At 40.3% G+C, this 69,657-nt stretch overlaps 2 pseudogenes; both read right to left on the bottom strand.

The window, feature by feature from the left end:
- Positions 1 to 30,046: 30,046 nt before the first annotated feature.
- LOC113623584 (39S ribosomal protein L45, mitochondrial-like) lies at positions 30,047 to 38,577 on the bottom strand (annotated as a pseudogene).
- A 429-nt stretch (positions 38,578 to 39,006) lies between these two features.
- On the bottom strand, positions 39,007 to 54,775 carry LOC113623583 (dual specificity protein phosphatase 18-like; annotated as a pseudogene).
- Between the last annotated feature and the right edge of the window lie 14,882 nt (positions 54,776 to 69,657).

The raw sequence follows: 69,657 nt of genomic DNA, 5'->3' as shown, positions 1-69,657 counted from the left end.
CTTTCTCTCTCTCTTTCTCTCTCTCTCTCTCTCTCTCTCTCTCTCTCTCTCTCTCTCTCTCTCTCTCTCTCACACACACACACACACACACACACACACGCACACACGCAATTTAACTCCCAAAACCTCAAGAGGAAAAGCTGGCTTCCTCCACCCTTAATATATTTTCACCCACATACCTGCAACCTTCTGACCATCTACCTCTAGTATCTGAATCCTTAGTTAAAGATCTGTTGTCCTCAGCCTCAACAGAGAGAATAAGATATTTTGTAAATATGATGAACTTAGATAAAACTTTTCAGACTCTTCTCCCAAATGCCAAAGTCTCTTCCCAGACACCCCTCAGCTGTGCACACAGCCCCTACATGGAGTCTGAGCCCCCAGATGCTTCTCCCACCCCACCCACCCCTGACTCCCCAAATCCCCCAACTTCCTGGGTAATTCTACATTCTTAAACAGCAGAAATTTCAGTGTTTCTCTTAGAGAATCCAGAACATTTCCAGTTTATTTTTTCTAAGCTATACTTTGTCCCCCTAAAAAATATATGTCTAAAATTTTTACTGAAATTCAGTCTCCTCAGTCAGTTTTAGTTCAGGCCCCATAAAAGTTTCAGTGTAAAGGACTGCAAAATCTGTGCCCCATTAAAAAAAAAAAAAAAGACGGGCCAGACAAAACCTTGCATGGTCCCAGAGTGCCATCTAGGGTCTAAAAGTTGAAACAACAGCCTCCAGATCTCTTCCACTGACGTTTTTTCTGCAAAAAGCTAGGCAGGACACCGGGACACACTTGTTCATTCTCTTCCCAAAGTGGTGGAATCAGCTGTTCACAACATCCACATGTTGAACTAAGGGGGATAGGAAGCCCTTAGAAGTTTTAGGATAAAATAATAAAATGATTTAACTGCATATTAAAAGGATCTCTCTGGAGACTGTGGAAAACAACCCTAACAAAAAAAAACAAAAGGGAAGATGGGAGAGCAGTTGAGAAGATATTGGAACAATTCAAGCAAGAGCCAACCATAGGTTGCAGTAAATTAGAGGTAGTGAGATTCTGGATATATTTTGAAGAAAACCTAACAGAATTTGCTAAGGGCTTGACATAAGGTGAGAGAAAGAGGCGGGGGGCAAGGACAACTCCAAAGTTTTTAACCTGAAAAATTTAAAGAATTGTATTGTCAGTTACTAAGTTGGGACAACCTGGGTGAATCTCAATCTAATGAAAGCCTGTAACTGTATAAATAAATTCTATTCCCATGGGCTTGGATTGCACCATTAACCTGAGGCACCTCTCACTACAATAAGGGCTGATGGTTGTGGGGAAGACAGGTGAGACTGCAGATGGATCCATGGCAACCCATCAGTACCATCAAATATGCTCAAGAGCTTAGAAGATTTTTCTACAGAAACAATAGTCCACTACTGAGAAAAACACACATGAGCCCTTTTACAGAGGAGTGCCCAGAAAAATCAGCCTAGACCACAGCCCGATAGGTTAGCCCCAGTTCTCTAGACTGTAAAGGATTAAAAGAAAACTCAATTCAACAAACATGCAAATCCCAGTAATCTAACTTTCCACAGCCTCTAGATGAACTACAGACAGCATGCATGAAGCTGTCGGTGGCCTCGTGGACAATGGGTCAGTTTTTGTGAGATTCTCATCCAGGACACTCTCAGGAACACCTGGGTGCTCCAGATAATTTCAGGGCAATTGAGTCCCCCTCTTCGCCATCTGACCTGTGATTATGATCTCCATGCCGCAGAGGCAGCTCTAGCAATGACAGGCCAGATCAAAAGATGCTCTCCGGGCTTCCCTGGTGGCGCAGTGGTTGAGAGTCCGCCTGCCGATGCAGGGGACACAGGTTCGTGCCCCGGTCCGGGAAGATCCCACATGCCATGGAGTGGCTAGGCCCGTGAGCCATGGCCGCTGAGCCTGCGCGTCCGGAGCCTATGCTCCGCAATGGGAGAGGCCACAGCAGTGAGAGGCCCGCGTATGGCAAAAAAAAAAAAAAAAAAAAGATGCTCTCCGTCTAAGGATTATCATTCTGTCTGAAGCAGCTCCTACTAACACAGGTGCCCCCAGAAGTGCGTCAACCATGTTTCTCCTGGGGAGGGGGGCGTTGCTACCTGAATAACTCACTCACCCCTGTGTGTTCCAGGGGCGACTAGAGCACACAGTGTACTTGCAAAGGGTATAACTTCAGATGTTCATTTGTTGTGATATTTCTTAAGGACATACCATGTGCCTGACACTGTGCTAGATTCTCAGGCTGAGCGGTTAAGACAGTCCCTCTTTCAGGGAATCTGATGGCCTTCTAGCAAAAAGGAGAGAAAAACAGATCTTTAACCTGTGTGATAAGATTTTTTGTGAGATTAAATTAAATAATATGTGCTTCATACCCTGCTTAGTATATAAACACTCATTAAATATTAGCTTCCTCCAAGATCTCAATTCAACATAATTTACCAAAATTAAAAAGAGGAGGAAAGGGAGGGCCTCTCCTCCTCCCGTCTCCGTTTCCCTCAGGATAAATCATTCTCCCAGTAACCCAGGGTTTTGAATCCTCCGCTCCTGTCTCCCATACATCCCATCTGCTGCCTGGTCCTTTCAGCTATCTCTACAGTGTCTCTTGCATCTCTTCCCACCTGCCTTTTCTTACTCCCCATCACCCTCTAAATCAGATAAAATCATCACTGTGACATTCCAGGCCATAGTCCAGCTGCAAATTTTTCAGTCTCATTGCCCACAACTCCCCTAACCATCCTCTGCATCCTCAGTCAAACTGGGTTCTCACTGGTCCCAAAGCTACCTCCTGTTTTACTCTCACTTTGCCATGGCCAGGAATCCTTTTCCTGACATCTTGACCAGTAGAGGTTCTATTCCCTTTTAAAGACCTATCTCCTCCATGAAAACTTCTTATTTCCCAAATCGAATGTGTTGTTTTTCTCCTTTGAACTTGCCTAGAATTTTCTTCATATGTTATTTTGTTATATCATGTTCTACAGGTATCTATTTCTTCTTCGTCTCCTCCCCATCAGCTTGTACATTTCCCAAGACGCTGTTCTGTGCCTCATTTATGAGAAGAGGTAGAGCAGTGATCAACAGCATTGGCTTCAGATTCAAATTGCCTAGGTTTAAATTTTGGCTCTGCTACTTGCTAGCTCGGTGACATTTGGCAGATTACTTAACTTCCCTGTACCTCATTTCTTCATCTGTAGATTTTCTGGATTTGAAAGAATTAATGCATGTAAATCTGAGGTCAGCACCTGGCACATAGAATAACAGCCTATTAAAATGGGATTTCCCTTTCTCAGTTTTGGTTGATACATAAAGACAACAGACGCCATGTTCCAAAGTAAAAACACCACACAGGACTTACAAAAAGGAAATGGAAGAAAGTCAGTACTGAAACAGTTAGCTGAACATCCACCTCCAGCTATTAAGATGTCTGAAGAAATTAAAAGGATGAAAATGAGTACAGAGAGTTTGAGGAATGGATAGTTGGTACGTCAAGGGAAAGAAATGGGCTGCCTGCCTTTTTTCTTCAGGTCTACTGTGGAAGGCTTCAGGAAGCCCATGCAGAGAGCCCCTGTGTCCCCCACGTTTGGAGAACACAGTAGACAGTGTAAGTCACTCATCTGAGAACTCTGAGGCCCAGCATTTGGACTTGCCAGGAGCTGAATCAAAGGAGAGGAGGCTGCATCTGTCAGTTGTAGTCTCAGAGTTTGTGAGGGCATAGAAGGGAGCTTCCTTGAATGAGAAGTGGGGGGAAAGAGACAGAGAGAGAGAGCACACCAGAGAGCTAACCAACATTGGATTGTCTTAGATGCCACCTGAGAGGGTCACCTGGAGGGGTAAACAGACCTCAGCAGAGAGAAGCTGAAAGTACCACTGGATGGTTAGGGGCTAGGAAGGGTTAGCAACAAGCTGAAAAGAACACATCACCCACAACAAGAGAACTATAGGCATGAGGTCCCAGTTATTGTAGGTGGTCAGGGAGCAAGAGGTTTGCGGGGAATAAGTCTACAAAGAACCTACAAAAGAAAGAATCAGTTTAAACACCTGCCTTACCCAGAGAGCACAACTCCTGCTAATGACCGCTCTGGCCAGGTAACAACATTCTTGTTCCCTTTTCTCTTCTGGACATGCCAACATTGGAGGTTCAGAAACTATGACTAGTAAGACGGAGAAAGAGAAGCATTAGGTGAGGAATGAGAGGCAGCCACCCACACTCCCTTCTCTAACCTCTCTGTCAGGCCTGAGCTGGGGGAAGAAGAGAAGCCTCAATGTTAAATCAAGTTCAACATTTTTATGATAATATAGGAATGGACATTTTAATTACTTGTCTTACCTGAACATAACAAATGACTTAGAGGAACAGAGAGAAGCAAAAGTCAAGGTGCTTTATAATTGCCTCCCATGAATCATGCTTGTTCAAGGTTACAGCTCAATAAGTACTCAGGGACTGTTAGCTATTTGTATCAATTTTGTTCCCCCTTATGCTTTATAGTGTCTTGCACTAGGAGGTACTCATTTATTTACTTAGCCATTCAAACAGTTATGGAGCAACTGCCATGTGCCCGCATAATGACTAGAAACCAGGGATGAAGCAACAATGAAACGGCCCCTATCACATAAAGATAATGAATCACTAATGGATAACTTTAAAAAATGAGAATAGGGCTTCCCTGGTGGCGCAGTGTTTGAGAGTCCGCCTGCCAATGCAGGGCACACGGGTTCGTGCCCTGGTCTGGGAAGATCCCACATGTCGCGGAGCAGCTGGGCCCATGAGCCATGGCCACTGGGCCTGCGCGTCCAGAGCCTGTGCTCCGCAACGGGAGAGGCCACAACAGTGAGAGGCCCACATACCGCAAAAAAAAAAAAAAAAAAAAAAAGAGAGAATAGAGAGCATGAAGCGCTCTGTAGAGATGTACGAAGTGCCACTGAAAGAGGAAAAGAAGTGAATAATGGCTGGGAAGTAGGGGAGCTGACACAGTAAAAGAAATGTTTGAGCTCCTCAAGACATATTTGCTAACGTTGAACTATTTGCCTTTTGCTACCTTGAAAATACTCAAATTTAGAGGAGGTAGGAAATTCAGATGGTGCCCAGGTGAAGATCAAGGGAATGCTGGTGGGAAAAACACTCAGTTTCTCCCTTCTAATGTGCCAAGGGTAGGGCTATTGCTCTGAGATGCAGGGCCACAGAGAACTGTTGGCTCCTACAAAGGAAGCAGCCTCACCACCAGGAGATCACCTGTGTGGTGGCATTTCAGAGGCACATGGGTGGTGCCTCCTTTCGGGCACCCAGAAATATTCCCCCATTCAATTGCCTGAAATTCCATACAGAGACATTTATTGCTTTGTCCTAAGGGTCTCGCACCCATTAAAATGAAGGAGTGGATTATTACATTTATATTTTAGCATGAAGGAATTATTGGACTGTTTTCTAAGGACAAAGTTTGATACAGAAAAAAACAGCAATGCATCACATCTCAGGGTACCAAAGGAAAGGAAAAGACTTATGCCAGCTTCTCCAGAAAACAGCCTCTTCGACTCTGAGATTGACATGCAAGAGGTTTATAAGGGATTACCTTGGGGAACAGGCTGAGAGAGGCAAGACTGGACAGGGGTAGCGCTGAACTGCAATGCAGTTGCAACAGAAGCATTAGTCTTGCAACTGACGATAGGGGGCCAGGCTTTTGTATTCAGCTTTGACCAGTCACTGGATGAGGCTGCCTCTAGGGGTGGAGGGTTATGAGCTTGGCAAGGCAGCTTTCTTCAGCCAAGGGCAACTCCTAGAGAAGGGCTCAGCTATGAGCCATCAGCAAGTGGTGAGCATGAATTCCTCTGTCATAAGGGGGATTCTGGAGGTACACCTCAGTGTTCACTACAGGCACCACTACAGGCACCACTGAGGCTAGCAGAACACAGAAAACAGAGATCAAAGCTCAACACAAACTTCCCCTCCTCTCCCATGTAGCCCCACTCTAATAACGTATTTCTCTACTCATGAAGTCCTCTCAGTATTAACTGTCAATCGCTTCTCCTAGCTCCTGAATATTCAAGCCTCTCCTCAAAAAAACAAGCAAGAAATGTTACTAATATTTTTTAGCAGTGGCGTACTGCCTCAGTTTCCCCAACAAGGTCAGGAGAACAAAGAGAAAAATGAGTCAGAGATTAAAGCAAGCATGAGGTTTACTGGTCCCTCTGTTCGGAAGTTCCCTCCGAGGTCAGATCTGTGATATGCCAGGGAATAGCTGGCACTCAAACATACCTTCATGTCAACACCAGCATGTCCTGAGTTATTCTTTTTAATCCTATAGGTCTCTGGATGTCATTAAGGAGCTTTCTGGACCAGAAATTCCCATTGTACATTTTATAGCTCTCTACTGTCAGGAAATTTTCAGCTGTTCATGGGCCAACTCCATTGGACTTGAAGGAAGCTGATATCCAAAGCCCCCTTTCATGGGAAAATAATGCCTGCATCCATATATTTGCCAAACAAACATTTTCTCAGTGCCTACTCTGTGCCAGGCAATGTGGTTGGCACTGGGGATAAAGAGATAAGCAAGACATACAGCAGCTTTCTAGGGCCTCAACTCACTCTTATAGAAAAGGCATGGATGGGACTTAATGCTATCAGGCAGGGCACTACCAACTGTTGGCCAGGAAACCATTCACCAGGCCAAGGCAATCTGTTCTTCCAACAATTCACAGAACTCTGCCAACATCCCTCACCAAAATCTCAACAGGAAACATATAGCCAAGCGGTGATGTGGTTCCTCTGGAGTAGGACAATATTTAAACTCCTCTGTATTAGCAGGGAGTTCTCTGTGAATCCTACAACTGGCTTTATGATGGTGGGTTTCCATTCTCCAGACTGTCAAGTAATTGTACCTTCATGCCAGGCCCTTTCTTCTAAGGCAAGGTCAAGCCATTGGAGTCTGCTCCAGTTTAAACAAAAGTGCAGAGATTTGGCATTGTCAGACCAGGAATACTGCTGTGTCTCAAACTCTGGCTCCCCAGAAGAAGGAATTAAAATTTATAACTACCTGTTCACCTTCCCAAATTTTCAGTCAATAATTAATCTGTAGTTCCAAATAATGTAGGCCACAGAAAATGTAATTTTTCACTATTCAAATCACCAAAATTGGAAATTGAAGTTGTTAAAATCCCTCATTCTCTATGAAGGAGAATTTTTTAAAGTTGTTTTTATTTCCAGATGTGTCATTAAAGAAATTACTGAGTAGCTTTTATAAGTTAGGCTTATCAATTACTCAATCCTACAAGTGTTTATTGAGGGCCACCCTGTGTGATGCAATGTGCTAGGCTCACACTGGGCAATAAAACCAGATGGCTCAGATGAAGCCAGACAAGGGAAGGCTTCGTAAGCCAGGATACATGATTTGTACTTGATTCTCTAGGAGGCAAAGAGCTAATGAGGCTTTCTGAGCAAGCAAGAGACTTGATGAAAATGAATTTTAGAAAGAGCAAAACATAGAAGGGGGTACAGGGTGAACTAAAGTGGAGTCTGGGCAGGGAGTCCAGATTGTGACCTGTTTCCAGCAGACAAAGATGGTGGCATGAAAGAGCAACAGGAAGGAAAGGTAAAATAAAAGAAAGAATTCAAAGGAAAAAATTCAATGTACTTAGATTCTGATTTTTTTCCTAAAACTTTCTTACCTACACTATCACTTATTAGCTGAGCCGCTTTGAGGAAGTTAATTAGCTTCTCTAGCCTTCAGTTTCTTTATCTGTAAAATGGGGATGCTAATGGTACCTACTACATAGGTACTATTTTTATTTTTATGGTTTTAAATGAGGTAATATATGGATAGAGAGTGAGGAAAAAGCAGAATGACTGCCACCTAGCAAGTGCTTGGTAAAGTACAGTTAATATAATTTGTAGTCAAAATACAAATGAGATAGACCTAATTTTTTCACTTTGGATAATATGTAGCCTTTAGTATTCACCACATTTTTCAAAGTTCCAGATTCATTTAAACAAATATATTTCTATACATAGAACATCTCTGGAAGGTGCACAAGAAATGGTAACAGTTATTATCTGGTGGGACGGGGGTGGAGGGAGCGGGGGAGAGAAAATGGAAACAGGGATGAGAAGGAAAGAGTGCTTTTACCCTACATTCTTTAGTACTGATGGAATATTTTTTACTATGTGCATGTATTATTCAAGAAAATATTTACAAAGAGCAATCTGTGACCACACAAGAAAAGAATATATTAACTTTGTTTACATAGATGTTTACATAGGATGAGAATAATAACCATAAAAATAACAACGTGTACCAAGCACTTATCATGGGCTTGGCACTGTTTCAAGCTCTTTTGCATGAACTCACTTGATCAATTCCCACAATATCATATGAGGTTAATAGGATTGCTGTCCTCAAATACAGATGGAGTATTATTAATATCCCCAAGTTACAGATAAGGCACAAGTTTTAATAACTTGCTAAAAATTACCCTGCCAATTAGTAGCAGAACCTTGCTGGAACCCAAGCAGTCTGGCTTCACAAATGTACAGATTTACACAAACATCATCTGAAAAACCTATTTTTAAGTATCTGTATGGACTAAGGAGACGGGATGACCAAATGTAGTGTGGGATCTTGGATTAGATCTTGGAGCAGAAAAGGAACAGTCAAGGAAAACTGAGGAGATCCAAATAAAGTCTATAATTAGTTATAAGTATTGTACCCATGTTAATTTCTTAGTTTTGACAAATGTAGCATGGTTATGTAAGATGCTCACATTAGGAGAAGCTGGTGAAGGGGAACTGTCTGCACTATCTTTACAACTTCTCTCAAAATAAATCTCAAAATAAATTTAAAAAAACAGTCTCTGAATGATACCAGCTGCCAAGCATGAGTGCAACTTCAGTAAGATGCTTCTTCAAGGGGAAGTGCTCACGTGTTTTCAGATTCTGGTCTGTCAGCCCAACTCCATGGCCCAGTGGCTGGCCACATCTGAACAACTTATTGATAGCCCTGGCATTTTAGAGAAATCTACAGATTGAACCATTTTTCAGGAGAAGGAATAAACATCTAATTCATCTTTTTAAAAATAGTAATAAATATCTCTGGTGCCAGAATATGCTGGAACTATTGATCCTCCTTGGATCCTGTGTAAATGTCAGGATCCAAGAGAAAACAAACAGTGTGTATTTTCCTCATTCTTCCAAGATGTTGCAGTTCCTTTTTAGATGTGTCTACTCTGCCCCCGCCAACTGAATTATTGAATACCTAAGGATGAAGCTAAGCCAGAGCCACTGATCAGTGAAATTGGGTGCAACTGAGTGGAAGAGCTGCACTGCTGAGACCTCCAGCAAATGGCAACATCACTCAAAGTGTGGAGGATTCTCCACAGTGTGAAAACACTACATTACTTGGATGCCTGGATGCATAAGGCTCAGGGGAAAGGTTATTTTAGGAGCCCCGTGAAACTTCATTATGCTGGGTCCATTGCTCTTCAAAGAAATGTAAGGAGAGTTTGGAAGAGTGCCCTAACTCTGAACTGAACTTTTTTTTTTAACATCTTTATTGGAGTATAATTGCTTTACAATGGTGTGTTAGTTTCTGCTGTATAACAAAGTGAATCAGCTATACATATACATATATCCCCATATCTCCTCCCTCTTGCGTCTCCCTTCCACCCTCCCTATCCCACCCCTCTAGGTGGTCACAAAGCACCGAGCTTTGTGCTATGTGGCTGCTTCCCACTAGTTATCTATTTTACATTTGGTAGTGTATATATGTCCATGCCACTCTCTCACTTCATCCCAGCTTACCCTTCCCCCTCCCCGTCCATTCTCTACGTCTGCGGCTTTATTCCTGTCCTGCCCCTAAGTTCTTCAGAACCATTTGGAATTGAACTTTGTTTGGCAAGATGTTGTTCTATCAAAACTCACTTGCTAGAAAATAAAACTTTGAAATATTTTTTAATTTGCCTTTAGAGAACCATCTAATTTCACAGTCTTATATTTAACCAACATCATAAGCAGACACTCAAGGCTAAGCAAATGTCGCAAATGTGTGCATAACCCTAAAGGGGCAAATTACTCTATAACATTCAACTGGGGCTGATGAAGCATTGAATGCCTAGGATTTATGCTCAGCTTCGTATAGCCTGAGGTGCACGTTAGAGATCATAAGCCCCAAGGAAAAAAATACTGATCCACTTACTATTCATTTTGCTTTTTAAATCGAGACAGCTAAAGGCATATGTTACGGGTAGATATCTGTGAGAACTTCTACAGCAAAGAACAAGTTTTTATTTTTATGAGAAATCACAGGCCACTTGCTTGTAACCTGCTAGGTCAGTTATGAAAATGTCTTCAATCAGGTTCCCTCAAAGCAGACCCTGCATTGAGAAGAAGTTAAGAGCAAAAGATTCATTTAGGAAGTGCTTCCAACAGTGACCAATAAGGGAATGAGAGAAGCAGGACAGGAAAGCAGAAGCCAAGCAAGGAAGGGATCTCAGACAAAGTCACCCAGAAGGTAACTTCAGCCTGATGCTGTGGGGAACTCAGAACTATAAGCTATGCCCCAGAATTTGTCCTAATTCGAGGCAAGGTTGCTGGGATTTGGTACTGACTGGGCACCAGTCAGTTGTTGGCTAAAGGTCACCACATGTGCGTGTAAATTCCCAGGCATTTCTGCAAGCACAGGCACAGAAACTCCAGTACCCAAATGCAGGTCTCCAAAGAGAATCACAGGTGTGGGCAAGAGAAGCGAAAGCACACAGAAGCCAGGGAAGGGATGCACAAAGGATAAGAGGATACGAGCGGTTCCGGGCAGAGCTGGCAGAGCACCACCAGGTCTGTTGCCATTACAGAGTATGGTATTCCAATGCCACCTGTTACAAAAATTTACTGAAAATCATAACTCCGTAAAGCAAGTCTCTCACTAGGCACCTGAGTGTAGCTTGAACTCCGAAGTTTCTTACCAGAACATAATAACCATTGTGTTGTTTTTCATTGTTTTCAGTTGTTGCCACTTTCATTTTTAATTATAAATTACTGTTAACAATACTGTATTATATACTTGAAATTTGTTAAGAGAGTAGATATTAAATGTTCTCACCACCAAAAAAAAAGGTAAATAACTCTGTGAGGTGTTAATTAATCTTATTGTGCTAATTATTTCACAATATATATGTATATCAAATCATTGCATTGTATACCTTAAGTTTATACAATGTTATTTTTCAAATACATGCAATAAAGCTGGAAAAAAACTTTATTAAATAAATTATAAATTACTATTAGTTTTGTATCATCATTATCAATTTAGTTGTAGTGAGTTGTTTGGTTAACCCTATGGTATATAGTAAAGTGTATTTGCATCAAGAGTACTTTTGCCCTATAATTTTCCAATATCTAGACTTCTATGAATTATGTATGTATCAGAAAGAAGTGCATGAATTATCACATGCCTGTTGCTAAAGCACACGTATGTATGTATAATCTCCCAAAATATATTTGTTCAGTGGCGTACCATATCATCTTTTTCAAAAAGAGGGACTGGGTGGGGTTGGGGGAGCCCAGGGTCTGCTGCTCCTTGAATATTTGACATCCATTCTTGAAAGAGACAATCTGGAACCCCTGGGCATAAACCTACCAGTTTACACCATCACTCTCTGTATGAGGGGAAAGGCCATCCACTCTGTCAAGAAAGCCATGCTTGGGACTTCCCTGGTGGCACAGTGGTTAAGACTCCGTGCTCCCAATGCAGGGGGCCCAGGTTCAATTCCTAGTCAGGGAACTAGATCCCACATGCGTGCTGCAACAAAGAGTTCGTATGCCACAACTAAGGAGCCCGTGTGCTGCAACTAAGGAGCTGGTGAGCCACAACTAAGGAGCCCATGAGCCGCAACTAAAGAGCCTACCTGCTGCAACTAAGACCCAGCACAACCAAATAAATAAATAATTTTTTTTTTTAAAAGCCATGCTTTTGAAAGGAAAGGACTGAATTCTGATAGACTACTAAAGGACACCCATTCCCCAAAGAAGAATCATAGATAGTTCTGGTTTCCTCTATAAACTTTTACCTGCTCAAACTAAATAAAAAATATGCCTCTGAAAAATTTCTGAACTAACAGAAAACATCATCCCCCACTCCAACAAAAACATTTGAAGCTACTATTTCCTATACCAACAATTTATAAAATCTTAAAGTGGAAGGAATTTTAGGCATTATCTGTTATGATATCTCTTCATTTAGCAGTAGGAAAACTGAGGCTCTGGACAGTTGTGACCTGTCTTGAATATGGTTCTATGTATTTCCAAGCCAGTGATTCCTACAATAACTACAACCAAAATTAAGCAAGTAATTGCACCTTGCCCAAGTCACAATTAATAATCAAAAAGAAACAGATAACATTTAGCAAGTCAACTGAAATACCTTGGCTGTATCTCCACAAAATAAATTTATTACATGAGAGCTGGGGTTAAAGAACTCTACTCACAAGTCCTTAGCATTGTAACTCAACTAAGTGCTTACCAAATAGGCAGTTTTCCAGTGTAATTTTCCACTTGCTTCTCACCATTAGGCTAAATGTACCAACTGCACCTGCTGTGCCATTCCCTGCTGGCACTTCTTTTAAATTGGAATTACTCCTCATCACTTAGTACTCAGGATTTTTTTAATGGAACAGGAAGGGAAAAGTACAACACAATAAACCCAGAAATTCAATTTTTTTTTTTTTTTTTTTTTGCAGTACGCGGGCCTCTCACTGTTGTGGCCTCTCCCATTGCGGAGCACAGGCTCCAGACGCGCAGGCTCAGCGGCCATGGCTCACGGGCCCAGCCGCTCTGCGAAATGCGGGATCTTCCCGGACCGGGGCACGAACCCGTGTCCCCTGCATCGGCAGGCGGACTCTCAACCACTGTGCCACCAGGGAAGCCCCAGAAATTCAATTTTTAAAATCACATGTTTTGGGTTTTTTTTTCAATATCTCTCCCTAAGGAAATATAAGTTAGAATTTATAAGTTTCTGGTGTGTTCCAGGCCATGGCAATTTATCCAAACAACTTTTGTCCATCTGCTACCAACACAGGGCCTCTTGATCACCGGGTCAACCCTGGAGCCCCAACTTGACTAATGACAGTGCCACAGTCTTTAAGTTTACCCCATTCTGATATACACGCTACTATATATAAAATAGATAACTAATAAGAACGTACTGTATAGCACAGGGAACTCTACTCAATACTCTGTAATGACCTATATGGGAAAAGAATCTAAAAAAGAGTAGGTGTATGTATATGTGTAACTGATTCATTTTGCTGTACAGCAGAAACTAACACAACATTGTAAATCAAACTACAGTCAAATAAAAATTTTTTAAAAATAAAAAGTCAGTTTTCAATCTCAAGCCTGTACTCCTGAAGACCCTAGGTTTGCCCACCTCACTGCATTATGGAGTCTTAGAAATGCCCATTTAAATGACTAGAACCAACATGAGATGCTGATGTCTTGTGGTCAGGCATTTCTTTGTTCAAATCCCAAATCTGCCAATGACTTTCCATGTAACTCCTCTCATCATCAGTTTCTTCATCTGTAAAATGGTAGTAAAATGAACTATTTCACAAGATTATGGTGAAGATTTGAAATAATGATGGAAGTTGCCTTATAAATGTCCAGTATGTAGTAGACACTCGGTAGATGGAGGCTAACAGCAGTGATTTAAATGGTGGTGAGCTAGAGAAAGGGAGAATGGTCAAGGGCTATTGGGATGCCTCCCTCCACATATTTTGGCTCTCTTTGACTGGAAGCCACCATGGTGGAGATGCTAGTAGTTCCTAGCACATCCATCCACCACTTTGCTTTGACTTATTTGTTGTATCTTGATAGACTTTGCCCACCAATGACCCTGCTCTGTGCTCAGAAATATCACCCACTTCAATCCCACAAATGGGTTCTGTTTGGCCCAAGTAAAACAAAGCCAAAGACTGTAAGATCCTGCTATAAATAAATCAATGACCACAACCTGGACCATCTCAATACCCACAATTTTATCTTCAGCACTTAGCAAATTACCCCTGTAATAAGTGCTCAGAAATATTTCTTAGTAATGACAGAGGAGCCCTGCACCACACTGGGGGGGCAGGGTGGGAGGGGCGTGGAGAAAAGCCCTACAGAGGGATCCTGGGCTTTGGAATCAAACAGAGTTTTATCCAGTCCTGATTCTACAACTTAGCAACTCTCAACTTAGTTCAGCATTGCTGGCTTGTTTTATGTATACCATACTAGCCTATTATTTAACTAAGTTATTTAGGTAGCAGTACTTCTTTACTACCTAGTTACTTATCCTCTCTTACCCTCTATGTCCTCATCTATAAAATGGAGATACCTGCACCCCCCAGGCTTATTGTAAGGGTTAAATGGGATAATGTATATGCATAACCAATATGGTATTGCCCTTATATTGATAAATAACCATAATTTTATTGTCTTTATTCACTGTTGCAACTCTATCTTTTCTCATATTTTAGAACACTCATTTTTCTCTTGTTTCTAAATTATTTTCATTAAAAGGGTGAGTACACCACCTCTCATACCTCTGAGGCAGAACCTCTGCTGTTGCCGCTCTCTTGGGTAGTCTCAGCAACATAGACTCCTCACAGGGCCAGAAATCAGGGATGCTGATGTTACAAGCATTTGCCTATGATATGCCACAGCCAAAACAAGATGCCAACCCATTTCTTGGGTCACCTATAGGTCAGTATTCCACTAGTTCCATCCAACATGCACCATTAAGTCCATTTAACTGGCAACTTCAGCATAGATTTAAGTGTATATTTGCACTGATATACCTCAGTGATTTACTAAGGCTGTCCATTTTCCTCAGCATATATAGAGAGAGATGGCACATGCCAATGTAACCTCCATATTTATTTCACATTAAGTACTAAAGATGAGTATTTTCTTAAGTGTTTTTCCAGGCTCAAGATGGCCCCTTAAAAATGATTGACTTTCAGCTGTCAAGACTGGGAATGAATTGGTTATGCTGAATTCACACTTGTCAATTGACAGTATTAATTGAATTGGGTATGGTGAATTCACACTTGTTAACTGACAATATTAATAATGGACATTTATGTTCTATGCTTTACTTACATTTATATTTATCCTCTAAATCCTCACAACAATCCTAGGTAGTAGACACTACTATCATCTCCATTTTACTGACAAGAGAACTGAAGCAAAGACAGGTTAAGCAACTCACCCAGGGTCACACAGCTGGGATTTGAAACTTGTCCTCTGTGACATCATACTGCCTCTGAAAGATATCAGGAAAAAAACATGAAAAATCAGCTAAAGTGTATGACGATGCCATTGACTCCTCCTGGTAATAGTCATGGACTATTTACTGAGCACATCCACTCTGCCAGGTGCTGGCTGTTTACCATTATTTCTGGTTAATTTTGCATTAAATCCTGGCCCTGATCATTGAGTAGACTGAGTACTGTGCAGAACTACACAATGCAACACCTGTGTCAGTGCATCCTTCCATGAGATCCCTCTGCTGGTAGTTTCATGGAATTTTGCTTTTGCTAAACTATGCTGAGACACTATCACATCCCCACCCCTGGCCCCCACCAACCTGCCTAGAATTCCTGAGAGTATATAAGCTCTGGGTCAGACGTGCCTGTCAAAACCTCTGATTTCTTACAAAATTATTGGAACAACGTTGGAACAAATTTTAATTAACAGAAAATTATAATACATAGTAATTCATTATAGCCAATCTATAATGGGAACATTATGATGAGGCCTGGAGAATCATTCCTTCCTAACTAAAGATTACTTCTTTAATGTGAATAGAAAATTAGATCCACAGAATTCAGTGTCTCTCTCCCCTGAACACTGAATTAAACACCTTCTGAATTACACCACCTTCTGTATCTTTGAAAAAATCTCCATTCTGTGAAGGCCTTTACTGGCCTCACAATGACTTAAGGTAGGGGAGTCTTCTCAGTTGTGTTGCATCTTTTCTGACATAGCCACATGGAAATTTTCATTCATTCATTCAGTCAGCAATTATTGAGAATCTTCCAGGACCTGTGCTAGTGCTGGTGGAGGTCTCTGCCCTTGAGGAGCTTACAGTCTATTGGATGATAAAGACTTTAAACATTATGAAGAAGTATAAAATGTGGTCATTGCTTTCAGTAATTCCAGGAGCCACAGCAAATCCTATCCTTGTTGTTACTGTCACCATTCTTGACTTCAGAGATTATTTTAAGTTCCTCTATCCTCCCCCTATGTCTCATATTTTCTTTTTCTAGAACTACTGCAAATTTTCCATTTGCACTCAGACCCACTTAGGAAGCATAGAGTATACCAGAAGGCTCCCTTGCCCTTGACTTCCCGTTGGGTTTAGCCAAAGGGGAGCACTAACCAGATTTTGAAAAAGAAGAAGAGAGAAAGTGGGATTTGTATATTTTTCACCAACTCTCTCCCTCAGCATCATTGTGGGGTGGCAAAACCCCTCAACTGAAGACCACAGCTTCTGTCAGGCAACCCTCTCCACACAGGTCTCTTTCCCTAACTGCCTCCACTTTTTCTCCCTCACCCCACTCCAGATTCTGGTAACACTACAGGGCCCCAGGGATTATACTATCTCCACACCTTTGTAACTAGTCCTTTAATGAACTCCCCTCAAATTACCCACTATGAATGTACCATCTTTTTCTTGCAAGGACTCTGACTGATACAGTGCTATGAATGTCTCCTTCAGTATGGCTTTTTCCTGTGCAGAGAATTATTTTTGACATTTCCTGAAGTATTTTGGCCCAAGCAGTTCAGTAAACCTTTATGCTTCACTATTCAAAATGCTGAAGATAGAAAGATAACTAGGACAATGGTTTTGCCCTGAAGGAACCTGGTCTAATGATACAAACAGATGCATAAATAGGGTGTCCCAAACTTTATTCTCCAAGCTAAAACAATTTTTTTTTTAAAAAGGAGTTGCTATAAATAATTACACGAGGACAATAAACATAAACTGTCACAGTCCCAAGTTCATCCTACACATAAAGAGATCATTGCCTTATACTATAATGAGCATATGCAGAGTGTGAACAAGCTATCACAGGTGAACAAAGCCGAGCCACCTAACTCAAGCTTTGAAGAGGGGTCAACAGGAGGCTTCTTGAAGGAGTCTTGAATCTGATCTGCCCCCGGAGACTCCACCTCTCTGTAGCACCCGTGTCACATCATCTCCTTTGCTAGAGACTCACCTTGGCCACAGCTAACAGATTGAGAAATCAGGGCTAAGTACATCCTTTCCTTAGCAAGAAATAAAAGATTCACTCTCTGACTTCAGAAATAAAAACTGGGACTTCCCTGGTGGCGCAGTGATTAGATTCCGCCTGCCAATGCAGGGGACAAGGGTTTGATCCCTGGTCCAGGAAGATACCACACACCTCAGAGCAACTAAGCCCATGCACGACAACTACTGAGCCTGTGCTCTAGAGCCCGCAAGCCACAACTACTGAGCCCACATGACACAACTACTGAAGCCCATGTGCCTAGAGCCTGTGCTCTGCAACAAGAGAAGTCACTGCAATGAGAAGCTGGCTCACTGCAACGAAGATTAGGCCCCGCTCACCACAACTAGAGAAAGCCTGTGCACAGCAATGAAGACCCAACGCAGCCAAAAAAAAAATTAAATTAAAAGAAAAAAGAGCTACCCACCACAGCAACAGCCAGCTCTACCCACCACCAGTCCCTCTCATCAGGAAACGTGCAAATGCCTCTTAGATAGCCTCATCCACCAGAGGGCAGACAGCAGAAGCAAGAAGAACTACAATCCTGCAGCCTGTGGAACAAAACCCATATTCACAGAAAGACAGACAAGATGAAAAGGCAGAGGGCTATGTACCAGATGAAGGAACAAGATAAAACCCCAGAAAAACAACTAAATAAAGTGGAGACAGGCAACCTTCCATAAAAAGAATTCAGAATAATGATAGTGAAGATGATCCAGGACCTCGGAAAAAGATTGGAGGCAAAGATTGAGAAGATGCAAGAAATGTTTAACAAAGATCTAGAAGAATTAAAGAACAATCAAACAGAGATGAACTATACAATAACTGAAATGAAAAATACACTAGAAGGAATCAATAGCAGAATAACTGAGGTGGAAGAATGAATAAGTGACCTGGAAGACAGAATGGTGGAATTCACTGTTGCAGAACAGAATAAAGAAAAAAGAATGAAAAGAAATGAAGACAGCCTAAGAGGCCTCTGGGACAACATTAAATGCAACAACATTCACATTATAGGGGTCCCAGAAGGAGAAGAGAGAGAGAAAGGACCTGAGAAAATATTTGAAGTGATTATACTCGAAAACTTACCTGACATGGGAAAGGAAATAGCCACCAAAGTCCAGGAAGCACAGAGAGTCCCATACAGGATAAACCCAAGGAGAAACACACCAAGACACATAGTAATCAAATTGGCAAAAATTAAAGACAAAGAAAAATTATTGAAAGCAGCAAGGGAAAAACAACAAAAAACATACAAGGGAACTCCTGTAAGGTTAACAGCTGATTTCTCAGCAGAAACTCTACAAGCCAGACGGGAGTAGCATGATATACCTAAAGTGATGAAAGGGTAGAACCTACAACCAAGATTACTCTACCTGGCAAGGATCTTATTCAGATTCGATGGAGAAATCAAAAGCTTTACAGACAAGCAAAAGCTAAGAGAATTCAGCACCACGAAACCAGCTCTACAACAAATGCTAAAAGAAATTCTCTAAGTGGGAAACACAAGAGAAGAAAAGGACCTACAAAAACAAACCCAAAACAATTAAGAAAATGGTCATAGGAACACACATTTCGATAATTACCTTAAACGTGAATGGATTAAATGCTCCAACCAAAAGACACAGGCTTGCTGAATGGATACAAAAACAAGACCCATATATATGCTGTCTACAAGAGACCCACTTCAGACCTAGGGACACATTCAGACTGAAAGTGAGGGGATGGAAAAAGATATTCTATGCAAATGGAAATCAAAAGAAAGCTGGAGTAGCAATACTCATATCAGATAAAATAGACTTTAAAATAAAGAATGTTACAAGAGACAAGGAAGGACACAACATAATGATCAAGGGATCAATCCAAGAAGAAGATATTACAACTATAAATATATATGCACCCAACATAGGAGCACCTCAATACATAAGGCAACTGCTAACAGCTATAAAAGAGGAAATCAACAGTAACACTTTAATAGTGGGGGACTTTAACAACTCACTTACACCAATGGACAGATCATCCAAAATGAAAATAAATAAGGAAACAGAAGCTTTAAATGACACAATGGACCAGATAGGTTTCATTGATATTTATAGGACATTGCATCCGAAAACAGCAGATTACACTTTCTTCTCAAGTGTGCACGGAACATTCTCCAGGATAGATCACATCTTGGGTCACAAATCAAGCCTCAGTAAATTTAAGAAAATTGAAATCATATCAAGCATCTTTTCTGACCACAATGCTATGAGATTAGAAATGAATTACAGGCAAAAAAACATAAAAAACACAAACACATGGAGGCCAAACGATATGTTACTAAATAACCAAGAGATCACTGAAGAAATCAAAGAGGAAATCAAAAAATACCTAGAGACAAATGACAATGAAAACATGAGGATCCAAAACCTCTGGGATGCAGCAAAAGCAGTTCTAAGAGGGAAGTTTATAGCTATACAAGCCTAGCTCAAGAAACAAGAAAAATCCCAAATAAGCTAACCTTACACCTAAAGGAACTAGATAAAGAAGAACAAACAAAACCCAAAGTTAGCAGAAGGAAAGAAATCATAAAGATCAGAGCAGAAATAAATGAAATAGAAACAAAGAAAACAATAGCAAAGATCAATAAAACTAAAAGCTGGTTCTTTGAGAAGATAAACAAAATTGATAAACCATTAGCCACACTCATCAAGAAGAAGAGGGAGAGGACTCAAATCAATAAAATTAGAAATGAAAAAGGAGAAGTTACAACAGACACTGCAGAAATACAAAGCATCTTAAGAGACTACTACAAGCAACCCTATGTCAATAAAATGGACAACCCGGAAGAAATGGACAAATTCTTAGAAAGGTATAACCTTCCAAGACTGAACCAGGAAGAAAGAGAAAATATGAACAGACCAATCACGAGTAATGAAATTGAAACTGTGATTAAAAATCTTCCAACAAACAGAAGTCCAGGACCAGATGGCTTCACAGGTGAATTCTATCAAACATTTAGAGAAGAGCTAACACCCATCCTTCTCAAACTCTTCCAAAAAATTTCAGAGGAAGGAACACTCCCAAACTCAGTCTATGAGGCCACCATCACCCTGATACCAAAACCAAACAAAGATACTACAAAAAAAGAAAATTACAGACCAATATCACTGATGAATATAGATGCAAAAATCCTCAACAAAATACTAGCAAACAGAATCCAACAACACATTAAAAGGATCATACACCATGATCAAGCGGGATTTATCCCAGTGATGTAAGGATTCTTCAATATACCCAAATCAATCAGTGTGATACACCATATTAACAAATTGAAGAAGAAAAACCATATGATCTTCTCAACAGATGCAGAAAAATCTTTTGACAAATTCAACACCTATTTGTGATAAAAAAAAAAAAAAACTCTCCAGAAAGTGGGCATAGAGGGAACCTACCTCAACATAATAAAGGCCATATATGACAAACCCACAGCAAAGATCATTCTTAATGGTGGAAAACTGAAAGCATTTCCTCTAAGATCAGGAACAAGACAAGGAGGTCCACTCTCACCACTATTATTCAAAATAGTTTTGGAAGTCCTAGCCACAGCAATCAGAGAAGAAAAAAAAAATAAAAGGAATACAAATTGGAAAAGAAAAAGGAAAACTGTCACTGTTTGCAGATGACATGGCACTATACATAGAGAGTCCTAAAGATGCCACCAGAAAACTACTAGAGCTAATGAATGAATTTGGTAAAGCGGCAGGATACAAAATTAATGCACAGAAATCTCTTGCATTCCTATACACTAATGATGAACAATCTGAAAGAGAAATGCAGGAAACACTCCCATTTACCATTGCAACAAAAAGAATAAAATACCTAGGAATAAACCTACCTAGGGAGACAAAAGACCTGTATGCAGAAAACTATAAGACACTGATGAAAGAAATTAAAGATGATACCAACAGATGGAGAGATATACCATGTTCTTGGATTGGAAGAATCAATATTGTGATATACTACCCAAAGCAATCTACAGATTCAATGCAATCCCTATCAAATGACCAATGGCATTTTTATGGAACTAGAACAAAAAATCTTAAAAATTGTATGGAGACACAAAAGACCCCAATTACCCAAAGCAGTCTTGAGGGAAAAAAAACAGAGCTGGAGGAGTCAGACTCCCTGACTTCAAACTATACTACAAAGCTACAGTAATCAAGACAATATTACAAAAAGAAAAAATCAGAAACATAGATCAATGGAACAAGATAGAAATCCCAAAGATAAACCCACACACCTGTGGTCAACTAATCTATGACAAAGGAGGCAAGGATATACAATGGAGAAAAGACAGTCTCTTCAATAAGTGGTGCTGGGAAAACTGGACAGCTACATGTAAAAAATGAAATTAGAACACTCCCTAACACCATACACAAAAGTAAACTCAAAATGGATTCGAGACCTAAATGTAAGACCAGACACTATAAAACTCTTAGAGGAAAACATAGGAAGAACACTCTTTGACATAAATCACAGCAAGATCTTTTTTGATCCACCTCCTAGAGGAATGGAAATAAAAACAAAAATAAACAAATGGGACCTAATGAAACTTCAAAGCTTTTGCACAGCAAAGGAAACCATAAACAACCCTCAGAATGGGAGAAAATATTTGCAAACAAATCGACGGACAAAGAATTAATGTTCAAAATATATAAACAGTTCATGCAGCTCAATATTAAAAAAAAACCAACAACCCAATCCAAAAATGGGCAGAAGACCTAAATAGACATTTCTCCAAAGAAGACATACAGATAGCCAAGAAGCACAGGAAAAGCTGCTCAACCTCACTAATTATTAGAGAAATGCAAATCAAAACTACAATGAGGTATCACCTCACACCAGTTAGAATGGGCATCATCAGAAAATCTAGAAATGACAAATGCTGGAGAGGGTGTGGAGAAAAGGGAACCCTCTTGCACTGTTGGTGAGAATATAAATTGATACAGCCACTATGGAGAACAGTATGGAGGTTCCTTAAAAAACTAAAAATAGAATTACCATATGACCCAGCAATCCCACTACTGGGCATATACCCAGAGAAAACCATAATTCAAAAAGACACATGCACCCCAATGTTCATTGCAGCACTATTTACAATAGCCAGGTCATGGAAGCAACCTAAATGCCCATCAACAGACGAATGGATAAAGAAGATGTGGTACTTATATACAATGGAATATTACTCAGCCATAAAAAGGAACGAAATTGGGTCATTTGTAGAGACATGGATCGATCTAGAGACTGTCATACAGAGTGAAGTAAGTCAGAAAGAGAAAAACAAATATCGTATATTAACGCATATATGTGGAATCTAGAAAAATGGTACAGATGAACTGGTTTGCAGAGCAGAAATTGAGACACTGATGTAGAGAACAAACGTATGGACACCAAGGGGGGAAAGCGGCGGTGGGTGGGGGTGGTGGGATGAACTGGGAGATTGGGATTGACATGTATACACTGATGTGTATAAAATGGATGACTAATAAGCACCTGCTCTATAAAAAGAAAAGAAAAGAAAAATAAATAAATAAATAAGAAAGTAAAACTTTTTATAAAGTATGTAGGTAAATATTCACATCGTGACAAACATTTGTAGCTTGTAAATATACCTTAGACCACAAATTATAGAGTGAAAGAATTATTACTTTTAAATTTTTCTTAATTCCACTAGATGGTGGGTATATTATTTGAATCAACTCGGGCCCCCCAACTCAGGATTTTGAGATGTGTGTCTGTGGGTACTGGGGTGAAGCTCCATAGTATTAAGGGTACAGAGATATCTGGTCCTTGATGCTGTCACCCATCCATCGTTGAGTGGTGTTTGGGCCCCAAAAGTCACCCCTAATTTCTCTTCATTCCTACCCGCAAAACCTCGTCATGTCCTCTCTCTCAGTCTGTGAACTATGTTTCCTCCCCTCTGTGATATGTGAGGATTATCTGGGGCTGGACAAGGGGGAGGACAGGCAAGGCACAAGCCTCCTTCTCTGGATCTCTCTGGCTTTGAGGTACTGGCAACTCCTATCACAACCGGGGGAATCTTCATCACACCTGGTGCACTCTTACTTCCTTTGTATTCTTCCAAATCTCTGTCTTCTGCATCTGGGCCTATGAGATTGAATCTCAAGACTCAAGGTTTTTTCCCTTGTTTTCATGATCTGCTTTGTCATTCTTCAATGAGCCAATCGAGACAGACTGATCAGCTGTCCAAAGGAAGAGAGGGTAGCAGTCACAGGTAATAACTGGTGGGGAAAAGAGGTGAGGCATCCATTAATATTTATAACATTTTCCCACCCCAGATTTGTTAAGTGTGATTCCATATGCCCAAGAACTGGAGATATAGAGATGAATATGAGAAAGTGCTTGCGCTCTGGAAGTTCAGAGCCTATAAGGAATTGTAGAATCAAACAAACTATCAACATAATAAGTAATTTTGGAGAAATGAACTTTCCAGAAGACTGAAAAACTGGATAAAAAATATATATATTATTCATGGATACATGGACATTAACTCTGCTTTCTCCCTGCTGTTCTGTTCAAGGATCGGGAATGTTATAGACATTCCTTGAAACTAAAACATACGGATTGCCAGAGTAAGTCTTGTCCTAAACAGTTCAAAAATTGCTGAGTGCCCATCACATGCTTGGTCAATTATTGGTGTAGCAGTAATTGAGGTTTCTGGATTTGATAAGACTCTATCATGAATGGTGTCACCAGCAGTTCTCAAACTTGGTGATTTATAGTCTTGTTGGCCCGGAATAAGCATGTTCTAGATGAGGTGCATCCTGACATTTGCTGAAGAGCAGGGATTCTGAATAATCACTTCAGGATATACACTCCACTCCCAAAATCTTCAAATAGAAGTTCACTTACAAAAGAATAGAGCTGGGAAGGCAACCTGAAGATCTCTGCTGAATTTATTAATAATGAAACTACCGCCAATACATATAGGCAATGTTCCTCAGTCTACTGGTAGGGAGGTATCTTAACTCATACCTAGCTCCCTGGGAGGTCCGCTTCTTTTAGGAGTTCATTTCTAAACTTGACACAAAAGGAAAAGTTGCTGATATACAGTCATTTTCCTTTCTCTCAGGAAAATTATTAAGGACTAATATTATTATGACAGGTTTGGAAGATTTCAACATACTCCAGGCTGTAGCAATTTGACACGAAACCTCAGAAGTGCACAAGTGGAGATTTGGTTACATTTTCAGATAGAAAACTTCTATTACCCAGGCAATCTTTAGGATTAAGTGCAATCTTTAGGATTAAGTGCAGTATAGTCACCTATTTATATACATAGATAGAATCTGCTCTCAGTCATAAAATGACAGCAGCAGCTTATCACCCACATAATCCCACTGTATCAGTGAACTAGAAGTCTGAGAAACTTCTGTCCTTCAGACCCAAATATCTGAACATAAACTCTAAGGAGACAGTACCTTAGCTTTAGAGTTCCGGTTTGATTTAACCTTAATTCTTTTCATAAAAGAAAATCGATCTTTTTCCCCCCAAAGAGCTTCACTAGCTATCTTGCTAACTAAGAAATCTTACTGACAGTTACAGAACAACCAATGGGAGAGTAGCCATGAAGGAACTGACACAATTGAATCCCTGTTATCTTTGCTGACAAACAAAATTCTAGAAAGGATGCCCTTGCCTTTGAATGGTTACAATTAATCTGCAAGCCTCCAGGGTGGAGGAACTGAAAGGTATTTGCAACTATTGCAAAGAAACAGAAAATAACTGGCTGTTCCCTTATTCCCCCTCTGGCTCACTCTGTCAATTTTCACTACCTAAGCAAAAGGTATTCTGAATACTGAGAGGCTTTATCTCATGGGGATGAGTTAAAACTTTCTGATACTGTTATGAAAATATCTATTATTGAATTGTCATAAGTTTGAAATAAGTAGGATCAGTCTAAAGGTACTGTTCTGTTTTCTGAGTTGGTCCCTAGCATTCTTATCAGCCAAAAACTTGGTGGGGGTACTTGGATTTTATCCACATACATAAACAGATTTTTAAATACAGAACACGAAAAGAACCAGAGTCCTAAAAAAAGGTCTGTGGTCATCAAACCATTGAGGCATCTGCTTATTAGTAAAAGTGCCATGCGCAGCTGGAAACATTCTCTGGAAGTCAACCCCAGGATAATGGAAAGATAAAAGCAAATGATAGGTAGCAGAAGCTTTGGAAGAAATGTAAAAGTTAGAGAACTTTTTTTCATGTGAAATATTGGTGGAATAAACTCAGCATCAACCTTTGATAGTAAAAACTCTTAGCAAAGTATAAAGACACAGGGAATTCCTTTACGTGGCAAAGGTACCCATCTACTAAACACCTACTACAAAGCGAATACTAATATGAAGAGGAATCCTTTTTGTGTCAGTAAGAAGGTAAGATGCCTGCTATCATGCTTAACAAATTCAAATGGAAGGTGCTGGGTAGTGCAGAAAGAAGAAAGGAAGGGAAAGAGGGAAAGAAGATTGGGAAAAAAGAAGAAAGCAAGAGAGAGAAAGAGAGGTCAAGGGAAGGAGGAAGGAAAGAAAGAATACAAGGATTGGAGGAAAATAACAGCATTATTTTTTGCAAACAGTGTGTAATTTTCTATGCAGAAAATTCAGGAGACTCTGCAGACCAAAACTTAGAGACAAAGAGCAAGTTCAGAATGTTTGCTGAACATAAAATCAATACAAAAAAGTCAATTACATTCCTGCATACAAATCACAAGCAATTAGAAAATGCAATTTTTTAAAGATACCATTTAAATGACAAAGTAATCTATAAGATACTTAGAAATAAATCTAGCAAAAGATGTCAGAATTTTATTGAGAAAAGTACAAAATTCTAAGGAAGGACTTAAAATTTAAGTATTTATGGATGGTAAGAATCAAATCTTAAAGATGTCACGTTTTGGGCTTCCCTGGTGGCACAGTGGTTGAGAGTCCGCCTGCCGATGCAGGGGACGCGGCTTCATGCCCCGGTCCGGGAAGATCCCACATGCCGCGGAGCGGCTGGGCGCGTGAGCCATGGCCGCTGAGCCTGTGCGTCCGGAGCCTGTGCTCCGCAACGGAAGAGGTCACAACAGTGAGAGGCCCGCGTACCGAAAAAAAAAAAAAAAAAGATGCCACGTATTACCAGATTAATCTATAAATTAAATGTAATTTCAGACAAAATCTAACAGGCTTTTTCATGCAACTTGACAAGGTGCTTCTAAAATTTATATGGAGGCAACCAGACAATTATAAGCAAAAAGACAATTCTGAGGGAAAAGGACAATGTAGGTGACTTACTATATCATATATAAAGATGTTATGCAAGGATAGTAATTAAGAAATTATAGTATTTGCCAAGAACAGACAATCAGAAGAGTAGAACAAAGTAGAGAGCCCAGAAACTAATTCTTGCTTAAATGGACCTAAATTTACATAATATAACAGAGATGAAGTCACGAATCAAGGGGGGAGGGTGGATGGACTCTTCAATAAATGATGCTGGAACAGCGAGTTAACCAGGTGGACACTAAGTGCTCAACAATGTCCAATTTTCCTCTCTTACTAGACACACTGAAGTCAACACTTCCACACTACCTTGCTGCTGGTCAGGCCACGTGACAGGCTATGACAACGACCTATGTGCAGAAATGATATGAGCAGGAGTGGGAGCTCCCTGCACTCCCTTCCTACAACGCTAACAGAGGAAGCTGTATATTCTGAAAAAAATGGCAGAGCTATTTCCGCCTGGGTCTTTGAGAGACCTGTGGAGCAAAGAACCAACTGTGCTCACCCCACCCCAGAATGGCCACCAGTGTTGCACACTTATAAGAAAGCAACAAATATTTGTTGTGTTAAGCCATTAAGATTTAGAGCTTAGTTTGTTACAGCAACATAACTAGCTTATCCTGATAGTGCCGTTATCCTATGTGCCAACTAAAGAACATCACTCGCCATCCAGCTCTACAAGGATTAGGTCATTAGCCACCGCAGTATCTGACTTCAACACACCCGAAAGGAGTTCAGGTGGAGATCAGGACTGAGGCATTCTGGGAAAAACTGGCAAAACAAGCCTTCAGATAGTTTGATATATTCAGGAGAAAATTTTACGAACCTAATTTCTTGCATCTTCTCATACCCAAAAAAAGCACTAAAATCATTAATGGAGACATCTGCTCCTCATGAGTAGCAGCAACCCTCTACCAAGATGCGTGCTGGATTGCACATACCCCTTCACCACAATCATATGTATGCTGACCTTCGCCCCTACCTCTTTGGAGCAGTTCCTCAGAGCTATCTGAGAGGCTGTCTCCCAGGCTACAGTCCACAGTAAGTCCCCAAATAAAGTTGAACTCACAGTTCTCTCATTGTGCAGTTATTTTCAGTCGACATATGGAAAAAAATAAATAAAACTAGATCCCTACCTCAGGCCACAAGTGGATTTTAATTTAATTTAGACCTAAATATGAAAAAGAAAAACTTTAAAATTTTTTAGAAGAAAATATAAAAGGGTGCCTTTCTGACCATAGGGCATAGAAATGTTCTTAAATAAAATACAACAAAACTCAAACCATAAAAAATAAATTGATAAATTTGAGTACATTAAAATTTTAAAACTTCGCCACAACAAAAGACACTATAAACAGAGTAAAGAAACAAATTCAATTTGGAGAAGTTATTTGCGACCACATAACCAAAAAAGATTAGTATCTAGTTTATATAGAAATCTATAAAATGATAATATATCACACCCTGAATAAAGAATAGAAATAAATATTCATATTCTAATAAATATAATTTAAAAATATACACATTATAGGGCTTCCCTGGTGGCTCAGTGGTTGGGGGTCCACCTGCCGATGCAGGGGACACGGGTTCGTGCCCTGATCCGGGAGGATCCCACATGCTGTGGAGCGGCTGGGCCCGTGAGCCATGCCTGCTGGGCCTGCGCGTACGGAGCCTGTGCTCCGCAACGGGAGAGGCCGCGGCGGTGAGAGGCCCGTGTACCGCAAAAAAAAAAAAACCAAAAACAAAACTGTGGCTCTACTGTTTGTTAAATGGGTGACTTTAGACAATTTGTTTAACCTTTGTGTGTCTCAGTTTCCTCAAGAATCAAGTACAGATAATATTTTCTTCCAGTGTTCCAATGAGGGTTTAATGTGATAATGTTTGGTTAAATTCTTAGCATAGCACCTAGTACAATGAGATGCTATCAGGAAATGTTAGTTTAATCTAACCCATAGGGCAGTTCTCCAGGCCTTCTGGTCATTTTGATGGCCTTTCTATGGGGGCCCATTACAGCATTTCTTCTTAATGTTTACCTGTAGTCTCTAATTTTTCAATGATAAACACATATGACTTTCATAATAGAATTAAATAAAGCCTTTTTTATAATGATGACTTTTTGGTAGGCATAAACAAGCTTATTTTAAAATTTATACAGAAAGGCAAAGAACTTAAAGTTGGTAAAACAGTTTTGGAAAATAACAATAAAGTTGGAAGAATCACTCTATTTAGGCTAGAATGTCAAGGCTTACTCCACAGCGACAATTATTAAGAGAGTGTGATATCTGGCAGAGGACTAGACACATAGATCAATGGAACAGAACCGAAAACCCAGAAATAGACCTACAGCGAGAGAAAGAGAGAGATTGACTGATTAATTTTTAAAATCGGTTCACATAGTTGTGAGGGGCTAGAAAATTCAAAATCTTGCAGAGCAGGCCAAGCTAGGCTGGAGAACCAGTGAAGAGTTGATTTTGCAGTCTTGAATCTGAAAGCAGTAAATCTAGAGGCAGAATTCCTTCCTCCCTGGGGAAATCTAAGACTTTTCTTTTAAGACTTTCAACTGATTGAATGAAGCCCATCCACATTATGGAGGGAAATCTGCTTTACTCAAAGTCTACTGTGTAAATGTTAATCACATCTAGAAAAATACCTTCACAGCAATATCAGACTGGTGTTTGGTGGAGGAAGGGGGAGTGGGGTTTGTTTTTTGTTTGGTTTTTTGAGGGATAAATGATTTCTTTGGATTTACATTCCCCTATGAAATACAAATGATGATTCAGTGAGTCCATGTATGAGAAAAGACCCTCTTAATGACACCATCTTTTATAAACACTAATTATTTTTCCCATGTCTGGATTTCCTGGAAGTCACATCACTCACAATGAAGCTTATCTTTCATTTCTGCCATTTTAAAGGCAGGCCTACTTCTAGCCTGAACCAGGAGAAGTACAGAACCCACAATTTGTCCAACACCCTGACAGTGTTTTATTTCAAACTCTGGTCCCTGCCCTGTGATTAGAAAGAAAATTCTGCCAGTTAGCTCCTGACAGCCTCTGCTATGGGGAAAACTGGTATCAGACGTTCTCTGAAACATACTGCCTTTCATCTAGACTCAGAAGCTAGATGTGCAATTAGTATAAGGAGGAAGAGGTGGTGGTAGAGGAGGGGGAGGAAGAGGAAAAGGAAGAAGGGAAGGGGGAGGAGAAGACGGAGGTGCATGGCTGTGCATACCAGCCACCCACCTGAGCCCAGCCATCAGCCATGGTTGTTGAGGATGAGACTGCTAAAAAGACCTAAGCAGGATGGGAGAGAACCAAGGTAGTTCCTTCTACAGCATCATGGAGATGGATGACTACCCAGCTCCCCGATTCATAGACTTCTCTGCTTCCAGCCACCTCACCCGTGCTTCATCTCAGGAGTCATTTTTGCCATCAGGTTAGCTGAGGCTTATGGGCTTCTCCTTGTGGTTCTTCCCACAGTTTCAGCTGGGGGCCGGGGACCATTACTGTCTTAAGGTTGGGCTGCTTAGGAAGTATCCATGGGGGTACTGTTGCATAATCCAGCTCCCAAAGGGATTTATCTGGTGCTTTTCAAATACAACATACTCCAGGACATCATTGGCCACATCTTCCTGTCCATACATCAAACAGCCAAACTGATCATAGACAGTCAGAGTCTGCTGGATGTGCATGAGGACAGTGACCTGGCCATACATGTTGCTCTGCTTTCACAGACTTCAGCAGTGAATCTGAACCACTGGAGTGGCTCTAAAGATTCTACAAAGTTCTGGCAGATGGGCTTATGTTTGATCCCAGACCACATCCAGAAAACAGTGACTAGTCACCAAGGTGTGAAGCCAGTCGTGATCTAAGTCGTTTAGATAAATGTGAGCGGCCATGAAGATATCCTTAGCTTTTTCAGGGAAGTCCTTCGTTTTAAAATTAGCATCATATTCTTTTACCTTCCGAACGGACAATTGCGAGGCAACATTCTTCTTCCATTGCTCAGTGCTCTGTGTCAGGCTTCCTTTGAAAGAAATGACATGAGAGCATCACCCTCAGGAGGAACACAGGCATCGAAGACACCAGCTGTACAGGTCAGATGTGTGAGATGCTCCAAACGTTCCAGAGGCATGACCAGTCCCACTTTCTGGGCATTCTATAAACTCCTTTTCTGATTCATATTTGGGTTCACAAGTAGAGGGTATGAAACGTTTTTTAGTTCTCACTAGAACTACAGCTATGTACTGAGTCACCAGGACTGGCTGCAGAGACCACCATTCTAATGGTCTGGATAAGCAAGACAACCTCCCCCGGCACGGGGGCTGCCATTTTTTTCATGCAAGGGCCTCTGGAATGGGGACTAAGAGTGAAGAGCCTGGGACAGGTGAGAAGGCGCATAGGGTGGAGCTAGCTCCATATGGAATCCAACTGCATACCATAACCTAGCCAAACTGACACATAAAATTAAACATGACAGTAGCTTTTTTTGATAGCCAAAAAATAGAAACGGATTAGTGACTAAACAAACTTGTATATCAATACCATGGAATACCACTCAGCAATTAAAAAAAAAAAAAGAGCAAACCATTGTTGCAGGCAACAACTTGGATGGACCTCAAAGACATGCTAAGTAAAATAAGCCAGCCTCAAAAGGTACTGTATGATTCCATTTTGTCATTTAATTTTAAAATAACAAAATTATGCAGATGGAGAACAGATTGGGTTTAGGAATGGGGACAGGGGATAGGTATGGCTATAAAGGGGCTGTAGGCAAGACTGATGGAACAGTTCTATATCCTGACTGTGGTGGTGACTACACAAATCTACAAATGTGATGAAATTGCATAGAACTATACACACACACACACACACACACAATTGGTAAAATTTGTGTAACCTCAGTAGATTCTACAAATGACATTTGCCTGGTTGTAATATTATACTATGGTTGCCCTTAAGGAACTGGGTGAAGGATACATGAGACCTCTTTCTATATTATTTTTGCAAATTCCTGTGAATCTACAATTATTTCAAATTAGAAGTTTTAAAAAGTGCGGGGGTTTAATTTGGTTAGGTTGTACCCAACCAAATTAATTATTCACAACTATCTGTGACCTGCTCACTGTACATCAACTATATTATATAGACTTCCTGTTGGTAATTCTGTGCTCCATTTTTAAAATCCATGAGCCTCTGAATGTTTCTCTGAAACCTGTAAAAGATTAATTATGGTCAGCCCTATTGGCAGACACCAAAAGAAGTTTGTAACCGTCGATCTCTGCTACACAATTTATTTCTTTATGGATGCTTCTCTTCTTTTAGCCATAATTTCCTACTCGTGGAGGGAGGGAGGCAGGGAGTTTTCTTTGGCTGACTTGGTGTTTGGCAGCCACTTCATAGTGAAACTGGTCTGTGCTGGGCAACTGAGATGCAAACCAGCAGGTAGAGAGAGAGAACGACAGGTCTGGAAGACAAAGATCCCTGTCCAGATCTACACCTTGCACACAACGAAACCGCAGAAATGACTACTAATATAGTGCAAGGCGGGGAGGGGCATAGTTTTTCCATCAGTAAAACTTTGATGCCAAGGGGGCCATGTGCCCAACGCAGAAGGCAGAGGGATGGTGATAAAAGGAGCCATCTAAAATTAAATTGTGATTGAGCACCAGGATCGAATTACAAGATAAATTTCAAACAGTAATAAAAGTTTGCAAAGTCCTAGGTGAGTTTTCTGAAAATATCAATTGATATGCATTTACACATCTTACATCTATATGATTGTCCAATCAGATTGTAAGCTCCTCAAAAGTTGGACCCTAGAGTGGCTGGTCTAGTTTGCTGCAAGTACTAGCATTCAGTAAATTACAGAAGGCTACTCACATGTGCTCAGTACCTAGTCTTGGCGTTCTTTTGCACATGCAAATTCATTCTGTTTAATCCTCACAACTATGCTATTAGCACATCTTATTGCCTGCATTTTGCAGACGTGGAAAAGCACTCAGAAAGTTTTAGTGACATTCTCAAGGATTTATATAGGCAATAAGTGGGAGGACTGACAGTCAAATATAGATCTGTGTGTCTGGCCCTAAGACCGTGTTCTCTCAATAGCAATCAATAGTTCATGATTATAGTTCTAATGACACAAAAAGTTCCTTAAGTTGCTTTCTGAATCAAGCAATAGTAAGTTATGCTCTATATCATTTTAGTGTTAATTGAAATTGGGAAGTCTGGATATAGTAACTCTTTATAGAGAATATAATTCATCTATAGTGCTTCCCAACATAAAAAATGATATTAGTTAGAGGGAGAGAAGGGAAAGGAAAAAAACTGAAAAGAGGAAAGAAAGGAAGGTTGACTCTGTGCTGGCTTTAGAAAGGAGCTTTATCCAAGTTTCAGAGCACTGTGAGGTTATTGCAAATTCTGAATTATAGCAGTTTCCAATTACAAAAATATTTTGGTGACATCTTAAATCTTGCAGGTAGTATTAGGAACTTGTGTTGAAGGACAACACAGATTGTTTGTGACAGCAATAGAAGGTACAAGTCCTGCCCCATGCAAAATTTTTACTTCTACCAAGTAATTCCAGAGGCATTTTTTTTAATTAAGGGGTAATATAAAACAAAACAAAAATATCTGAAACAGCCTCTCAAATAGAGCACAGGATTAGAGCTGAAGTCTAATGTAAAATATGGAGTGAACTGCATTAGCTGCTGAAAATGTAGAACTTTACCTGAGTCCTGTATTCCTGGAAAACAGGGATGATCAATACATCCTTTCGTATTTCAGAAAACAACTTATTGCAAAGAATCACCCTTTCACATGTAACTTATATATAGGATGTTACAGAAAAACCCGAAGAAACCTTTTGGCCAACCCAATAAAACCCACGGATGACCCCACTGTTTATCTGTGACAAGGCCAGACACAGACCCTTGAAATTTCCATTCTTTATCTTATAAAATATTGGTTGAACTGTTTGTCCCCACTGAACAATCTGGACACTAATGTGACTTGACCAAACTTTCATCAGGCTTCTCTCCTTCCCCCAGGACCCTGAACTGTGGGCCACCCTTGAGCTTAAGCAAGCACTGGGACACAGAACAAAACCCCTTAACAGCCTCTCCTGAGAATCAGCTGACCACAGAAAAAAAGACATTTTCTGCTGAACTGACCAATCAATCCCCTGCTCCCCCCACTCCCCACACTCAGATCTTTCTAACCTTGTTTACTCCTCCCTTTAAAAGAAACCCCTTTCGGCCTGGCCTTGGCAACATTTGTAGATATTATTATGGTCAGAGTCTTCTGTTGCAGTAGTTCCTTTCCTCTTACTGTAATAGTCACCCCCCCTCTCTCAACTGCAATAGTCTTTTCAAATAAAGTCCCTCCTTACCTAAGTCTGGATTTGTTTTTTATTTGATACTACCTAAAGATGGAGTTTCTAATATTTTTGGAAGCATTTTTCTCCTCTGTCAAAGTTTGCTTTTATTTATGATTACTCTTTTATGGATTTTAAGTATTCATGCCTGGTTCAGACGTCACACAGGCAGAGGGACCAAACCCTCTAAGGGTGTTAACAAGCTTCCCACATACCTCTTAGGTTAAAATGGAAATGAATAGGTAGGAGGGCTGCTTCCATATGCAGACACCTCCAGATAATCAATTCTATTCTAATATCTTGCTGGCTGCAGAATTACAGCTTCTGGGCCATTTAATTCACTTCCAGCTAATGCCTGAGGTGCCAATGTATACCAAAGAAAAAAGAAAAAGTAGATCAAACTAAAATATTTCCTTAGGTCACAGCAAGTTAAAAGCCTGGCCAACTCCAAGTTTCACAGAACATCTTTGTCATCTTATCCCTGAACTGGCCCAAATAAAAAGTTTGCTAGTGTTTACAAACTATCAACTATGCACCTTGAAAATATTTATGTCATCACAAAAGTTTCAATGGCATTATTCTCAAAAACAAAAGTGAGGATACCGTAGACTGGCAAAGGGTATTTTTGGCTAGTGCATTTAATAATAGGTAAAGTCATAAGTAAGTTAAAAATTGTAGATCACATTTAATTATGCATATTTAATGAATTACTTACTGAAATCATAGCTAACTTTAAACATCCAGAGTATGTAGTATCTATAGTCATAGGGTGCTTTTGCTGATTCTTGCTCAGAAGTTTCTGGTACACACTGTCATGGTCGCCAGGATCAGCAGTGTGCTGCGAAATGTTTAAAAACTGGCTCTGGGGGAGAGGGTAGGCCCTGATGGGTTGCACTTGCCAATTTCCACGGTGTAAATACTCCCACCATGGCTCATTTGAAGCTATCAGTGTGACTGCACTTGGAGTTGAGAAAGAGATGCTCAGCAACACACCATAAAGATACAATAGAAGTAAATAACCTCAAGAGAGCATAATAATAAAATGAAGGAAGATAATTAGGAAGTGATGAGTTTTGAGTATATATAATTTGGGGTTTTAGTATAACTTATTTAACTGTAAGTTTGTGTAATTTAACTTTTTTTGTTTGGTTTGGTTTTTTGTTTTTGTTTTGCAGTACACGGGCCTCTCACTGTTGTGGCCTCTCCCGTTGCGGAGCACAGGCTGCGGACGTGCAGGCTCAGCGGCCATGGCTCACGGGCCCAGCTGCTCCGCGGCATGTGGGATCTTCCCAGACCGGGGCACGAACCCGTGTCCCCTGCATCGGCACTGCGCCACCAGGGAAGCCCCTAATTTAACTTTTAATAATGGCTGTGTGAAACAACAGGCTTGCAAAATCCCTGGAAATTTAACAGTTTCTGTATTGGGGCACAAGCTGGTACCAGTGCCCACTAGTGAGTCCAGGATCCATCCTTCACTTTGGCTACAACCCCTAGAGGACTAGGTAACATTATTTAAGACAGGAATGATTTGGCTCACAGAAGCTTAAAGGATTTTACTGGCCAAAAGGCATATACTACCTGCGGTGGGTTGAACTGTGGCTCCCCAAATATATGTCCAACTGGATCCTGTGAATGTGAGCTTATTTGGAAAAAGGTCTTTGTTGATGGAATTAAGTATCTCAAGATGCGATCATCCTGGATTATCTGGGTGGGCCCTAAATCCAATGACCCATGTCCTGATGAGAGCAGACAGACAGAAGAAGAGAACACACAGAGACACAGGGAGGACGTCCACGTAAAGAAGGAAGCAGAGACTGGAATGATCCGTTTATAAGCCAAGGAATGCCAAGCACTGCCAGCAGCCACCAGAAGCTAGGAGACAGGCATGGAACAGTTCTCCCTCCCAGCCTCCAGAAGGAACCAACCCTGCTGACATCTTGATTTTGGCTGGCTAGCCTCCAGAACTGTGAGAAAATTAATTTCTATTTTTTTAAGCCACCAAGTTTGTGGCAATTTATTATGACAGCCTTAGGAAACTCATACACTACCCCATGACAATTAGTCTTGGTCAAACTGGGCTCAGAGAAAGAGGCTTTGGAGACTTTAAAAGCGATAATAACTTGGAAAATTATGCAGCACTGTAATCATGTACAGTCATAGTGGAGGAGACAAGTGAAGTTTCAAGGGAAAGACAGCTTACAGGTGGTATTCTTCTTTGCCATAAAATGTCATCTCAATACTCCTTATAGATCAGGCATGGCTAGACTCCCTCGTGACCCAGACATAACCTCAAACGTACCAACAGCCAAGGCTTATTTACCAGGTGGGGGGAACAGATGTTCTTAAATTTCTCAGCAATAACCTTCTTTTTTACCTCCAGAGGTTCTGCTCCTGTTTTACAGAATATTCTAGTTCTATGAACTGGGAAACAAAAGGGTAAAGGAAAAAAAAAACAACTGTGAGATGTAAACATCTAAGAGACCTTGAAAAGAGTAGGAGATTTGAAATTTTACCATTGATTATGATTATTAATCTGACTACATAATTTGTGGGGCCCAGTGCAAAATCTCAAGATAGTTCCAGCAGAGCATTAAACCAAGTGAGAGCCCTTCTACACACGGGTCTTGTGAGACTGTATAAGTCACATGCCCATGAATCCAGCCCTATTAATGGGATATCAGACCTAGCTACTACAGATTAGAAATTGTGATACTTGCGCCTAATATACTATTCTCAAAATTTTTTTCAGCATTCTTACTTCCATTTAGAAATGACCGGCCATATATCTGTTGCAAATAAATGCTGATATGCACTGAATTTTTTTACATAAATGTTCATAGAAGCTTTATTCACAATCACCGGAAAAATGGAAAAAACCCATATCTTTCACCTGGTGAATGTAAAACAAACCGGTATATCCATACCATGGAACACCACCAAAAAGCAACAACATGGATGCATCTCCAAGACATCATGCCCAGGGAAAGAAGCCAGCCTCCAGAGGTCAAATCATGCATGACTACATTTATGTGACACCTTAGAAAAGGCAGCTCCACAGGGATGGAAAACAGATCACTGTTTGCCAGAGGTTGGGGTGGTGTGAGGGCTTGACTACAGAGCGGAAGCATGAGAGAATATTTAGGAGTAAGGGAACTGCTCTGTGTTCTGATTGGTGGTGGTTATATAAAACCTTACATGTGTCAAACCCTTAGAACTTGTACATCCAAAAAAATTTTTAATTTTATGGTATGTTAACTTGGAATTTTTTCAAACGAAAATAAGATTTGGCTATATATCCAAATAAATTTCTCTTAAAAAGTACTTTACATTTTCCATCTGAGTTTCTGCCAGAGAGGCTGCTTTGGGGGGCTCTGCCACATCAGCCCTGATATTCTGTGGGACTGTTTTTCCATCTGTAAAACAAGATCAGTCCAGAGCAGTGATTTTTCATTCATCTCTCTCCCCAGTTTCATCCCTGGGCACTTCTTTGTGAGGTAGGGGCACATTTGAAGAGAAAGAATGTTCAGCCTCCACTGGGCTCCAGACCCACAACTCTGCATCAGTCAGAGCAGTTGTGCTTTGCTTTATTTCATATATTGTCTGCAGAACTTTCATTTAGAATAGTTGGTCCCAAGCCACATGGTTAGGTACCTGAGGAGTTTAAACAATCCCACATTCCAGGGCCTAGTGGTAGGGCCGACTCTATTGTCCCTTGGGCAAGTGCCCCCGTACAGCTTGGTGGTTAGCCAGACTGAAGCACTGGTTTAAATGGTCAATGATTCTAAACAAGATGTTTGAGGAATAGCTGGAATCATGCTCCTTGCTTCACAACCTTTGGATATACAATGGGATTCTGAAAAGGCTGCTAAATCTAGGCTTGCCCTGACATACCGTCTGAAAGGAACTTAAACTACCCCCTCCCCCCACAGGATGGATGATTTTGGGGAACATCACTTTGCACACAATAAAGGGCTGGGCATAGATGGGGGAAATGCTGTTATGAGGATGAAGGCACGGACCAAGGACCAGCAGGGCCTGAGAGTAGCATTAATACTAAGAGCCGCCCTTTACTCTAAGCAAGTACCCTGTGCCAGTCACACTGCTAGCAGTCCTTTAATCCTCACAACTCTGGGAAAGAAGGGCTGTCACTGTGGAGACTGATAAGGAAACCGAACCTCTGAGAAGCTACAGGTCACGTGATGACAGCACCAGGTCCCAGCCCACACCTCCAACCTTCCAAGCCAAGGGAAAACCTTGAGGCCTGACATCAAGCCTGCTCTCTCAGCACTCACCCCCAGAGAAAGGGACTAATGCCACCTTTCATCAAAGGCTGCTGGGAAGTCACCACAGGCACCTTGACACCTTGCCATCTGGAACAGCACTCAAAAATTATTTTTAAATTTTATGTAATGAAATGCTTTCTTCAAAAACTATCTTATGCTTCAGTCCAATCTATAAACCCAGAGTTAGACTGCTATAGTTGAAGGTCGGCGGAAGGGTGGCCTGAGGCTCCCAGGGCTCCCAGAGCACCACTTGATCACTTATCTAGCAAATTGGCACTTACTGTGAGAGGTACAGGAGCCATGATGCCTAAGGCCCTGGCTCTGCACTCCAAAGAATGAAGTGGGATTCTGGCTGACTTGCTCCTGAGAAGTGGGACGGGGGGAGGGCTGTTAGACTCCAGGCCTGCCACTTGCACTGAGCACTGCTGGCAGGTCCATCTGAATGGGCACCACCTGCCTCACCTCCTCCCTGGCCTGGCCCCAGTAGTCGTGCCCTGGCACTCACAGGGTAGAAAACTTATTTTCACCATCTTATATTTAGGGAGTTTTATTCTTCAAAGTTACGGATTATAAGGTTAAAAACTGCACCCTCCCTTTTTTCTTGGTCTTATAAGAGCCATCATCAGATTTTCTGTATCATCTAAAGTAGAATGTTCAAGTTCAGATCTTGGTGTAAGATCAACTGCAGACCCGCACCTCTGACCCCTGGGGCAGGGGCTCGCCAGGATGGCTCACCGTTTGGCTGCCATCAAACCAACCTCTTTCTCATAGACGTTAGGGATCACGTCCATCGGGGAGTTGACGGTGTGTGCGGTGTTCTTGCCAAACAGCTGGAACTCCTAGTGGACAAACTGCTCCCCAAAACCGTTGTTGGGCAGGATGAGTGCAGGCGCGGCCTAGTCCCGCCATGGGTGTCTGGCAGGGCCAGGCCTGGTCCTTCGCGAGGCAGCAGAGCTGAGGGCGGCCGAGCGCTGGAGCAGAAACGGCGACTCTGCACAGCATAGGGCGGCCCTGCTTCATCTCTGGATCGTGGGTGCCCTCAGCAATGGGGCCCAGGAAGTCGCAGAGGCACGAGATGGGTGCATCAGCCATAAGCACCTGCAGTTACTGGGTGTCCTGGTATAAGGTGTTCTCTACCTCCATCGAGACGTTGATGACCGCGGTGATCTGGTTGCAGGACAGCCTGAGCTTGTTGCTGGCGGCCACACCGTTGCTGGTGTACAGGCTGCTGGTGTTCTGTGAGAGGCCGCTGGCCGAGGGCTGCCGGAACCGAACCAGGAGGGCACCCCAGGTGCGGTCACCAAGGTGGAGGGGTGGCGGCCAGCAAGGAGCAAGGGCTGCATCTTTCTCCTGGGCTGAGTCCACTGAAAACTCTCAACCGTCGGCAGGTGGGCTCCTTTAGGGAGCAGCCACACCAAGAAATCTCGGGGAAAGGGTCCGGGAGAGAAAAGACAGGTCGCGACGTGGGAGCCACAATTCCCGCTGGTCCGGCGCTGCTCTGGTTTCCATGGCAGGCCTGAACGGGCCCTGCCTGGTCTTCGGAGAAAGCCCGGCCTCTGCCTCCCTGACCCGGCACTGTTTGGGCCCCAGCCCACCTGGTTACCCATCCACGATCGCGACAGGCCTCACAGCTACCCCTGTCGAGAAGTCTGCATTGAATTTTGTTGAGCATTATAAATAATTAGGTGATTCCTCCAAATTTCTTAAGGAGTTTGGAATGCAGTTTACTATCTCTTCTAAGCACAAAGAGAAGAAACCCCATTTAGTCTCCTGTACTAGATATTAAATCCAGAACAAAAACTATTGAGAATGGGAGCGCTTAGCATTGGAATGGCTCTTTAAGAAAAAAGCTCTCTCTGGAAAACTTTAGGATGGGACAGACACCGGTTACCTGGGTCATCTCAGTAAGGTCATCTAAACGGCTCTGAGAGCTGGGCCCCAAAAGCCAAATGAAAGACTCTCAAAAAACAATCCAGAAGCACGAGAAAATAATGTCCTCAACTACCTAGAGTATTTTACTGATTTTCCAAGACACATGTGTGTCTCCATAAAAGCAAATACTCACATTGGCTACTTTTTCTCAAGTACCTGGAGAGTTCCCCACTGGCTGTTGCTGTTACTGACAGTTATTTAGAATTCATGATTCACCAGACTGTAGCTTAGAGGCTCTGGAGGGACACTGACCCTGCCAACACCTTGATTTTGGACTTCTGGCCTCCAGAACTGTGAGAGAATAAATTTCTGTTGTTTTAAGTCACCCAGTTTGTGATATTTTGTTACAGCAGCCCTGGGAAACCAATACACCTCTGTAATCTTTTACTCATGAAAGTGTACCTTAACGCAAGCAAACGAGAGGGACAATCTTATAGAAACAGCCTTGAATTCACTCTTTGTTTTAAAAAAGTATTTCCCAAACCTCATTATTTTCAATGTAATCTGTAACAAACAACCTATGACACATTTTGCAACCAATCACAGCACACCCAAGCAACCAATCCACTGCCTGTACTAGGAACTGCCAATCCCACCCAACAGTTTAATTTTACTGAGGAAATGGAGGTCCCAAGAGGCCAAATGGCTCACCAGCTTAACTATGTATTTATCCTCATACCCACCATGTTCTAGTAAGTTCCTTGAGCACAGGTAGAAAAAGAGAACTTGAGGAATGTAGAGGATACCTCATCATTGCTCACATCAGTCCCCAAACTTTGCCCTCTGACTCCAGTTTAAGTCATTTTGTGCACGATGGCTGAATGCTGAAACTTCCATAAGCAATTAGGATCATAACTCTGACTCTGAAGGCTGATAAAGTGATGTATTCAGGCTGCTGTACAAACCAAGAAACAGCTCAGTGTCCTGGGAGTAGGATGTGACACAACATCCTGTGTCAGGGCATAGATCTCATGCAGGAGAGGAAGAGCGTCTGTGCTTTGATATTGCCATCAAGAGACTCAGATTTATTATTAAATCCTCATTGGGTAGAAAGACCAATGGTGAATTTATCAAGAAGCCTGCAGTATAATTTTGAAGAGAGTGAGTTCTCTGCACCTCAAATAAAAGTCTAATACAGGCCTCAAGTATAGCCAAGATAAAATGTCAGAAATTTGAACGTAAGAAATTTATGAGTGCAATTAACTAATATCTTTAGCCTGAAAATTGTCCTCTTGGTTAGGATGCCCTTCCAACAAGATGACTCTTGCTGACCTAGATTTCTCACCGTAATAGTCCTATTTGCATCCTGCCTAAATGTTAATTTAGTTGTCATCCATGTTTTGGAAAATAATATATCTATTTTTGAGACATAACCAAAAAAGTTATAAGAAACTAATTTCTCTGCCAGTAAATCTAGTCTTCTTAGAAAGAAATTGAAGAATCACATAAGTAATCTAAACATTCAAACAACACCTCCAAGGAGATCCAAATACTCACCAAATAATCTAATACTAGAGTTTGGGTCTAAAACCCTGAGTTAAAGCAGGATAACCTCCCTAAGGCACTAGAAGAGGAAAGAGTCAAGGGCAATGCTGGGAAATGCCAAGGGTCCAGAAAAGCCAGCAGATCTGCCTTCTAGCCAAAGGGATTGCAGTGGTATCTATATGAGAGAAAAGGTTAGGGCCAGGAGCCAGGCAGAAAGAAAGCCAAGAATACAATTGGGAGAAAGCAATTGGGGTCCTTGACAATGGCTTTTAATAAAACTGAAAGGGCCTAAAATGCCAGTGAGTCAAAGTAGATTAAAGACATGATGAGGTATTTTTCTTAATACCCACTGCTGACTTTATTTATAAATTAAACAAGAAGGGAGGGACTTCCCTGGTGGTCTAGTGGTTAAGACTCCGTGCCCCCAATGCAGGGGGCCCAGGTTCCATCCCTGGTCAGGGAACTAGATCCCACATGCATGCCGCAACTGAGAGTCCATATGCTGCAACCAAGACCCCAACTGCCGCAACTAAGACACAGCACAGCCAAATAAATAAAATAAAATATTAAAACAAAAAAAAAACAAAAAAACAAGAAGGGTGACTTGGTCTATTAAAAAAAAATAGGTTTTCTCAAAACCACTTAACTCCTGAGCCAGTCACAGCTCCTATTACCTCTTATAGTCTGTAAATGTGCCTGCCCTGTTCTCAACCCTGAAGCAGTCTGAAGTATACATGTTACCCATTGTAGGATCACTATGATTGATTGGATCAATACTAGACACAGGATTCAAGACCAGGCAATTCATTGTCTAGCCAGCACCCAACTAAAATACTTTCTCAAGAATCTAAACTAAGAGGTATACAACTGTATTCAGTGGGTAGAATGTAATTGAACTAAAGGGACATGTGACTCTGACTTAGCGCACCATTTTGGTGGAGACAGATGTGCAAATAGATGATAACAATCCACAGAAAAAGAGATTGGAGCAACATAAAGAAAGAGGCACCTGAGAGCGTGTGGTCCAAGAAAGAGTGAGAGGGAGAGATGGGGAAAGTAACTGCCTTGGTAACTGATGGCATAGCAGTCCTAAGTCACAATTTGTATGAAATATCTATAAGGACTTTGTCTCAGTGAAGTTTCTGTATCCTTTTGACAAATGTCTCGAATTTTGTCAAATTCTCAAAGTTACGTGATTTTGGCTAGAGCGGCACAATAAGTTTTTCCTCAAATAATACTCCTACTATTACCAGATGGCCCTTAGGTGGGCAGAACTGTCTTCTAGGGAGAAAGACAACTCTGGGAAAAGAGCAGATGCTATGAACAAATTATCAAAAGTGTACTCCAAAAAAAAAATTTGGGACTTCCCTGGTGGTCCAGTGGTTAAGACTCTGTACTCCCAGTGCAGGGGGCCCAGGTTCGATACCTGGTCAGGGAAATAGATCCTGCGTGCAACAACTAAGAGCCCACATGCCACAACTAAAGATCCCGTGTGCCACAACTAAAGATCCCGTGTGCCGCAACTAAGACCCAGTCCAGCCAAATAAGTAAATATTTTTTAATAAAATAAAAAAATAAAAATAAAATTCATGTACATATATACCTCTGCATGTAAAGCAGTATAGAATATTATAGATTCGTTGGTGTTAAATGGGACAAACTTAACTCCTGTTTTTGGGAAAGCTACAATAAGCTTCACCCAGAGGTAACAATTATTCATAATGATCTCAAATTCCACTGATATACATATCCCTTTTTATTTCTCTTCCTTATCCCTCAAGATAATGAAGACTACTCTGAATGTTACCTGAGGGAAAAGCAGTGATACCTAGATGTTTCTACAAGATGAATTCTAGGTGAAAAAAGTTGAACAAAGTTTAAAAAGAAAGAAAAAACCAACTTCATCATTTTTACAAATTTTGCCTTCAGTGGAAGGCAAAATTCAAAAGGGGAAATATGCTGTGAAAAGAATATTTTTGATGCTTTTTGCCCAAAATATGCAGGATTACATAAAAAGAAGGGGGAGGGGAATAACAAGAAGACCTAGATTATCAGACAGGCACCGCTAGTTCCAACATGAAGACCCAAAAATAGTCACTCTAATAAAATGGTATTTAAACGACACATTCAAACCCATACTCAAAATACAATCATGCCAGCAAAACCAATAGAAAGAATTCACTGTTTTTTATTCAGAGGAGGAAAGAAATCTCTAAAAGAAAATGATGATAAAAAAGCTAGCAACAGCATTCTACACAGAACAGAACAGTCTGGCAGGCTGTCATTTCTGAAGAACCCTGTTCTCAAGATGGTTTAACACAATGCAGTTCTTTCCAGAGAACCCGGAACACTGTAATGATGATTCAAACCAGGTAAAAAAGAAACAGTAAAAAGAAAGTGCTGAAGGTTTTCAATGTATTCTCATCTTAAAAGACATTTTCTACTACTTCAACAGAAGAGATGCCTTTGTGGTTGATTTTACATGCTTGCCTTAATAGTTTCTTTTGTGAATGGAAAAAGGCTTCAAATTATTGCAGTAAAGACCATAATAGCAGCATGTCCAGAAAGAACTAAGACTTACAAACAGACCATTCTATAAAAAATGCTGTTTGTATCAACTCTGGTTACCAGAATTCTTAGGGCAATGGGTAGAAAGTGTCCATTCGTTATGGGTATCTATACATAAATGTATCTGGATGGCATATTTAACTCTGAAACAGAAGATGACAAAAGATTTTTGGGGAAGGATAAGTCCAAATGGTGAAATGGAAATCATGTATACAGTATTTAATGGGTAAGTCCATGTACTATGATGATTAAGATCTCAAAGCAGAACAATTTAGTTGAGTAATGGCTCCACTACATACCAGTTATGTAATCTTGGGCAAAGTAGTTAACCTCTCCAGGTCCTCATCTATAACATCAACATAAGAAGACCTATCTCATAGAGTTCTTTGGAAAATTTCGTAAACAAACACATAAATCACTTAACACAGAGCCTGAGTCACAGTAAGTACTGAATAAGTCAATGTGATGATGATTATGATGATGATGACAATGACAATGACAACATCAGTTTCAAGTGCCTCCTCATTATGGATCCAATAATGATCTATGTGACCTGTGTGTCTGCTCAGGTCCAGTCCAAGCATTTTTTGTCCCCATGTTCTCATTATCCTACTTATCATTCTCTGTGTTTCCCTAGTCTTTTCCAATGATTTTAGATGTGGGGAGGCCATTTTCTTATTTCAGGTTCCCAGTAGTTCTTCTGAGTCTTTGAAACTACAAATACATAAAGTTCTTTTTAGAATCTTTACAAATAGTTTTTCTTCCTTTATCATTACCTTTAAATGTGACCTGCTCACTTTATATACTAGTATAGGAATGGCATATGTTTGTCTCTCTGAGGCTGCAGTTCTTTAAATTCAACACCACTCTGGTGTTCTTTGGCATGTCTGTACTTTAGCAGGCAGTCACATTCCAATTGGATTCCAACTGAGAACAAATTCCCTAAGTGTGCAAAAAAAAAAAAAGATACTTCCTTTATAACACCATTAAACATTATTCCTGACTATTAAATTATGTCATGGCTACTATTGTTCATCCTACACTAGCCAAGTATTGGACTCAAACAGTGAATAAGAAATGCTTGTTAAACTAAATTGGATTATAATGATACCATGGAGCAGCAATGTTTCTGGGAGCCTTTGGACAATCTGTTTCAGCTTACTGAGGCTATGGCCATTGCTGTATGATGAGGCTTCCTTCATCTGGGAACAACTAGACATGAAAAACACTCAGTAGGAGATGATGATGCCACTGGTTTAGGATGGTCTATTCTCACAAGTTATGGGAAATGGAGGAAACAAAAACATGAGGAATTCTTCAGTCTTACATCTTATTCTATCTAATATCACATGAATTTTTGCATGTTTGCTGCCCTGTAATTATTCTTTTCATGAAAAAATTTAAGCCTGTCTCTCTGCCCAAATAAGAAAGTAAATGTTTTCATGTAGTGTTGGCATTTCATATCATCTTGGTTTAAAAAGAGGGGGCAGGTCAATTGGCCACCAAGGTAATAATCTTGAGGTCATGTCTATGAAGCTTAACCATGAGTGAACCATGAATGTGGTCCCCAATATTCTGATGTATAAATTATTCAAGGAAAGAGAAGTCACCAGCTAATGGGTGAAAAACCAGTGTGGGTAAGACCCAGTGATTCCTTAATATTATATTCTAGGCAGAAAATAAAACAGAATTTGTTGGGAAAAGAAAAACTACCTATTTTGTCAATATTTGTGATTCTTGTTTTATACACAGCTTAGTCATTTGCCTCTGCTCAGAGAGTTTGGAAGCCACCCTTATAAAGGACCTAGAAAACTACAATGCATACCCTTAACCTGATCTTTAACAAAGATGGCAGAAGGAGACCAGGACAGTGGACCCACGCCAGAAGGTCAACAGTTCTCAGGACATCTTATCTGACTGAACAGGTGAGGTGGGACCAGTCAGAGCACCTCATGTTCCATACCATGAGCAAACTGAGTACAACAACATTTCTGATCTGACCTAATAAGCAGACAACACCCCAGATAATGGGTTGTTGAACAGTTTAGAAAGAAAACACTATCCAGTGCCCATGAAAATAATAAAAGAGTTAAATTCAGTAAAGAAAAAAAACTACTACAAATCTATGTTGCATCCATATCCTGGATAACCAGAGGGAAAGCTGCTATGTTCAAATCCAAACCACTGCCTAAACATACTTCCAAGTGCATAAGTAGTTTGGTTGTCCCTTACCAGTCTTTACAGGTCACTGTACTATTTTATTGTCTATAAAGTGAGTTACACTAGATGATAAATTTTATATACACACACACATACACACACACACACACACACATATATGTATGTATATATGTAATTATATATATATACATACATATATATGTAATTATATCATATTATATGCCTGGAGAATTACAATTGGTTAGTTTCTCAGAATTTACAAAAAGACTGCTATAATCTTTCAGGAAACTTCTTTTATTGGCTGGCTATTGCTACAAAATTGCTGTATGTCAATCAACTACAAAGTCTTAATGACATACAGCAAATACTTTTCACACTTCTGAGGGGTTCTGCTGATCTAGGCTAAACGTAGCTGATCTTGGCTGGACCACTCACTCATACATGTGTTTTTAGGTTGGCTCTGCACCATGTGACTTCATCCTTCTCATGGGACCACAGAACTAACCTGGGCATGACCTTCTCATGGTGATGGCAGAAATAACAGTGAAAATGCATTAAGCAAAATCTTTAAAGGGCTAAGCTCAGAAGTGGCACTCTGGCATTTCAACCACATTTATTGTCAAAGAAAGTCACATGACAAAGCCCAGAGTCAGAGCAGAAGGGTACTGCAAATTTACATGACAAAGAGGAGTGAAGGATTGGAGTCACTATTTAATCTACCACAAATCCACCATTAGGCAAGAATTATTCATGCTCCTCCTATCCCCCACCTGGGATGGTGGGGGTCCACCATCCCAAGACCCCCAAAAGTTTTATCTAACACAACATCAGGTTTGAATAACTTATAATAGATGTTCATGCAAGTCCTCCTGATCCAGAAACGTATGAATGAAGAAGGCAATATAGCTGCCTCAAAAACACACAGCATACAATGGTGGAACAAGGACAGGATAATCACAATAAACATTCCAATTCAAGGAGGAGGAAAATGAAAGGCAAATAACAGTTACTGGTACGTAGCAAGTCTGAAAGTCTGCTGGGAAAATGTTTCCAGGTCCCTCCACTTTAGGAGTCGTAAATAGTCCTTGATTTGACCCTGGTTATATTTCCCAAAAGTAACTCCCCAGTTCACTTCATTCATGGATCTTGGCTTCACTTTCTAGGATGTCCTTCCTTTCCATCATCCTCTTTGGTCACTTCTAAAGAGCTCAATAGAAAATACGTTCTTTGAGAAAAAATTTTAGCCTGCTTTCTGGATACAAAGCATTAAGGGCTCAGAAGCCTTTTAACATTTTGTACTGCTCATTCCCTACTAGACCAGGCAGATGGCACTTCTGCTCGTTCAGTCTTCTCAAAACTTTTGTTGGTTTCCAGTGTATTTCATTCATTTTACTCCCTGTGCCCAAAGCCATTCTTTGAGAACAATTGTTCTATTTGTCTCACTATCCCTAGACTTTGAAAGAACTGCTGTATCAGACTGTTGTGGACCTTGACCTTAAGATTCCTACAAACACTTGTGTGCAACAGAGAGCACATATTAGATTTCATCCTGATTCTTTCAGAAGTCAACAAAAAATCATATAGCCCCTTCTTTGACTTGGACTTTACTCTGAAACCATCACTTACTAGCAGCACCCCAAGTTTGATCTTTACCCCAGCCCAGACTTTACCTTACTCTGAGAATCTGTTACTGACTATAGAAGCTGGAGAAGAGAAACAATTTTATGTTCCAATTCATTAAGTCCTGGGCTCTCGATTTTTCCAATAAATTCTGCTTGCAAATGGCCAGTTCTTTTGAGTTCTTCCTTTCTTGTACTACCTTATATGCAGCTAAAGAGAAGCAGCTGATGTTTTCAAATTTTCACTGGGAGATCTCCTTGCCCAAATCCAAAGTTTGTTTAAGTACATTTTCTGTCTTCCAAGAAACCACAAGTGACCATTTCACCAAATGGGTTACCATTTTTTCAGTCTCCTATAATAGTTTCTTCACCATTTTTTCCAACTCCCACCATCAACTAGCCCTAAAAATAATGCTATGTATTTCAGGTGTTTATTAAAACAACATCCCATTTCTGTATACCAATTTTTGTTTCAATTCCCTTTGGTTGTAATATCAAATGACCTAAAAATATACTAGCTTCATATATATGACAAAATAACATTTAAAGATATATTTGAAAAGATCATAATTGAAAACTTTCCAAAATTGATGAAAAGTATCAATCTACAGAACTTTTAAGCTCCAGGATCCCCAAGGCAGGATAAACACAAACATCACACCTTTTCAAACACAATAAAAGACAAAGATAAGTAGTAAATTTTAAAATTAGATTTTCTGCTTTTAAGCAGAAGGGAGGAAGAAGAAGAAGAAGAAGAGGAAGGGGAGGAAGGATGATAAGGGGGGTAAGAGGAGGAAGAGGAGGAGAAGAAGACATTATATACAGGGTAAAATCCATATAAATAACAACCAACATGTTACCTGAAACAAGGAAGAACATAGGGCAATGCAACAACATCTTTAAAGTGACAAATCAACAAAAACACTCAGCCTAGAATTCTATATCAGGAGAAAATATCCTTTAAAAAGAAGGTGCGGCTTCCCTGGTGGCACAGTGGTTGAGAGTCTGCCTGCCAATGCAGGGGACACAGGGTTGTGCCCCGGTCCAGAAGGATCCCACATGCCGCAGAGCAGCTAGGCCTGTGAGCCATGGCCGCTGAGCCTGTGCGTCTGGAGCCTGTGCTCTGCAACGGGAGAGGCCACAACAGTGAGAGGCCCGCGTACCAAAAAAAAAAAGAAGGTGAAATAAAAACATTTTCGGAGTGACTACAGCAGCAGGAATTAGTCTTCTGTACTACAAGAAGTGCTAAAAGTTCTTTCAGGTTAAAAAGAAATTATAACCAGATATAACCTTAAATCTGAAGGAAAATGTAAAGGCCACAGCCAAATGTGTGTGTAGATGTGTGTATTTTTAATTTTTTTAAATAAATTGCTTTTAAAAATATCAACAAAGTATTATGAAAATTATCACATATCTGGAAGTTAAATATAATACAACAAAAACAAATGGGTGGGGGGGAGGCTTTTAAGGTTCTTATACTCTTCATAAGGTAGGATAATATTATTTAAAGGTAGACTGCAATAACTTAGATCACATTGTAAACTCTGGGATAGAGCACCCCATAAAATATTCAAAAATGTATAGCTAAAAGTCAATACATGAAATAAAATATAATAATAAAATATGAATTCACCCAAAGAAGGCCAGAAAGAGGTAATAGAGGAATAAAGAACTCCATAGGTGAGTTGTACCAGACATTAAAAAATAATAATACCAATCTTACATAAACCCTTTTAGGAAATAGGGCAGGAAGAAATGTACCCCAAGTTTTGATTACAAAAACCTGTAAAGAACATTTACAAGAAAGCTACAGACTAATACGCATCATGACCACAGAAGTCCTGAGCAAAATACTAGTAAATTGAATCCAGAAATACTAAAAAATAATAATAATAAACCATGACCAAGTGATATTTTTTCCCAGGAATACAAAGTTGATTTGACTTTCAAAAATCAATGGACTGAATTTCTGATTTTAGCTCCAATATATAAAGAGCTTGAAAGTCATCTCTCCAGTTCTTCTAAAAGAAAAAAAGCTGAATGAATTAAAAATCAACATCTCTTCTAGGATCCATCAGAGAACTGAGGTCACAGGGCAGATCACTGCCCTGAAAACTGGCAAGACATGTGAAAACAGAGGATCACAGTTCACCACAATCAAAATCCACTGGAGCTATAAAGTTATAAAGTGAAAGGAACACTTAAACAGTAATTGAAATTGCTGGAGACTGAGTATGAACTCACTTGAGAGTTAAAAAAAGAACCCTAAAGATACAGTCTTAGGGGGGACTCCTACACTGCTGTGAGTTTTACATGTAGGCACCCCACCAGGTTTTCCCAGTGAAGACTTGAGAAAAATAGCCTCTGCTCCCAGGTGGGTGGGGGCAGGGAGTGAAGGGAGGGGGAAGAAGTAACCATTTTGAAATAAGCCTGGAGCATTTTGTTCTCCATAACAAAGGGTAGCCCTCAAGGAAAGCTATTTTACCAGAACCTGATCTGACCTATCAGAAGGGCAGTTAGACGGCTCCGGTCCCCTCTAGTCTTCCTGTCTCACCTAAGAGCAGAAAAAAAAGAGCTAAGAAACTTTCCTGATGGTCATACTTCAGGGACTCAGGCCCACTAAAATACTAAGATTTAATCATAAGATTATAGAATGGTTTCCCCCCTGTACCTTACTACCACATTAACAAGGCTCCAGTATAATAACAGTGGATTACCACTGAGGGAGGTACAAGGCAGAGACTCAATTTAAGAAAGGGTTTCTAGGGAAACCCAAAAACCGTAGGGAAGACAAAACCAAGGATACTAGAGGAAACTGAACCTCTGCCATGCACAGCTATAGGAAACATTAAACATAGCCTAACTCCTAGCCAGATAAAACATAAAATCTCACACTAAACTTATGTTTAACTTAGTTCCTATTACCCAATACATCATGTCAAGCTTTCAAAAAAAAAGTACAAAGCATGTTAAAAGGCAAGAAAAAAACTCGGTCTGAAGAGACAAAGCAGGTGTCAGAACCTGACTCAGATATGGTAGAGATTCTGGAATTATTGGACCAGAAATTTTAAATAACTATGATTAATAAACTAAGGGCTCTAATGGAAAAAGTGGACAACATGCATGAACAGATGGGTAATGTAATTAGAAAGATGAATAAGAAAGAATTAAAACAAAAGGCTAGAAACCAAAACCACTGTAACAGAAATTAAGAATGCCTTCCATGGTATCAACAGTAGACTAGACACAGCTGAGGAAAGAGTCGGTGAACTTAAAGAAATACCAGTAGAAATTCCCAAACTTAAATGAAAAGAGAAAAAATATTTTAATGTGGAACAGAATGTCCAAGAACTATGGGTCAATTACAAAAGGTGTAGCATATACATACTGGGAAGAAGGAAAAGAAAGAGAGATGGAGCAGAAGAAATATTTGAATTAACTATGGCTGAGAATTTTCCAAAATTAATGACAGATACCAAACTACAGATCCAGGAATCACAGAACACCAAGCAGGATTAATACCCCCAAAATCTACATTTAAGTATATCATATTCAAACCATGGAAAATGAAAGACAAGGAGAAAATCTTGAAAGAAACCAAATGGGGGAAAAAAATCACCTTACCTATAGAGAATCAAGAATATGAATTACATCAGACTTCTCTCCAGGAACTATCCAAGCAAGAAGAGAGTGGAATTAAACATTTAAAGTGTTGAAAGAAAAAAATCCACAGAATTCTGTATCTGCTGAAATTATCCTTCAAAAGTGAAAAGAGAAATTAGGACTTTCTCAGACAAACAAAACCTGAGGTAAGTTGTTGCCAACAGAACTGCCTTGCAAGAAATGTTAAAAGTAATGTTATTTGAAAGTTGACTTAGGGGATCCCCTGGTGGTCCAGTGGTTAGGACTCCATGCTCTCACTGCCAAGGGCCCAGGTTCAATCCCTGGTCAGGGAGTTAAAATCCCACAAGCCACATAGTGTGGCCAAAAACACAGAAACAAAAGCCAAAAAAAAAAAAGTGGACTTAGATTATACTGCAAACTCTAGAGCAATCACCAAAAGAACATTGCTGGTGGGAATGTAAAATGGTGTAGCCAGTATGAAAAAGTTCGCCATTTCCTCAAAAACTTGATCATACAGTTACTATATAACCCAGCAATTCCAGTCCTAGGTATCCAAGAGAAATAAAAACATAAGTTCACACAAAAGCTTGTATATGAATGCTCATAAGAGAAGCATTTATAATAGCCAAAACGTGGAAACAATTCAAAATAGACATCAACAGTGAATGGATTTAAAAAGAAAATGTGGTATATGCAATGGAATATTATTTGACTATGAAAAGGAATTAACTACTAATACATGCTACAACATGAGTGAACCTTTAAAATATGCTAAGTTAAAGAAACCAGACACAAAAGATCACATATTACATGATTCCATTTACATGAACTGTTCAGAATAGGCAAATCTATAGAGACAGAAAGTAGACTAGTAGCTGCCAGGGGCTTGGAGGGAAGGAGAACTGGGGAATGACTGCCTAATGTGTACAGAGTTTCTACTTGGGATGATGAAAATGTTCCAGAATTAGACAGTGGTAATGTTTGCACAACATTGTGAATATAATAAAAACCATTGAATTGTAAACTGAATTGTGCAGTATATATTTCCAGCTACTTTTGAAAAGCAATGTAATTAATATTTATAGAATAAAGAAGAAAAGCTATATGATCTTATTAGACACAGAAAAAGCACTTGATAAAGTCAGTACTCATTCATAATAAAAATTCTCAGAAAACTAGGAATAAAGGGACCTACCACAACCTCATAAGGAAATCTATGACAAACCAACAGTTAACATAATATTTGATAGTGAAAGAGGGAAAACTTTTCTTCCTAAATCCAGGAACAAGCAAGGATGTTCTCACTCACTGTTATTCAACATTGTGCTGGAGGCCCTAATAAGGGATAATAAGGCAAAAGAAAAAGAAAGGAAGGAAGGGAGAATGGCATGCAGACTGGCAAGGATAAGAAACATAAGAAACAGAAATCATGGAATATCATTGTGACTTGAAGATAGCTCAGTATTTCTTAGACAGGACACAGGAAGAAATAAGTGTAAGAGAAAAATAATTGAAAATTTGGAATTTATCAAAATTTTAAAATTCTACTCATCTAAAGATACAATTAAAGAAAATGAATAGGCAAACCACAGAATATGAGAAAAGATTCAAGAGCATATACCAGATAACTGTTATCTTGGGTATATAAAAAATTTCTTACAAACAAAAATAAAAGACAACCCAATGAAAACATGTTCAACATCATTAGTCACCAGAAAAATCAAACTTTGAAAAATGGTCTGGGGGGAGTTCCCTGGCAGTCCAGTGGTTAGGACTCTGCACTTCAACTGCAGGGGGCATGGATTCGATCCCTGATTGGGGAACTAAGATTCCACAAGCTGCCTGGCATGGCCAAAAAAAAAGAAAAGAAAAGAAAAGAAAGAAAAGAAAAATGGTCTGGCAGCTTCCTATAAAACTATACCTCTTATTTATGACCCAGCAATTCTAGTCTTTAGTATCTACCCAAATAAACAAGAATGTTATTCAAATTTTATCCTTAGCAACTTCATTCAAATAAGATAAAAAGGAAACTAAATGTCCATCAACAGAAAAATGGATGAACAAATTATGGTGTAATCACACAATGGAATACTATAATACACAATGGAATGGAATAAAAAAGAACAGAACAGTGATACATGCAACAAATGGATGAATACCAAAAGGAGTATGCTGAATGAAAGAAGACCTAAAAGAGCTCATAATTTATATTTTATAAACTTATATGAATTTTTTTAATAAAATGAGCAAAATTAATTTATGGTAGAAAACATCAGAACACTGGTTGCCTCTGGTGGGTGGTGACAGGAATTGACTAGGAAGGAGCAGAAGGCAACTTTCTGGGACAATGAAAATATTTATACCTTAACAGGTTTGAGTGACAGTAACTTTAATATATGGATCAATCCCCTCACATGTCACCAATCTCTCAGTACCAACTTCACCACTCCTACACTGGTGCAATCACACGCCTCTACCCATTCAAACATCCCAGGCTGAGCCACCCCCACCTCCCCACAATGTGGACAACCTTCTCAGCCCACTCTGCCTCCAACACGCTGCTCTGGGCCACTGCGGCTCACCAACACGTGCCTGCCTCATTCAGCACCATCTTGGGACTTTAGGGGGAAGGGCTGTTCTTTTACATTGGAAAAGACCCTTCCGTTTCATTTGAGCCTTCAAAGACACTATGATGTAGGCAAGGTATGTCATTTTAACCCATTTTACAGGGTACAAAAAGTTTAAAATCTTCTCCCAAGTTCCTTATTGGTAGGTGGGCACAGTCCAGGATATCAGACCCCTACTCTAATGTTGCTTCTACCAGCCTTAGAGTGAAGTCCTCATCCATACCTCTAATCCCTAAATCTTGCTTTCAGAACCAGGGGATTCGGAGAACAGAGAAGCAGGCAGAATAACAAAATGCAACCTGCCAACAGCCTCTGTGGTTAAGGTGAGAACCACCATAACACACCTCTCATTCAGTTGTACAATCTGTTCCTGCAAAATAATCAGCCAAACCAGGATACTTACCTTCATGCACTTCTGATGCATACCCCACGTGCCAGGCCCTCCGGTTCACTTCCCCAGTCATTCTCATAAGAGGAAGAGTTAGATTAGATTCCTATGCCTGCCCTAACAAATTACCACAAATTTGGTGGCTTAAAAGAACAGAAATCCAAAATCGGTTTCAACGTGTTTTTAAGCAGGGCCTCGCTCCCTCCAGAGGCTCTATGTAAAAATCCATTCTTTCCTTTTCCAGCTTCTAGAGCTGCATTTCTTGGGTCATGACCCCTTTCTCCATCTTCGAAGGCAGCAGAGTAGTATCTTCACATCTTTCTCTGCTTCCATCACCACATCATCTTCTGCCTCAGTGTCAAATCTCTGCTCTGTTTTCACATCACTTCCTCCTCTATCATAAAATCTCCCTCTGCCTTCCTCTTATAAAGACACCTGTGGACTTTTAGGTCCATAATCTTCCATCTCAAAATCCTTAAACACATCTACAAAATCCCTTTTGTTCCATGTTCCAGAGATTAAAACCTGGATATGCTTGGGGACCGTTATCCAGCCAACCACAGGGACCAGTGGAGACTTACCTCCTTCAGAGGCAAGCACTAAGCACATTCCTATTCAGAAGTGGTGTGGGGAGGGTTAGAATAAAGTTGATTTATTTTTCTAGTCATGGTTAAGATAATGCTACCAGCTAAGGCATTTCAAACATTTTAGAGAATATCATCCTGTTCTTTCTGTTTTCCACAAAAGAATTGTTTGTTGAAATTTACCATCTAATTTTCAACAGCCTCTTTCACTCAAGTATCTTTTCCATCTCCAGTTGATGTACAGAGCCAGGGAAATCTCATAGAAATGAAAATGGTTGGTGAAAACTAAACATATTTTCCCTTAAAATGCAGTTTGAAATATTTGCCCATGGAGTTTCACCCAAAGAAACAATTATTTTAAGCATGAAATTGAATGTTAACATTCTGAATATGAATGAACTCTCTCTGTCTCCCTTGGTCTTTGTCTTCAGGGAGGTGGGGGAAAGTACCACAAAAGCACAGAAATATGCAATGTTTTTAGTTGTTCCTAATTTTTATTATTGTTTTATTTTATTTATATTTTATTTTAGAAAGTTTCAAATTAATACAAAAGCAGAAAAAATAATATAACTCCATGTATCCATCACCAGCTTCCACAGTTTCCAACACTCTGACACTACCATTCCATATACTTCCCACCAATTTTTTTTTCTGGATTATTTTCAAGCATATCCCAGACATCATAAAAATTTCTCCTTAAATGTTAGCTTTTATCACTAAATATTAGACCTTTTTAAAAATACACATAACCGGGCTTCCCTGGTGGCGCAGTGGTTGAGAGTCCGCCTGCCGATGCGGGGGACACGGGTTTATGCCCCGGTCTGGGAGGATCCCACATGCCGCGGAGCGGCTGGGCCCGTGAGCCATGGCCGCTGAGCCTGCGCGTCCAGAGCCTGTGCTCTGCAACGGGAGAGGCCACAACAGTGAGAGGCTCGCGTACCGCAAACAAAAAAATAAAAGTATATATATATATATATAACCACTACATCAATAACACATTCAGCAGAATTCACAATAATTTATTGATAGTTTTCAATACCACTCAGTCTTCAGTTACCACCACTTGCTTCACAAATACATTTTAACAGGTGGCTTTTTCAAACCAGAATCCAAATAAGGTTATTATTGTTTTTAAAATCTTTACTGTATCTACAGTTATTTTTCCTTTATAATTCTGTTATTTCTTCCTATTTTTTTGGATTGGCCTTGCCAAAGGTCTACCAGCTTTGGTTTTGTTAATCTTCACTATTATTTTTTGTGGCTGTAGTCCTTTTTTTTAACTGTGCTAAAATCCACTATCTTAACCATTTTAAGTGTACAATTCCATGATATTAAGTACATTCACAGTGTTGTGCAACCATTACCACTATCAATTTCCAGAACTTAGAAATGAGCAATTTTATAAGGAGACCCAAGAGAGTGACTTTAGCTCTTCATGACAACTTCTATCCTGAAGAATAGGTTAAATGCAGAGTTCAGAAGAGATATTTACAAATATTTCATTAGCAGTTTCCAATTTCATGCCAATTTTTAAAGCTCTGACCTAGATCACAGTTAGGTAGCTTTAACTCGCATTCAATAAATGTCATTTATAGGAAGGATATATAACTGTATTAAATCCTCTTCCAAATAAACTGTCAGGGTCCCACCTACTAGGTATTGATCTTTTATATTCAACACCCCATCAAACAGCATCACATAGTAAATGAAATTGCTGATTTCATCCCAGTGTTCATAGAATTATAAAACTGTTTCTAAAGTCTAATTCACTAATGAACGGCATCTCAATTTATAAGCTCTGGTTTACTCTTTGAAATGTTTGCACCCCATCAACAGTCACAACCTCACTGAGCCACTTTCCCTCCTATTAATTAGAAGAGGTACAAACAATTCTTAGGAGAATAACTAGCAAGCTGTTGACAAGCTTCTTTGAAAATGTATTGGGATTAAAGCAATTAGCAAAAGTGTAACCTGATTAAAACAATTGGTAAATTGAAGAGAACCTCAGTGATACAATTTGCTCCTCTATTCTACTGGCAAGACATTGAAATAAAATGTGATATATGTATTTTTAACTAAGTATTCATCCAGGAAAATCCAAGGGATAAAAAAGCAGACATCCTGAACATTGCATGGGATATGCCACATGAGATTTGGTTTATGGCATCACAACTCACCGTCTTAGAAAATGTGAGAGATCCAGTCAGTGATGGAGAGGCCACTAAGTACTCTGAGGCATGGGTCTCCATTATAATGAGATTCATTTCTGATGGAAAAAATTCATAGAATTGAAGAAGTGAGGAAAGGGGAAGAAGTAATCCTATTTTTATGTCTCATCCAAATATGTAGATAACACTGGAAAACCTGCATGGGGAATAAGGTATGAAATTACTTTCACAGTATATGAACATCATGGCCACTGCTAGACTGTCATAATATTCTTTAAGGGATGTCTTATTCCAGGACTTTAGATTTCAGCTCTTGGCTGATAGCAGCCTACAAAACATCAGCATGAATTAAACATGGAAGGTTCACAAAACTCTAAATAAAACAAGGGAAGGTTGTTAAAGTTTGGCTTCTTAGAGGTACAGTTAAAATAAGACATGATAGAAAATCCTTCTGAGAGACAAAGGAAGCAGTTTTACAAGGAGTAAACAAAGATGATGCAAATGTAATTATCTTAACTAAATAGGAATAAGCGAAAATGGATGGCTGAGCAATTTTACTTCTGCAACTGATTTTCTTGATTTGTAGAAGGAAAAAGAAAACCAGCTCCAGAGCCAATGCTTTAACCATTCATTCATGGAAAATGTGAGTGTCTACCATGCTCTGGCAGTAGGCTAGATGCTAGGGATACATCGGGGAAAAAAAACATGTTCCCATCTTCATGAAGCTTGCATCCTGGTAGAAGAGATGATAAATAAGTAGATACTTTTTTAAAATAGTAAGTTGGACAGAAGCACATAAAACAAATAATTATAGCAGTTTTAGCAGAAACAAGAACATGCCAGAGGAGACATGAGCGGTGACTCTCTCTAGTCACTAATTATTATGCATGTGTCTTCACTTACTGGGGGGCAGTTTTTCACAAGAGTCAGCCAGACCCCCACAGACTCATTTCATTAATGATGCTGGTTATGGTTGCAAATTAAAATGAGACAATAATCGTGTGTGTCAAGCACTCAGGAAGCTGAGCTGTTCTGGAAGCCTCCCTAGCTATGACAAAGGGTGAGATCCAAACAATCTATTTTTACAAAAACACATATATGTAGACACATTCAGAGAAGACAAGGAAGTGCAATGTATGCAACCTAACTCTGCATTGTGCTACAAGACAGAAATGGCTCTAGAAAATGTGTCCCTAACACAGCAATTTTTATTCCTTACTTGGCCAGTTGCGCTCTCCTGTGCTCTTCGTCTCATTACAGTGAACAAAGCAGTCGACGTTGAGCTCCAGCTTCTCCAGCTTCCCCACCACACTCCTCCCTGATCAAGCCCTGATTGGTGTGGGTTAAGGAAGCCTCCATTCTCTGCCCAGCCCATTCCCTCAGCCTATAAATACTTATCCTGAAGACTGAAAGTCCCGCCCAACCTCCTCCTTTGGAGTTAGACATTGAGAGCCTCAGTTCATATTCAAACGTGCTATACAGGTCCACCTGAGCCATTACCTGACTGCATATGAGAATCACCTGAAAGGCTTATAGAATTTTTTTTTTTTTTTTTTTTTGGTGTCACAGATTATGATTTAATTGGTTGGGACAGAGCTCAGCATGGATACATTTGAAAAGCTACCCAGGTGTTTCTCATGTTGCAGCCAGGGCTAGGAACCACTGTGCTAATGCTTTAGTATAAATTAGTTTGTCCCTTTAAATAAGAGGCCGAAGAGAAGAGAACCCATTTCACCAGGAGGGGACAGATAGGCAGGGAATAAGCGGAGTACCAACCTCTGGAATGGGTGCAAAAGTGGAGAGCCTTGAGGAGCCAGCGGTCATGAAAAGACACAGGGAACGTTGGAGGAAGCACAAAATATCTGCGCCTCTGAACAAGACCTCAATGAGATTATATGTTCTTCATCTCTGGAGCGTGGGTTGTGGGATTAAAGAGGGCTGATCCTGGTGAGGAGCTGTGTAATGGAAAAGCTCGGTTCTCCTGTGTTTCTCCTTTACTCTTCCCATTACTACCACACAACACTTCTGACACCAGGGGTGTGGGGGTTTTCCCACACCAAGCAATTCTCTGTGACACCAACTGAGTGTCCTATGGTTTAACTCAATTCTGACGCTACCTACCTGGAGACAACGTAAGATCCCACAGTTACGGGCTCAGTCAGGACAACCACCCACTTCAGATGCCAATCACAAGTAGTGAGCCCCCAGGTTACCCACAGTTTCTGTCCCACTTGGCTACAAATCCAAGGTTCCCATGACCTCCTCTACCTTGGATTCAATTATTTGCCAGAACTGGCTACAGAACTCAAGGAAACACTTACTTACATTTACCGGTTTATTGTACAATAAAGGATATGAGGAAGAATACAGATGAACAGCCAGATGAAGATCAGGTACACAGGGCAAGGTGTGAAAAGGTCCCAACCGCGAGAGCTTCCGCCTCCACAGAGCTGGGGTGCCTCACCCTCCTGGTACGTGGATATGTTCAACCTCAAAACCCTCTGAACCCTGTACACAAACATTTGATATTTTAGACATATTATTCTTAAAGGGAAACTTCAAAGCAGAAAAGGCATTAATTGCCCTATCAACCGTCTTGATCTTTGTTTTGTAACAAATATTTCAAAGAAAAGTTTTTGTTCATTGCACATCGATATTGTCGAAGAGTGCATCCCAAAACATCTTTCTATTGAGTGTTAGCATACACGTTGCTTCTGATAAGCTCATTTTCATTCATGCTTTGATTTTGGGTTTGACATTGAAATTGATATTGCTTTTGCTAATACAGATCTTAGATCATTTGTGATTGTATGTCAGAGTATTCCACATAAATATACACATCTTTTCTGTTAAGGTGTTTATAATTTTAGATACCAGAAAACACCAGCAAACATTTTTGGGTATATTCTAATAGCCTGAAATTCAGATCTTCTAGAAAAATTAGCAGCACTACCAGAAATCATGTGTCAAAACTGCCAATTTAAGAACTATTTTACCTACAAAACTTATTTCTTGGAACACCATTCATATAATTTGCACATAGTATATAATGCATGTAAACTTATTAATATTAATATCTCTTTTATTTATAAAAATGACTCACTATGAAAAGCAGACAAGGCCACAAACACCCAGTTATGTCATCAGCTCTAAGACTGAATGATTATATCATGACCACTTCCCTCCTATGTGCTCCTGTACCAGCTCCCAGAAATGTCAAACTTAACTTTTGACTTCACATGTCACGTTTCCTGTTCTTGCTTTTAACTTGACTTCAGTGAATTCCTTCAAACCAGTAATAACTCTATATTGATTGTTAAGCTTTAATTCCTTCAGGATCTGGAATTTTAAAGAACATACAAGTCCCAAGAGCTACAAGGAAGGATTCCTGCATGGAAATACTAAGGCTGATCAATAACTGATTAATAAATACAGGCAATAAATAAAATGTAAAAGTGTTCAGGTCCCCCAACTGTGGCACCACGTTCTAGTAAAGCACTTACTTTAGGTCCACATGTATGAACTAAAATAGAGTTTACCATCCCTAGCTTCTGGGATTTATCTAAGGGCAGGAGCTTCCCACCATGCTAAGGGAATCCTCAATATCCTCAAGGATCCAAGGAGATAACTCAGAGGGATACGAAGGAAAGGTAGGGGAAACTTTCATCCTGGGCATCTCCACTTATTTCTGTTGTCTTCAGCATAAGACTTCCTGCTTTGGGGGTGGGGGTGGAGGGAGGTCTTTGAAAATGTGAAACAATTGATATGGGAAATACTCAGCACAGTACTAGGAACATAGTCGACTCTTCTGGTTTGTTTAAATAAAATCCTTCAAAAGTAATATCTTGGCCTTGTCCCTTCTCCCTGAAAATCCATTTACAGGTCATTCATTTTCACTAGATGTTAACCGTCTTGCATTGATCTGCCTCCCCTCGCCTCATCCCCTATGATACACACTGGCATTGAATTCCTTCCTTTGGCAAACCCGCTCCACTGTTAATAGAAGCTTGTGAGCGGTCAGCCTGATTTCATTATGACACTTCTAATCATTCTGCAGGGCCCAACTCAGCAGCCACAGAGTCCACAGGGCAAGGAAGAGGAAGGGACCATGATGCCAGTTTAGCTCTAGCACTCCACAGGCTTCGTTGTGTCAGTAAAATTTGGCCAGTGACCCAGAACACACTAACCAGGAATTCACAGCCAAGAAACATGAAAACTGAAGAAACCTCATAAATGAACCTTCTTTCTACCAGCCTTCTTCTAGCCGTTCATTTTGTCATCCTTTAATTTCACCTGCTCGCTTCCTTTTTACCTCCTTTCTTCTCCTCTCCTCCTGTGTCATCTCTCTCTTCTCTTCTTCATTTGCTCCTCTGCTTACTTTTCCCCCCCACAAAAAAAATTGATTTAGACAAATAAAAAGAGCATAAACATGGAAGTCAGGTGAAAGGAAATAAAGGTTGAAAAGTGGAAAGCACATACACATTAAATCATTTCTTGCTGTGTGTCCTTGGCAATGTGTTTAACTTCTCTGAGCTGTATTTCCACTATGAAGAAATAACATGTTATGAGAATTAAATGGGAATAATGTATATATATATATATATATATATATAATCTCTATTATATGTAACTAAAAGTACTCAATAAATGGTAACTACTATTATTTATTATCAGCAGCAACATAATTTGCTATCTTTTGTAGGCTCGCTCTTTGTCCGCATACTGTGCTCCTTTAAACCCTCTTTGCCTCCCACCATCTTGCATCCTCCAGAGATGATGTTCATGATTATGACAATGATGGGGGAGAGGGAGAGGATGATTTGCAATTCATTTTGTGTTAATGATGTGCTATATCCCGTGCTAGGTGTTTAACACACATTATCTGATTTAATTCTTACAATAATGCTACTAGGTAGTCACAGTATTAGCATTATCCTCATTCTACAGATGAGAAATGGGGCTTAGAGAATTTAATTAACTGGACCAAAGTTCACACAACTAATAAGTTGCAGTTGCAGAATTTGAAACTAGTGTCTGTGTCCTTGACCACTACAAAACTTGCCTGCATGAGATACTTCTCCACAATCAAAGGCAAACACGTCAGTAATGGCATGCCTCATTTTATATTTAGAGTTAAGGGGTTTTTACATAAATACAGGGATAGAAATGCTTACAAAGTAAAGCACTATGAAGAGAGAGAGACTGTCAAGTGGCAGTGCAGGTGCCTGACTGAGCTTCCCCATGAATCCCTAAATTTTTAGTGTTGGATGGGCTCAGGATCTACGTTGTGCTCTGAGGTTTAATTGGGGAGAGTTCATGGTTCCTTTCTATTCCCTTCAAGTACCTCTTACTTCATCCCAAAGACTAAGGAATATTGTTATAGATTGGTCAAGTTCCTGGACTACAGTTCTAAGAGGTAGAGCTTCCAAAGGGACTGAAGTTCAAGCATACATGATCATGGTTTCTCTTTATATATACTTTATTCCTAGGGGCTCAAGAGAGCAGAGGTGGAATTGGCTCAAAGAAGGTCTGACTAAATCTTCCACTTTATTTTGGACTGAGAGAAAGCAAGGTGATCTCAAGCAACTGGTTTGGAAAAATGAACAGGGTTGTACATAAAAGGAACCCCCCACCAACACCACCACACACACACACAAAAAAAAAACCAACAAGGGTAGTGCTTAAACTAGAGAAAATAGGAGAAGTAAAGTAACAGAAATATCTTAAGGGATCTTCTCCTTCATGATAAAATCCTCACAGACCTAAGGAATTCCAGATGAAAAGGTACTATGGCATAATAACAGTACAAGGCCCAGAAAGACTTAGAATCATGCTAGACAAAAAAATACAGAGATCATGGAACTATTCTCAGGAGTGTGCCTGTTATAAATGTAGGGTATTTTGCTGCAAGAGGGAATGAGTGCTAAATCCCTAAAGAAACCCACACTGCATAGACTGAATTGTCCCCCCAAAATTCATATCTTGAAGCCCTAAACCCCAATGCAGCTACATTTGGAGATAGAGCATTTAAGTAATTAAGGTTAAGTGAGGTCATAAGGGTGGGGCCCTAATCAGATAAGACTGGTGTCCTTAGAAGAAGAGATACCAGAGAGCTCTCTCTCTCTCTCTCTCTCCACGCGCACACAGAGGAAAGGCCATGTAAAGACATAGCAAGAAGGCAGCTCTCTCTCTGCAAGTCAAAAAGAGAGCTCTCACCAGAAACTGAATCTGCCAGCCCCTTGATCTAGGACTTCAAGCCTCCAGTACTATGAGAAAATAAATTTCTGTTGTTTAGGACACCCAGTCTGTGGTATCTTCTTATGGCAGCCTGAGCTGACTAATACACTCACTAAAATTCAACAATGGAACCCAAGGAAGTAGAAAATCAAGAAGAAGATGGAAAGAAAATTTAGGAGTTTTAAACAAGAAAATGGACACCAAAAGGAAGAAGGAGACTTCAGAAAAAACCTGAGGATGGCAATGCCACTCTAGCAGGTTGCTAAATTTTGCAAAAAGACAGGAGCCCCCTGTGGAGAAAAGACAATTTGTAACAGGCGTGAATTTCCCCCCAGAGTGTAAGAGCTGTTGTGTCACAATTAACATTCTGATGGGAGATTCTTCCCAATGGAGTTGTAAGTTCACGTGTCTTCCACTCTAGAAAACTGGCATAGATTGATTACCACCTGGAAATGCTGGAAACAAGAAATCTCTGTATTTTGCTCTCCTGTTGACTCTATCCATCAACTTCTCCCATATGACTCTTTTAGTCTATGGTTCATATCAACAATGTACATCTAGAATACAATATATGTTAATTTCCAACTCATACTTTGTTGGAGGACATGTTACTATATAAGGAAACTACCGCTGTGATTGAGAGTGGCTGAAGCATGAATATTTGTTGCTGCAATTTTAGGTGTTATCTGTATTGTTGGAACTGCAGAACTGTAAGACACATTTGAAAGCTGGAATTAAATTACCTCAAATTTTGAGATGTTTGGTGGTGTTGAAGAAGCAACCTCAGTTCCAGAGGAAGGCAGCTTCTATGGAGAAACCCAGATTCCAAATAGGCCACCACCTACAGCAAATGAGTCCACCAAGAAAAAATGGTTGTTATATATATTTAGGGAATTTACTCTTTTTATGGCAACAAGAAGAAAGGAGATCCATTTTATTATATTAGTTTCTCAGGTGAAACAAGGGATTGACTTACTAGAGAAATTCATACTGTTCAACTTTAGGTTAATTATGTTATAGTATTATAAAGCTATATCCTATATAGCTAAATCCTATATCCATCATTTATTAGCATGTTGTGTTAGCAAATTACTTGATGTCTCTGATCCTCAGGTTTCTCAACTGTAAAATGAGATAGATAATAATACTAACCACCTCAGAAAGTTAATGTGAGAATTGAGTTAAACAATGCCTAAAAAGTGCCTAGCCCATAATAATTGCTCAATACATGTTAGATACTCTTATAATAATCATTTTTTTTCTCTGGACTTTACTCTGGGGCAAATAGTAAAACACTGTCTTGTCACTGGGTTGGAGAAATAGGGGAGGAGGAGAAACATCTAGCATTGAATGAGCACTTAACTGTGTGCTAGACACTGTACTGAGTGCCAAGACATAGATTATTTTTTTTAATTTTAGTTATTATTCAATTATTATGTATTTGTATTTATTATTTATTACTCAGCCCAACCTTATGGAGTAGGTACCATTACTTTAAAGACGATGAAACTGAGGTTCAGAAAGACTAAGCATTTTACTAAGGTCAACACAGGTAGTAATTAGTGACTCTAGGAGCAGAAACCCCAGTGATAAGACTCCAGGGACTATCATCGTGACAAGGATCAAATAAAACATATTTCAACAAAATTGAAGTCAAAAATAAAAAGAGTATGACTTCTCAGGTATTGTACAGAGTGGTACTGGAGCTAACCTCAAAAAGGGTCCTTGGGCAATGTCAGAGGCCTTCATAAAAGCCTTGAAAGACCAAGCTGCCCATCTCATGGCCACAAGTGCAGAGGCAGAGACTGAGCCAGTGATCTCAGTGGGATCAGGACCCTGATATTTTCCTGACCTTCACATCTCATTCTACTCCGGGATGAAAAGTTTGTCTCTGGATTGACCTCTGTCTTTGAATGTGCACTTTCAAGGGAGTTAAAGATCATGTGCATACATGTATGTTCTTTCCTTGTATTTCCTTGATTCCTTGAAGCTGGAGAAGGAAGATAAGAACAGGACCTGCTCTGTCCTGGGGGAAAATCTGTCCATCTCGGCTTCATTTTGGTCCCTTCTCCCTTTTTAGACCTACATCATCCCAACTGGTGAGAAAAGATGAGTCTGGAGATGACTCCTTCCTTAGGGCTTCTAGTGCTTCTTATTCTTTTATTCATTGCTGGATGCTCTGGCCTTTGCCGTTGGAGCAGAAAGATCTGAGACTCAGGGTGCACTTAATGAAAAGGAAGCAGAATAGATTAGTGGTTATTATCCTTGACTACACATTAGAATCCACCTTGTTAGGTTTTTTAAATTCTATTGGCCAAACCACATATTATACCAAATCAGCCAGTATCTCTGGTGGCAGAAAAGAGGAGAACCAAAAAAACAGTGTTTGTTTGCTTTTTTTCTTTAAATCTCAGATCACTCCAATGGACAACTAGTGAAATAGACCACATAACCTGTTTTGGTTCCAAATCTCAGAACCAGCCTTGGCATGGAAAAAAATGTTTTCTGTATGACCCAATATAGAGCATTAAAGTTCTACAACAGGGTTAAGGGTCAGAGCCAGAGTATAATAAAGAATGCTCCTGGGGCTGCCCTGGTGGCGCGGTGGTTGAGAGTCTGCCTGCCGACGCAGGGGACACGGGTTCGTGCCCCAGTCCGGGAAGATCCCACATGCCGCGGAGTGGCTGGGCCCGTGAGCCATGGCCGCTGAGCCTGCGCATCCGGAGCCTGTGCTTCTCAACGGTAGAGGCCACAGCAGTGATAGGCCCGTGTACCGCAAAAAAAAAAAAAAAAAAAAAGAATGCTCCTGGGTTCCACCATTTTATCTTATTAATATATATTCCCTTTGGGGACTTTGAATGATTAAACCGGAATAGTATTTATTCCAAGGTTTTGGGTCATATACAACCCTCTAACCCCATGATATTTCTCACAAATTGCAGAGGCCACATTTCTCTCCAATTACAACTGTGCTCTTTCCCTTTCCCTTTTCCCTCTTCAGCAACACTTGAGCTGGAAATTAGGTTCTATATAATCATGATATTGTTCCATGAAATATCAGGAATGATTTTTTTTAAGTATCATAAAAACATTTCCAAGAGGAGGAAATGCTTATATCTGACAGAAATGTAATAGGTCAACCAAAACTTCTATTTATGCATCATGAAACAAAAATAAAGTTCTGTTTGTCCTAGAACTATGACAAAAATCACAAATTATCTTCACCAAGGAAGAAAAATTTTAACTAATAATATCAAAGTATGCACAGAGAAGTTAAACAGCAGTACCAGACTGAAACAACATGGCCATAAAAACGTGGCTCTCACCTTAGTTCACACGTTAACACATTACAACCTCATTGTGAGCATTTTAAAGATGAGTTAAACCAGAATCCGTAGAGATGAGACACATGCATGAGGTTGGTAGGGTGTTTTTTGGTTTTTTTTCCTTCAAGCTCCCCAGAGGACTCCAATATTCAGCCAAAATTAAGAACCAATGCGCGGGACTTCCCTGGTAGAGCAGTGGTTAAGAATCTGCCTGCCAATACAGGGGACACGAGCTCAATCCCTGGGCCAGGAAGGTCCCACATGCCACAGAGCAACGAAGCCAATGCACCACAACTACTGAGCCTGCGCTCTAGAGCCCATGAGCCACAACTACTGAGCCCGTGTGCCACAACTACTGAAGCCCACACACCTAGAGCCTGTGCTCCACAACGAAGAGCAGCCACCACTCACCACAACTAGAGAAAGCCCACACACAGCAATGAAGACCCAATGCAGCCAAAAACAAACCAAACAAAAACAAAAAAGAAGAACCAATGCTCAAGCAGTGTTTCAGAACCTTGGACAGCTAGATACACAATAGGCAGTAGTAAGACAAAATAATAATAAATTGAGACATTGTTCACTTTTTACTAAAGAGATGATCACTTTTTACTAAAGAGGCAGAAAAGTAGGAGAAAACAGGAAGAGGGAAAAAAAGCACACCCACAGACTGGAAGAAAATGCAAATGATGTGACTGACAAGAGAATAGTCTCCAAAATTTACAAACAGCTCATGAGGCTTAATATCATCAAAACAAACAACCCAGGGCTTCCCTGGTGGCACAGTGGTTGAGAGTCCGCCTGCCGATGCAGGGGACACAGGTTCATGCCCCGGTCCGGGAGGATCCCACATGCCGTGGAGCGGCTGGGCCCGTGAGCCATGGCTGCTGGGACTGCGCGTCCAGAGCCTGTGCTCCACAACGAGAGAGGTCACAACAATGAGAGGCCCGCGTACCACACACACACAAAAAAAAAAAACAAAAAAAACAATCCAGTCAAAAAATAGGCAGAAGACCTAAATAGACATTTTTCCAAGGAAGACATATGGATGGCCAAGAGGCACATGAAAAGGTGTTCAACATTGCTAATGATTAGAGAAATGCAAATCAAAACTACAATAACGATTTTTGGTAGAGGAGGCAAGAATATACAATGGAGAAAAGACAGCTTCTTCAATAAGTGGTGCTGGGAAAACTGGACAGCTACATGTAAAAGAATGAAATTAGAACACTCCCTAAAACCATACACAAAAATAAACTCAAAATGGATTAAAGACCTAAATGTAAAGCCAGACACTATAAAACTCTTAGAAGAAAACACAGGCAGAACACTTTATGACATAAATCACAGCAAGATCCTTTTTGACCCAACTCCTAGAGAAACGGAAATAAAAACAGAAATAAACAAATGGGACCTAATGAAAGTTCAAACCTTTTGCACAGCAAAGGAAACCATAAACAAGATGAAAAGACAACCTGCAGAATGGGAGAAAATATTTGCAAATGAAGCAATTGACAAACGATTAATCTCCAAAATTTATAAGCACCTCATGCAACCCAATATCCAAAAAACAAACAACCCAATCCAAACATGGGCAGAAGACCTAAATAGACATTTCTCCAAAGAAGATATACAGATTGCCAACAAACACATGAAAAGCTGCTCAACATCACTAATCATTAGAGAAATGGAAATCAAAACTACAATGAGGTATCACCTCACACCAGTAAGAATGGCCATCATCAAAAAATCTACAAACAATAAATGCTGGAGAGGGTGTGGAGAAAAGGGAACCCTCTTGCACTGTTGGTGGGAATGTAAATTGATACAGCCACTATGGAGAACAGTATGGAGTTTCCTTAGAAAACTAAAAATAGAACTACCGTAGGACCCAGCAATCCCACTACTGGGCATATACCCTGAGAAAACCATAATTCAAAAAGAGTCATGTACCACAATGTTCACTGCAGCTCTATGCAGGACTGAGGCAGGACATGGAAGCAACCTAAGTGTCCGTCAACAGATGAATGGATAAAGAAGATGTGGCACATATATACAATGGAATATTACTCAGCCATAAAAAGAAACGAAATTGAGTTATTTTTAGTAAGGTGGATGGACCTAGAGACTGTCATACAGAGTGAAGTCAGAAAGAGAGAAAAAAAATACCATATGGTAGCATGGACATATATACACTACCAAATGTAAAATAGATAGCTAGTGGGAAGCAGCTGCATAGCACAGGGAGATCAGCTCAGTGCTTTGTGACCACCTAGAGGGGGTGGGATAGGGAGGGTAGGAGGGAGACGCAAGAGGGAGGAGATATGGGGATATATGTATATGTATAGCTGATTCACTTTGTTATACAGCAGAAACTAACACACCATTGAAAATCAATTACACTCCAATAAAGATGTTAATAAAAACTACAATGAGAGACTTCCCTGGTGGTGCAGTGGTTGATAGTCTGCCTGCTGATGCAGGGGACACGGGTTTGTGCCCCGGTCCGGGAGGATCCCACATGCCACGGAGCAGCTGGGCCCGTGGGCCATGGCCGCTCAGCCTGAGTGTCCGCAGCCTGTGCTCTTCAACGGGGGAGGCCACAACAGTGAGAGGCCCGCGTACCGCAAAAAAAAAAAAAAA

The sequence above is a fragment of the Aethalodelphis obliquidens genome, unplaced genomic scaffold (genome assembly GCF_003676395.1).
Source record: "Aethalodelphis obliquidens isolate GAN/ISIS:26980383/991018 unplaced genomic scaffold, ASM367639v1 scaffold11, whole genome shotgun sequence".
Classification (NCBI taxonomy): domain Eukaryota; kingdom Metazoa; phylum Chordata; class Mammalia; order Artiodactyla; family Delphinidae; genus Aethalodelphis; species Aethalodelphis obliquidens.
Note: the sequence above shows the minus strand (reverse complement) of the source record. Positions and strands in the feature narration are given on the sequence as shown.